We start from the raw sequence: 72,089 nt of genomic DNA on the forward strand, positions 1-72,089 counted from the left end.
TGTTTTCACTACCTAAGAGGTTTGCTCTTCCTATAGGTTAACATGAGACCTCTGCCATTTGAGGGCCTGGCCGGATGGATTGGAAGTAAAGGTTTTGACACTGGGAAGCCAGATCATTGCCCCCGTAAAGATTAACTTTAAACGCATACTCCAGTATTACTACTGGTGCAATACTTCAGTTGGGTAGAGATACACTTGTGGAACGTGGGACCGGACATCCTGGAACTGCGTGGTGCACACTGTCAGAGGCATCTGTTGTGCACAAGAAGGATTACTGCCACTGGAAGGGACTGTGCACCTTTCCTGAATAGTGGCTGGCCTGGGCTGACTACCTGCTTCTGTGTGGCTCTCCAGGGGTTTGTTGGCATGCCCCATGTTCTCTTGTGGAGGTCTCAGGGACATCAAAGACCTCCCGCGAGTGATCCACACCGTCTACATGTGACACCCGGAGAGCAGGGCCCTCTTAAGTGACTGTCCCAATTTATAATATAACCTAGTATAATATAATGTGTATTTGTAAAGCGCACATTCACACAAGGGTATCTTGGCGCTGAATAACAAGCTTATTGTTACACAACTCAATGGTACTCATTTTATCGACCTCAGAAGGATGAAAGGCTGAGTGGACCCACCGGGATTTGAACCTGTGACTATGAGGTCGAACACAGGCCCCTACAGGGAACTCATTAGTCCACTAAGCCACCAGACCCGACTGGAGTGTGGTGGAATGTCTGAAAGCACATGAGAGGATGACTGGGGAGGTTAGACCCATGAGTGAATGCCAACTCCTTATTTCTATTAGGAGCAGTCTCTTCTCCTACCATTGCTAGGTGGCTTTGGTGGGTGATGCAGGAGGACTGCATTGACACCAATATCTTTGGGGCTTATTCAACAAGAGGTGCCTTGGCATCTAAGGCCTTCTCTGTAGGCACGAGGCTGGAGGATATAATGAAAGCTGCAGATCAGTCCTCTGATTAAAATGTAAATATTTTTACTTTATGCCCATTGTGGACATAGCCTCTGTGGTGGTATGTAAACTTTGAGCATTCATAATTCTTGCCTCCAGTCCTGACATAGAATGACAAAGTTCCAAGCAATCAAAAAGGAAAGTTTCAAGTCTATTGAGGATACAGAGGAGAGGATTATCCCTCCATGGCTTCTGTTACCCACCCTCATTCTTTATTTTGCAACATACAATCATCTTCACCCAGTCATGCTTCGTTGTGTTGTAAGTAATTTACTTGTAATGTTAGATGAGATGTTAGCCTTATCAAGCTAGTTTAAAACACTTGACATGTTGGACTATTTTAGATATGATTTATTGACAGAGTACATTTATTTAACAGGGAATAAACTGACTGATTAAAGGGAATTCGATCATATCCACGATGGCTGTTGGGGGAGGGAGGGGATGGTTGAGGAGGTTAAACATTGTTTCTCTTTTTTGGCCAAGAACAAATATCTACATTATATATGTGACTGATGAACGAGAGAGGTGAAAGTTATCTGCCTGTTAGAGATGTGGATAAAACCTAGATTGCTCACCCGACATTACAATGTTGCAGATATATGCCCATGTTCAACACTGTATGTATACGATATATATGCCAATAAAGATAAATATAAAAAAAATAAAAAATCCATGATGGCTATTGTGAAGAGAAAGAGACACACAAAGCTTTAATCTCTCTTCAAGTGATAACTGTCCCAGGATTGGACAGACTGCTGTTCTCGTTTTCTCTAAGTTCATGTGAAATGTAGTTTTTGCTGTTGGTTGTAAGGGAGCTGGACAATAAAAAGACAGTTCGTGCAGAATGCTCACCTCCGTGTCCTTAAAAGAATTGAAACTTGCTTTTATGATTGGTAGGGCATTTTTTACTCTTGTGTAACCACTATCCAGTTGCTGAAGAAAATGCCGGAGGCGTGGCAGTTTGGGCCTGTTTGCCGAAAGGCAAACATAAAGTAATGCATAAATGGGCCACTAGTCATCTTCACCCACTAGCTAATGGCAGCATACATGTGGCACCTCCAGGCACCCACTTCAGAACATTTGCTAGACCTGCAGAGGATCAGAAAAGGACTGGACTTGCTGTCTGTGACCTGAGAGGGGTCCGAAGGACTGGACTTGCTCCCTGAAGACTTCAGGGGTCAGTTGGCTTATCTCCTTTGTGGCTTCAGGGAGACAACAAGCTGAGAGAGGCCTTTTCCTGAAAGTAACCAGCTGACCAGTGGCACCTGGACTGAACCCTGCTGTTTGCCTCAGCCTGACACCCTGTAAGTCTCTGAGGGCCTCCACTGAGGTCTTGAGCACCTTAGAAGTGTATCCAATTGGTTGATTGGTACTTAAAAGACTTGGGGCCAGATTTATTTGTTGCCCTGATGGACAGGCCGCCTGCCAGATTTAAAAATCACTGCCAAGCAGGCATTCATTTCTAAAGCATTGTCAGGAACTGGTAATTTCTAAAACATTAGAAGGAACCGCCGTCACAGTGGTTCCTGTCAATGATTTTTGGAGTTTCATGCAGAGCTCCATCAACATGATGGGGCCTTGCACCAAACTGTTTTCTTTTTAAAAAGAAAAACCTAAAGCAGGATTTTCTATTTGAAAATAAAAGATAATGTCCCCCTCACCGTGGGAGTCATCTCCCATGGCAAGGGAGGCATTCTTTTCTTTTTTATTGCCCCTTACAGCCTGGGTTTGCCTGGTAGCAACGGACATAAAAAAAAGGCTAGCCATATGCCTTCCCATCCTAATTGGACGGACATATAGCCAATTCTCCGAAGGCATTTACTCCGTCAAACCGCCTGAGACGTTTGGCAACAGTGGAGATGGAGTAGTCACCACCATAGGCAAACATATGGTCTGCTCATATTTAAATAGGGCACGCGGACCACTGTGTAGGCCAGAGGGGACTGTCAACATCAAAATTAAGTCCCAAGTCAGAAGGTAAAATATTTCACCAGGACGAACCTGGTTGGAGAATCTGACCCGTGCTCCATTGCGGTCAGCTTCAAATTGTGCCTAGGTCGTGGTCTACCAGGACCACTGACTCTGACTGGGGCTTTACATTCTTTGTTGCTATTGCTAAATCAAATCTTAAAAATTAAAATATTTGGTTCTACATCTGGGGTTTTTCTCATGTGGTGTAATTTTGTTTATTAAATTGTATCCTGTTTTTCAAATTCATTTTGGGATTTTATTGCTTTACATCTTGATTGTATCACTGTTTTGGTACTGCATAAATACTTTACACATTTGCCTAAATTAAGCCTGTCTGCTCTGTGCCTTAGCTACCAAAGGGGCACAGAGGGAGGAGTGGGCAAGCAATGGTTAATTTAATATCTTTGAGGGCGCTCCCTGACAAGGATTGTGAATTTTTTTTTAAGTAGGTAGTCAACCACCACAATTAATAATCCCATTTATTACACTTACGATTGAGCCTCTGGGAAACAGGCCTCCTAGCACATACACCACTATTAGTATGCTTGCCTCTTAAGAATATCGTATTGGTGTCTCAGTATAGCAAATTAGAGGCAATATTTTCCTTGAATATGTGTTGAAGGATGGTATAATACAATTATTTCTGAAGGGAATAATACTGAAACTCGATATTAACTGTATACAGTTTGTTATACACTTCCTTTTAACCAAAATAAGTAAAAAGCATTAGTACATGAAGATAGTCAGTTTTGTTGTGTAAAAAAAACATACCTTTAATAACGTCAGCATGCTTCAACAATAAAATCTTGAATTGTCTACACATTTACTATGGTCAACGTTTTTTCCATGTGAATGATTTATGAAAATCTAATTGGTTAAATAGTGATGTTTACACATTCAACCTGAATAATTCTATACTAGTTCAGAGAGTGGTAGGGGCACTTGGGTAAGGAACTTATGGAAAGCTTTACTGAATACAGCTAAACCTAAGCAGAACACAAACCCTGACAAGTTTGTAAGTGCTAATACATTGAAACAATATTTACAGAAATGCAGTCTTTAAAAACTACAGAATACTATAGTAACCCTACTGGCATAAGTTTCAGTAAGGAAAGGGCAAACATTTGTAAATACTTCTCTATTGAAGTGTTATGAGCCCCAAAGCAACCCAATATAGGCCTAGGTAGCTGCACAACCTTTTACCTAAATTTGTCCTACCTTGCTACACATATCGGCTCTGACCTTGTGCCTAATTTTGTGCCGAATAAATCTTGTGTGGTTCTCTTCGAAAACTAGCCTAATTTATTATACATGAGGATTATTAGTATCACACAGCATGATTACCATCTTTTTGGCTAATAACTCTGTACAAAAGTCACTGCTATCATCATCCTTGAACAACAGGCAATCAGTATAATTACACATCTAGGTAGAACCCCTAAGGGTACCTTTTGGGTATATAAGCACCACATCTTTGCTAGGCAAACCAGAGGAAGCTTCCATACTGACACGAGACTTTGAAGTCCTTGCCTGCAGAAACTCCAGCATGCAGTGTTCTGACATCCCTTGCGGGGTGTCCAACTCAAGACCATGACAGGGTCCTTCATTGTTTCCCATCAGGTAATGGGGTTGGCTCTTTCCTAGGAGGATTCTTGGCTTCACACCTACATACATGCTAGGTACACCTAGCTAGGGTTTGCATCTTAGAAGTACGCATCATGGTAGAATTCTACCTTTTATTTATGTCGGTGCTTGCAATTGTATATATCGGTTTCTTTCTAATGGTGGTCGCAGCACACATATTTTATACTAGAATGACACTGGTTCAATAAATACTCATTGAACACATCCCCATCGTTTATTCTGAATGTTTTTCAGAGACCAATTGAGCACGAGTGACTGAGCGAAAAGTAGTACACTGTTTCCACGATCCCTGAAGGATCAAGGGTTGTCATGTTCGATAGATGCCAGAAACAATTCGGTCCTTGGTAAAGTTAGGGGGCTTATGGTGGCATTGTGAGCTAGCCGGTCTAAAGGTTAACATATCCTTTGGGGGTATCTAGAATCAGTCTGGAGGCAAATCCCTTAGTTTATGTTGTCTAAATGCACGGATCCTATACAGATTTATAGGAACTACATGACAGAAGTGATAACTGAGAAGCATAAATCAGGAATGTCAGAACAAGAAATCTGACACTGTGGTTACATACTTTTAGCCTATACAAACACATCTTGCCCCAGTACCAATACCAATTAAATAATGACCGACACCCCCCTCTTACCAAGAAGAACAATGAATCCTGGAATAAGTTCAAGCCACTCATGGAAAACGATCTCACCAAACTCATCGCCAATATGAAACTCACCACACACATATCAAACCCCATTCATCATTAAGGAAATCAGCCACATCATCCCATCCCTCTGGGCTAAATTAATCGATAGATCAATGACACAAGGTAAATGTTCCACACTACTTGAAGTTGGGGCAGGTCACACTGCTCCTTAATAAACTGGAAACGGACCCCGAAGACCTGAACAACTTCTGCCCTTCACCAATTCCCCCTTTCCCAGCCAAAGTCCTCAAAAAAGGGTGCTGCACCAACGTAACCAACAGATTGAAGATAGCAATCTAATTGAAATCTTCCAATTGGGTTTCAGGGCCACCCACCATTGGCAAGATTAGCACAATCATTTCTATCAATGTAACCTGTACATAATATAAGTAGTATGTACATTTAAAACAACCGCAAAGGTGCACCACAACAAGCAAGATAATAAGTGCAAATGGTATTTAAGCACGATGAAGAAATATTTCACAAAGAAATGTTGATAGTCTTCTTTTAATCTTTAATTTTCAATTTGCAGTGAAACATATACAGCCGACGCGTTTCGTCCCAAGCTGGGACTTCTTCAGGGCTTTAAGTTTATGATACGTCGCTTTTGGAGACAATGTGAGAGGAACCGGGGTCCAAGAGGCGCCTTCCCAGATACTGTAATCCTGATGTAAATTAGTTCATTCCCATGTCGAATTAACAAATTTGGACTGTAAGCATGCTAATGGGTGATGAAGGCAGTGCTTATCAAAGTTCCTGAGTGGTGTAAACGGTCTTGCCACCTTAGTTTTGTATCTGTCTTAAGCCGTCTGAGTGGTCTATAGATCTAGTGATGGACTGAAGGTCCTATTTGTCCAAGGGAGGAGGGTGTAGGCACTGTGTTCCAGCAGGCCGTTCCTGATAAAACGGCCGGCGCCCAACCACAGCCCTCGTCCCACCGAAACACCCACAGCGACGTCGAGTTAGTATGTACATTGTGGCAACCTCATGATTTATGTAATTGCCATTGAAGAGATGAATAATACTACTTGTACAGTACGGCACTCGGATACCCTCAGGGCATGCAAGTGCTTCATAAAACTCTAAACATAAATATAAAATGGTTCAGAGCACATACATACATACAAAGTCACAATTTGTAGGCAAAATAATAAAAATGCAGAAAATGCAAATAAAGAAAGTTATTAGGCTTCAAAGACCAGGTTAGAGAGCTCAAAATGTATGAATCTAGAAATAAACAGACACTTTCAATGTTGATGTGTGTTTGCTGGGGGTTTAGCGTGGGAAAAACAAGTATTTTAAATAGCACTTCTGTAGCAGACTGGTATAGTTATATTTCTTCCAGCTGGGGTTCCGACGTTTGTACTAATCTCAAACTGAGATTATGGCCGGGTTTCTTATCAGTAACCTCTGTTACTTAAGAGTTTTAGGCTACTAGTCACAGTCCTTACAGATTGAGAATGGCTCCCATAGTCACAGTCCTTACAGATTGAAAATGGCTCCCGTAAGAGTTTTTACCTACCCATTCATACTTTTTTTAAAGCAATAAATGACAGTATCCATATGATGGCAGCCATCATCCCCACCACTGGAACTAAAACCATCTTGGTCTCACACTCCCTTCCTGATTTAATAAATATAAAGCATAAGTCTGGTGTAACCCAAGAAAGGCTGGGGATGGAGGAGAAATTTAGGACTGTGGGCAGATAGTTTAAGATTCAGAGTACTGAAGATTAACAGCAAGTAACCAAGTGATTACTTCCTTGGAAGTCTTCCTCGTCCTAGGCCTTACATATTGAGGAACTACCAATGCAATTAGACCAGTTGCTAAATGCCCTCAAAAAAAATGTGAGACATTTTGCACGGAATTCTTCATTAATGAAAATAAAAAACAAAGAAATACCCTATAAATTAGCAACACTCAAAACGTGTGAAGCAAAATCTGCTAAGAATCCACCCCCCACCTGTAAGTGCTAATGTGTCTTAAATCTCTGCAGCAGAACTATGTCCTTTGAAAGAAACTGGGAAAGCCTCAATACCTCTAGCTGAACTGCCCTCTACTAAGCAGACCACTCTTACCCAGTCCAAAGATCAGGGCTTGATCCATCACCGTTATTTAGCTCACTGCCCCATCCCAGCTCAGAACCTGGCTATATGCAAATTAGTCTGTCCCTGGCCCAGTGCATCATGGGAACAGGGCAGACCAAACTACCAAGCCAATTCTTCACCAGAAAGGATACAAGCTACCGGGGACCGGTTTCTGGCATTTCAGCCTCATCGGCCCGGCTTGCTTGAATCCTGATGGAGCAGTGAGCAAGGGACTCATGTCTGAGTATACCCTGCCACACCTATAGTGGCCAAAAACGATTCAGAAAAGGGGGTGGTGATGAACAGAGTGTCTGAATTAAGCAGACCACTCTTACCCAGTCCAAAGATCAGGGCTTGATCCATCACCGTTATTTAGCTCACTGCCCCATCCCAGCTCAGAACCTGGCTATATGCAAATGAGTCTGTCCCTGGCCCAGTGCATCATGGGAACAGGGCAGACCAAACTACCAAGCCAATTCTTCACCTGAAAGGATACAAGCTACCGGGGACCGGTTTCTGGCATTTCAGCCTCATCGGCCCGGCTTGCTTGAATCCTGATGGAGCAGTGAGCAAGGGACTCATGTCTGAGTATACCCTGCCACACCTATAGTGGCCAAAAACGATTCAGAAAAGGGGGTGGTGATGCACAGAGTGTCTGAATTAAGCAGACCACTCTTACCCAGTCCAAAGATCAGGGCTTGATCCATCACCTTCCAGTAAAGAATTGGCTTGGTAGTTTGGTCTGCCCTGTTCCCATGATGCACTGGGCCAGGGTCAGACTGATTTGCATGTAGCCAGGTTCTGAGCTGGGATGGTGCAGTGAGCTAAAAAACGGTGATGGATCAAGCCCTGATCTTTTGACTGGGTAGGAGTGTTCTGCTTAATTCAGATACTCTGTCCATCACCACCCCTTTTATGAATCGTTTTGATCCTAGAACTGGCCACATCTGGAGCCTTGCCTTCTGGAATACTGAGAAGATGGCTGGCCACTCAAGAGGTCCCTATCTCAGCTGGCCCCGCAGAAACCCCGAGAGGAAAACACCCTTTCTATCAATGACTGGGCCTATCAAGGGACGTGAAATTGTTCACAAATTTCCCCAAGCTCTTTTATGAAAGGCTCTCCAAATAGCCCACCATGGGCCCCTGCCCCGGAGCCCACCTAGTCCCCGAGTTTAGGGTCCGCTTTAATAAGTAAGGAAGACCCCGTTCTGTGCACAGCGTGCAGTTGGTGTTGCCCAAAACGGAGCCCACCTAGTCCCCCAGTTTGGGTCCACTTTAATAAGGAAGGAACACCCCGTTCTACGCACAGCACACAGTTGGTGTTGCCCAAAACTACAACTACACAATGTGCCCAGCCGAGAGCACCTCCAGGGAAATGCCATCCTCTGCCATGTCCAGAATCCATGTAATGGGACTGAGGGCATCCAGGAGCTTATCCTGGCATGCCCGCCAGGACCTATTAACACCCTTCTTAGGGTCTTCAATGAATTTCACCAAGAATGAGGCCATCCTGGAGACCAACTCCGCAGTCAGAGCTGCCTTGCCATCTAAAGAGGGGCATGGGCATTCCGCCGTGAGGCAACTATGGGCTTCTTTCCCCAACACAGGCTCTTATTCTACCTGCTACGTAGTTAGCCACTTTCGTAGAAGGGGTCCAATCGGATGACCTGAGGTGGGGGAGGTCCTCTGGATCAAGCATGTCCGACCCATCGTCAGTGGCCAGGGTATCAGTGGCCGGGGAAGCAGGGGAAGGGCCCCACGGTCCAGATGGGCGTGCCTCACTGTCCGTTTCACCACTGATATCATTATCAACAGGCTCTGATAAAACAGGGTCTAGGGGCGCCTTTGTAACGGGTACTGCATCAGGAGCAGGCAGAGACTGGTTTTGGGCCAGGAAGGCATCCCTTAGCCATGCAAACGCCTCATGATCTACCCCTCCTCCCAGGGACGTCTGACTGGGACCGGTTGATCATCTTGGGGCTGGGCTGGGTCAGGGGATGGTAGGGCCGTGTTAGCTGGGACCTTGGCCCGTTTGGTGCATTCCTGCAGGATCTGCTGTGTTAGGCACTGCTCCTTAGGGGCAATCGCCTCCTCCACCGCCCTATAGATTGATGTATCCACTGCATCGTAAAACTCACGACTCCACGGTAGCTGGGCTAAAGGATCCTGTTCCCACTGCGTGTCTCCTTGCCCCGACATGCCCACTGCAGGAAGATGAACAGATACCACCTCCCTGACCAGTGCATGTGTCTGCACTATATGCAGAAATAGCGCAATGACAAGTGCCAAAATACTTTCAGGGCAGTATCAGGGAATAGCAATTTTTGGTGCTGGGGAACCAAATGTAAATGTCATGGTACTTATAGAGCGCACTGTCACGGTCACCTTGCAGTGTCGCCTATTCGGCTTCCTGGCGCTGATACTCATACCGCTGTGGAACCCATCCTGGCTTTCCCTGTGAGGTGTCCACTCCTGGGCACCCCCAGGGTGAAGCCAGGCATCCTTAGCGCTGTTGGAGCCGGTGTGGAGGCTAAGCAAGCTATTGCCCAGAGTTGCAGCGTGGGGCCCGTGATTAGAATAGGCACCGAGGCGAGAATTAACAGGTCCGAGGAAATTGAGCCTGAGACCCCGCCGAGGCAGGAATCGAACCCTGGTCCCTGGCCAGAACTCTGCATCAGGGTCTGCCACTCTAACCATTGAGTAAAGATGGAGGGGATTCCCTCCAAGTCCAGTGCACAGCATGAAGAGCAGTGATCATGAGATATTATCAACAATTGCTCGGTTTCAACAAAGTAGTTCCTGGTAGACCAAAATTTTAATGTAGTATTCTTTATTATGTAGTTTAAATCACTCGTGCAGCATGTTTATTTTTACAACTTCTCATGGCCAGATATGCCCATCCGAGCCTTTTTCTGGACACGCTTAGAATAAACATAAACCAACTTCATTAGCGAAATAGGTGTTTCCCAATGCATTTCGAGCTCTAATCATGAGGCCTTCCTCAGGGGTTTCACTAAAATCGAAAAAAACATCACAATTAATAGGTGGCCTTAAACCGCTCAATTCAACATACCTATTGGTGTTATATAATCTACATTACTAACGCCTCCGCATCAACTTTGAAAAGCACTTTCCCTCTACGCGCCATGCGCTGCCACTATCTCGCTACAAAGGCCCAACATTTAAACCTCCTAGCTTTAATGTGCAGCTGTAAACCCTCCTCTGCTACGTCCGACCTTCAGTACGTCACCAGTCTTCCCGCCAACAAACTTATCTGGACCGTGACCCCGGTCTAAACCCCCCAGCTTCATGCTGTATATACTCGTACCTTCGCGTCTTGTACTCAAGTGAATCTCGTCCAGATGGTTCCCCTTTCCCGTGTTAACAGCCTGTCTTTAAGTCGACACTCACAGTTTAACACCTCCCTCCAGCTGCAAAATGCGCCTATCACTATCGTTCTATGTGAATCTAGTGAGCCCTGAAAACTACAAGCCCCACAATACCCCTCGGCGCAATATAACGAGGTTTCAACAAACAATTGCCTTTGACAAAAATTACTGAAAGCGATGCAACTTTACCCCGCCCGCCCTGTGGATGTAAATCACTGTGCTTCAACAACAAATAATATTGATGCAGTTGCCCATTATTGTGAACAATAATAAACATTGTCAACACATAAATGCCATAATGTAGAACTCAAAATATTGGAAAGGATAAACGGCTAAAAGAAACAGTCCTGATGCGATTCCAATTGAGAAGCGATTATTGCACGAGTTCATCAAAATCTTTGTGGTTCGTTTACGATGAAGTTTCATTGGGTGCATCTTGCAGTAGGGCAAAAAAGTACAACATTTGAGGGGTTTGCAGTGCACACCATTGTTTGAGTCTCTTGTATCCATTTGCAATATTAATCTTTCTGTTGCGTGCAGCTTGGACAACGTGATGCCCTGGTGTCACGAAGGAGAATGCTTCAGTAAAGATGGAGGGGGGATTCCCTCCAAGTCCAGTGCACAGCATGAAGAGCAGTGATCATGAAATATTATCAACAATTGCTCGGTTTCAACAAAGTAGTTCCTGGTAGACCAACATTTTAATGTAGTCTTCTTTATTATGTAGTTTAAATCACTCGTGCAGCATGTTTATTTTTACAACTTCTCATGGCCAGATATGCCCATCCGAGCCTTTTTCTGGGCACGCTTAGAATAAACATAAACCAACTTCATTAGCGAAATAGGTGTTTCCCAATGCATTTCGAGCTCTAATCAGGAGCCCTTCCTCAGGGGTTTCACTAAAATCGAAAAGCACTTTCCCTCTACGCGCCACCACTATCTCGCTACAAAGGCCCAACATTTAAACCTCCTAGCTTTAATGTGCAGCTGTAAACCCTCCTCTGCTACGTCCGACCTTTAGTACGTCACCCGTCTTCCCGCCAACAAACTTATCTGGACCGTGACCCCGGTCTAAACCCCCCCGGCTTCATGCTGTATATACTCGAACCTTCGCGTCTTGTACTCAAGTGAATCTCGTCCAGATGGTTCCCCTTTCCCGTGTTAACAGCCTGCCTTTAAGTCGACACTCACAGTTTAACACCTCCTTCCAGCTGCAAAATGCGCCTATCACTATCGTTCTATGTGAATCTAGTGAGCCCTGAAAACTCTAACCATTGAGCCACACTCCTCCAATGCATCGATAATGGGCAGAGCCACACTCTAAGGGGGAGGGGGGTCCAAGTCCCAGGGACATCACCCTCCCTGGAATAAATACAAGTCTAAGGGTGAAACACACTCCTGGGAGCGTGTCCCCACACAGCAGGTAACCCTGCACACAATAACACAGATCCCACTGAGCGTTTTCAAATTTCAGGCACATCTACCCTGCCTTTGCCCAGGGTGTCAAGGAATAAATGAAGGCTTCACAGCCTGTACAGACCCTCAAAAAACGAGAATGTCACTCTCCAGGGACAGGCAGAGGCACAGGCAAGTGGCATGCGATTCTGGACCCTGACAGGAATTCCATTAATCGTGTGCCGCAAACCATAGCGTAAAAACACGTCCACATCACCAACTAGTGGCTGGAAGGCTCCACTGCACTCTGCCACCAGAGAAAATTAACAAATGTCACATAGGAGTGCAAATGCGGTCCCACGACACCTAGCCCCTCACCCAAAACACGGAATTACGCACTCCAAGAAGGACAGAAAAAGATGCACTTATCTGGCTGCGAGCAGCGAAAAAAGAGGAGTTGAAGGACAGAGACATGGGACTACAAGGAGAATACGGACGCCTGATTGTTTGTGGACCCTGATGTACTATGTTGCCTGTGTTTTTACCACAGTCCTGGTGATTCCTGGGAAATGCGGTTTGTGTTGATACTTTTAATATGGCTGCTGTAAATTAAGTGAAGAAAGCATAAGCATAATTCAAGCCTCCTGTCCTGACAGAATCCAGATGCAGCAGCTAATGCACAAAAAGAGTGACAAGTTATGTCCAACAGAAATTGAACTTTGTCCTAGATAGAACTAGAGTAGAGTCAATTAATTGCTGTATTCTGTCTGACAGCGTCTGAAAGCCTTTAAGCATAGTTTAGACATTGTAAGTGGCATAAGGGTTGGCGTTAATGGTGAAATTAAAAGTGGAGTAGGATCTTTTCAGTTTCATTTCCACCTTCTTGTTCACCACATCAGAAGGGGACGTGTCTCCCGAAGTTATTAATTCCTGCAAGGCTAACTCATCACAAGAGTCCACCATCATCACCAGAGGGAACTTTTCATTAAAACCCTGCAAGTGAGATCTTTTGGGAAGAAACTTTGGTATGCCAGGCTTCTCTACTCTTGTCTATTCTTTGGACAGAAATGTTTGAAAAGCATTGTGAAGGGGCAGCATTTCAAGTTCCTGATGCAGGCTTTGCTGGACAAATCCTCCTATTCGTCCTCAGGTCAGTACATGGAAAAGCTAAATTACTTCTGATATGAACAAAAACTTTATCCAGGTCTACCTACTAAATGCAAATGACCAATACATCTTGCTCCTCTTTTGCTTCATGAACATATGGATCCAATTACAAAGGAGGCCCCTCGGACTTCTGAGCCATATCTACTGCCTTTTCAATCATTTTCTGTATTTGCGAGATCGAGGGACTGTCAGTCAGAAAATATTAACACTTCCCTCGTCCTCAGACATAGGGGACACAATATGAGGAAGATCAAGATGCCTGCGCTTAGAGCATCTTTTCTAGGCCTCAGTTCCTTAGGTTTTCCTACAATTAACTCTTTCCAGATTTTAGAGCAGTATCTACAGTATAGGTAGCACAGCCGTTGAGATAATATGAAACCAGAATCACTGAAAGTTCAGGCAACTGGAGGGGGCCACAGGCCTATAAACAGGGCAATCCTTGAATACCCGATTAAGCACAGCATAGCAAAATATAAATGTTGCGTCAAGTACCGACTCAAGCACAGCCAATCTAATAGATAACTAATATTGAGCAAAGCAACCACTAGAGACGGTCTGCACTATCATGCCAAAAGAATAATTTTAAAAGATCTCACCTTAGCAGAAGTAAATACATGTTGCCCTAGTTAGGAGACAGAAAAGGGGATGTGACCAAGGTTATTTTAGTTACCATCCAGGTGGTGGAGCTAAAGCTAGGCATCATGTGAATATCATTCATTTACTGCTTTTGTTTAAAGTTTGCTAGGGTAGGGTAGGTAGGAACTCTGGGTTGGGACAAGGAAAGAAGATAATGAACGCTACTGAGATCTAAGTAATTATACAGCTTCTGGCGCAGAATGATTCGCCTCATTGTACTCAAAAGGGATTCCTCATTTGTGGGCCAATGCTTTCTTTCCAATAGAGTGACTGTTTGACACCAGTGCTAATCACGCTAAGCAGATTGTTACGAAGAGCGACATGAAGCAGAAGTGTGCCACTCATGTTTAATTTGCATTTCTCCAATCTAACAAAAAGAATTGTTACGTCTAGCCTTTGTTAAAGTATGCCAATGACAATGTTAATGCAACGAGCATAGAGAGCAAAAAGTAATTGTATGTTATCCAATAAAAAAACTTGTATTAAATTTCTTAAAACAAAAGTGTTTGGTTTGCTAGAGGCGCTAGTAAATGTTGGTGGTACATGAACAACAGTTGTGCAAAGAAAATTACATTTTACATGCACCCCAACATCACTTTTGATGCATTTTTTTCATGGACGGTACATTAAAATAACATTGAAAACTGATGATTTTTTTAATTCTTTTTTAAATATATTTAAATGTTTCATTTAGTTGAATGAAACTAGGGTGGGAGATTTGGCTTAGATTAAATAAAAAACAAAAAGCTAGCTTTATAACAATATTTAGCAGTTGTTTGGGACCAATCATCCTTACTAGCTAATGGAAAATGCTGAAATAGAAAGGCTACATCTATGCAGGCTCTTCATTTAGAGCTTCCTCTGTCAGGTGGTAAAAATGGTGGAATTGTTTCTTAATTTTATTTTGACGACACACAATACATGCCCTAGGGTCTCCTATTCATTTTATTTCTGTGGTGATGCCTCAAACAGCAGCCTATGACAGATTTTACCAGCCAAACATGTGGATCAGAAATTAAAACTCTCTGGCTTAATTGGATTTCCAAACTGCCTAGTTAAAAGTTTCAATAAGCCAAACAACAACAACTGCCAGTGCTGAGAACCTAACTTAGTGGGTTTCAATCTGAAACAAGAAATGGTTATTATGAATATAACAAACAACCTGCTTTATAAATTGCAACAATCTCGGGTCTTCAAAGCATTTATCTCTAAACAAAGCTTGTGTTATAAATAGAGTGAAAAATCTCATTGATAAACTTGGTGGACTATAAAAGAATTGTATATAGAATTACAACAAGAAATACTTATTCGTTTGACAAGTATAAAGGGACATCGACACCGAGATCATAGTATGTTTGTGTGATTGAATGGAGTATGATTAAATGGCCAAGAGTGTGTGAATTGTATAAATGGTCAAAATTGTTATGTTTAAGTGTGGCGTTTATACACTTTGTTGTATATTGTGTATATAAACATTTTTGTATTTCCATGCACCAAAAAAAGTATATGGTTTAAACATTGAAAAAGAATTAAAAACTTTGTTGCAATTTATAAAGCAGGTTGTTTGTTATATTCATAATAACCATTTCTTGTTTCAGATTGAAACCCACTAAGTTAGGTTCTCAGCACTGGCAGTTGTTGTTGTTTTGCTTATTCAAATTTGGCTCAGCCTTGCTGAGTTTAGAGTCAAGGCCCTTTGTGTTTTTTGTAGTTAAAAGTTTCAGGCATCTTAGTTTAGAGAACAAAAAGGTATTCAAACTCAAAGTGTAATTGGGCTCAGCTGTGCAAGTACGGTAACACTGGAACATCATAACAACAACACAGGAAAACAGCCTTTAACAAGATTCAAGCTTTACAGTGTTTGGATTTCTTAATGTACCAGGGCATGGGGAGTGTTAGTAGTCAAGTATCCGTGCCCTATGTTTAAACATGTTATTTGAGTTGAATATGAATAAATAAAGCTCTATAATTTTTATGTAAAACTATCATATATTTCAGAGTTTTGTGGTGATTTCTTACAGGAGTATTGTTTATAATTTGACAGTTGGCTTCAACGTTAATTGAGGATTAGTGGACTACTTCTCTTCTGATGTAGAGTTTAATATTTTCTGAATTAAATAATGAACTTGATGTTTGTAATCTCTTGTAATGTAATATATAATGAGATGTAATGTGAACGTTTTATGCAACCATGAGGGTATTATAATTAGATGACCCTCTCATAGTATTTTTAAACCATTGATCGAAACACAATAAAACTGGAATCTGAGCTTAAGACACACAGCCTGGTCCTTTTCGCAAGGAGTAAGTACACTGTTAAATTTATTAATCTAAAAAATGAGTCAAACTTGTGACAGTTGCTAACATCTCAGCAGTAGGTGGTTGGCCTATTAAGCCATGCTGTCGGCTGCATGAATCTCACTGTAGCCCTTCCATCTCAATGCCTTCTTTCCATCCTAGTTTATCAACCAACCACCAAAAGCTCACGTTCAAAACTAACACAAACTACACAAAAAGCACAACTATTTAACGAACTTCAGATGCAAATAAACTAATCAAGAAATTGTCAGATTTTGCGAATGTCTGGAAGGGAAGGAACTAATGCATGTAAATCACTGGAACAATTCATTAGAAAGCAGTAACGCTTCTTTCTGTGTTCTCAAGTAAACACATTATCTGCAACACCTGCAACTTGAAGGTATGGTATCAACAGCAGACACATTCATACAAAATAGGGCCACAGGTAGCAGGCTGTGATACACCTCACAGTTTTTTTTAAAGTAAAAAGTTCACATTTAAGAGGCCTTGTTTATCCAAAGTAATGGATGGCTGGGAGCAGTCAGCAGTAACGCTTCAAATCCTCCAGGATTCTTCTTGCTCGCCTAACCGGAATTCTTTTCAGAAATCATTCTCCTTCCTGAATGTCTGCTTCCTCCATCTCTACATCTGCAGCAGCAGCGCCTTTCTTAGCCTTCTTTCTGTGCTTAGTGGTTGGCTCAACATCCATAACATTAGTTGGTTTGCTGCTTCTGGCTGGAGCCTCGACTGCAAGAAGTTGAGAAAAATAAGGCAAAGGTAAGCAGTGTGGATTCCATAAATACAGCACACTCCTCATTGGGCTGCACCATTACACGTTGATTACAAGAAACATCCCAGCATCCTCTATAAGCATGTTAAGACGGAAATCCAAAATGTTCCAAACTCACTGGTGCACACGAGCCTCCATGCCAATACATTCAAGCCTCCACCGCAGCACCACATAACAAACAAATGTTTACTTTCGTCAAAAAAACTGCAAAACTCAATTAACTGCGACATTACACTAGAGCTAGGTACATTATTTACTGAACTCCACGGTTTTCACTCAACAAAAATGTTAAGTTTCTGTTGTGGTTTTGACATACTAATTGAGCAAAAAGCCAACACTCATAGCTACAAAGGGTGTTTCCAATTGGAAAGTGGCAATTTAGAACAGAGAAACATCTTAAGCCTGACCAAGTCAAATACGAAAGACATCAGCATGAATTAAAGAAGGAGAGGCATTTTTGTGCTAATGCTGAAAGGCAATACAGACACCTTTTCGATTAAGAAATACTCAGTCACAGAATTGAGTTGAACATAACAAAGACTCGGGGGGAGGGGTGAAGTCATGCAACCACATGTTTAAAGTGAGCAGGGGTCCCAGTTTCCAAGTTTCTTCCTCTGCAATTTGTGACAAAAATAAGACCACACTGAAATTTCCTACGTGGAACACATGTCTACACTGTGGCCCAAAGATGGGTAACTTACGGTCCATGGTGGTCTTCTCCCTCTCCATGTGCTTAACTTGCTTCAGCAGCTTCCGGCGCTTTTTGCCAGAGAGTGTGGTGATATCTTTAGAGCTGACAGAGTGAACAGAAAAATGGCTGCTGTGAGAAATCAATAATCAGACCAACACAGCTCAACAAGACATCCGTCAACAACCACAATCCCAGACCAAAGGCAGGCAAAGCACAGGACAAAGGATGTTCACTTGGAGGCAGACTCACCGCCACAAAATCTGCTTGGTCCCCATCTTTACCTGTTCCTTCTCAATTCCGGAACTCATTGGTCTACCTGCATTTTAGAAAGTCTGACTTGGTTTCTAATCTAAAATCTTTTTGAAGAGGCATCTCAGTGGATTCCACTTCCTGCCTATTAATGAAGGACACAAAGGCAGGGAAGAAGGCTGTGAACGGCTTTGCAGAAGATGCAGCTGCTTTTGAAGATGTTCTATACAGGTCATATAGCTTCAGACCGTTAAGAGGCACGCTGCAACATGCTGGGCACCCTTAATTGTGCAGGGCAAGGAAGTGTGGCATCTGAGAAGGCCTGATACCAGGCAGTCTTGGCTTTTCTGGTGATGTGTTCACAGAAAGCGAGTTTGGTGTCCAGGGTGAATCTCAGTGACTTAGCATTAGATAAATGGTGTGATTCGAATTGTGCAGGTTCAATACAGAGAGCCAGGTCTGGACTAGTTATTGCTTGTTGCTCTTGGCGAATGGCAGGAACGGATTGTGAGAAGTCAGCCTGGCATATGATGTCCACTAGTTCTAGTGGGCACCTTGCACCAGTCTAATCGACCCTTATTGATGGTGGTTGTAAAGTCAAACTTCTAGAAAGCTATCCTAGTGGTAGCATGGACCAGCAGTCATCAGGCTAAGACTTTAGAGAGCGTATTAAGCAAGTTATTTTACCAATTATAATCCCTTGAGTACCAAACGAAAGGACACCATACAAGGTATATATCAAATATATATGTATTTAATCTAAACACAACCCCTCTGCACTCTTTATGAGGTAAAAGTACAATACAAGTTACGCAATTAGCATATGATAAATTGCACAGTATACGTTATGCCCTAGGGGCCTCACAAACCATATACTAAAATAGTGGTATAAGAACCACATGAGAATTAGAAAGCAGGCCTGTGGAATCGCTGGGCTACTCTAAACAACCAAAGGTTAGGAACTAGGAGGCCCACGGGAGACGTGTGCAGTATCTAAACACAGCCACAGGTTACCATTGACTTTCTATGGGAAACAAACAAGTTACAAATTTACAATTTAAGGACACCTCCGGATGGACTACGATGGAACCCTTTTAAACTAGGACACTTCGAGAGTCAAGACCCGCGGGAGCACCGGAGTAATCGTGTTACCTCACCCAGGGAAGCCGGGTGCATAGGTGTCTTTTCGTGTGGGGTTTCGTCGTCGTTTTCAATGGAGAGCTGCAAAGAAGCGCTGCAGGCGACCAAAGGAAAAGTGTCCGGGTGGATCCAAGGGTTGATCGAAGATCTGTAGAACCTGAAAGCAGAAGGGACAGAGTCTGGGTCACTTGCCAGTGACCAGGGCGGCGAAAGAAAGATCCCACCAGATGTCGGGTGATTTTAGGTGAAGATGTGAAGTTTGTCTTTTCAGCCACAAGGACCAGGAGGCGTCGACGACGACCAAGAGCTGGATTTGAGTTGTCCCACGAAGGATCTAGTTGACTGCGGTGTCAGAATCCGGACTGGACCCAACAAGCCTTGGCAAATGCAACCCACACAGAATGTCGAGATTGGCTTTGGTGCAGACCAGCAAGGTCTGAGGAACTTCTCCTTTGCAGGGAAGTTGGAGCAAGCCTGGAGCAACCAGGAAAGCAAGTTAGATGCAAAAGAAAGTCTTCGGGGGGGGCTCACTAGCCAACGGACTAGGAACCGCAAAGACGCGTTGAGCTGAAATGCAAAAGCGGGGCCCACGGGTCACTCGTGGAGTGGGGGCCTCTGAGCTTCGGTGCAAATGGTGCTCGGGTCTGGGGCTTCAAGCACCCCAATGCACGACTTAGAGTTACCTCGTGAAGTGAGGACAGCTTGCAAAATGCAGGATGTCCAGGAGTTCCGGTCCCACGTCTCTCGTGTCCGCCACGGGTCTCAGCTTTGCTGTGAGCGAAGGTCGGGGTCAGAGATGTCTGGAAGTCTGTGTCCTGTGTCGCAGATTCTTCGGGATCCGGCGGAAGCCTCGAAAATGCAGACCGGAAAAGTTGCTGTTGGTGCCTGTTTGAACAGGGTGGTCACTCCTTGACCACAAGGGAGATGTCTTCCGTCTTCCAGTCGAAATGGAATGTCGAAGGTCCAAGATATATGTTTCAAAGTTTCGCTCAGGGTAATCTAAAGTCCTAGTGACTGGGTTCCTATACTTATACTAAGTTTAGGGGCTGGAATACCCTTAAGGTCCCTCCTATGGGTGGACCTGGGAAGGGGGTGGTTACACCCGTTTCCCTTTGTCCAGTTTCGCACCAGAGCTGTGGCAGGGTGCCCCAGCAACCGGTTTGAACTGGGAAATTATTGGAGCACCTTGTGTGCCCCAGGCAGTGTCTGGAAAGCATTCACTGAATGCAGCCCTCCCTGCCCCAATACACAAAAGCCTGTCTGGGGAGGTGCCAGCACCTCCTTGGACAGGAAACCTATTTTCCAGGCCTCCCCTGCCGGAGTTTCGTCCAGCAACAGGAGGTCAGACTCGGGTCTGTGGCAGCAGCATCCATTTTGTGATGCTGAGGCTCAGTTTAACGTTAACGGGTAAACCAGTAACTTCAGGTCTTCTCCCTCTAGAAGGGTGGAATGATACCCCTGCCGCCAGGACTGGCGGTGGGAGGGGGGGGGGGGGTGTCAGTATTCCAAAGTGTTTGGCACCTTACACGACGTGTTTTGATAAAGCCAAACCAAAGTTAGCAATAACCGCGAGGATTATAATGCACTTAAGAGTATATGATATGGCTATATCATAGAACCGCTTTAAGGAGATGGTTCTGAAAGCTGCAGAGGGGCTCAGCTCATGCTAGGGCACCCTCTCACATAAAACCAAGCACTCTGCCTCCAGGATTGTTAAGGCCTGCCATAGGAGTGACTTATAGGTGTATATGTGTCTATATGTATGTATAGATATAGGTATACTAAATCTAAGTAAGGGGTGTTTACACCACCTTACCCAGGCTGTGTGAACAGACCTGTGGTGTCAGTTTGGAAGGCAAACCAGTGGTGGCACAATACATGCTGCAGCCCCTGGTAGCCCTAGGGTGCACCTATGCCCTGGGTACCTATGGTACACTATACAGGGGCTCACAAGAGTGACCCAGTAACCAATCTGGTATGTACCTAAAGTACATGGTATCAATTTAGAGAGAGAACAGCTAGGCTGTGGGCCTGATTAGCAGGGCCACAGTCAGACTAAAGTCGAAAAACCAGAGAATCACAGCAAAAAGTGGGGGTAACCATAGGAAGCAGAGCCTACTCTCCTACACGGATGAGTGAAGGCAATGTTTCATGCAATGGATGTCTGGAGCAGAGGAGACTTTCAAATACATTTGTATGATGGTTGCCAGTTGGTGAATTTTGATGCTATTACCACTGAGCAGCACCCTAGGGAACTCCATGTAAAAGATGACGATAACAGAAAACAAGATGAAACCCTATGGAAATGTTCCAAGCGACTGAACCACATTCAAGATTTAAGGATGGGGGTGGGGTGTTCAATGGTGTTTATGGCACGCAAAAACAACCTGCAATTAGGATTCATCTTTATCTGTGGTCAGGATGGTGTCATCTATGATTTTTGAGGTAGCTGCTGCCATGCTACAGCATGATCTGAAGCTGGATTGATAGTGCAAGTGCAAAAGATGGTTGATGTTCAGGTCACCTTGACACTGCGCGAATCTGCTTTTTAGATGATCTTGCGGATGAAAGCAAAATGAGCGATGTGCCTGCAGTAGACGTCATCATTGGGGTGTAGTGTAGGTTTCTTCAGCAGCTGGAGGACTTTTACTGTCTTAAGAGTTTCCGGGAAGATGCTTTGAGTGAGGGGTCATTGATTTGATAATGGTAAGTAATGGTGAGTGAGCTTTTCCAGGGAGGGCAATGGCAGTAGATAATAGTAAAACATGATCTTCAGAGGAGATGACTTTCAAAGAGTTGTGGATGTTAGCGACATCTTTGAGAGAAACTTTTGGTAAAAATGACGTTATGAACAAATTACCCCAGAGTTCTATTACTAGCTATGTGCTTCAGAAGAAACCACTCTTTGGCCATATGAGTGAAATGCCCATGTGATCCTGTTTACCTTATGCCACATGCATCAGCACAGAACCCAATGTAATGAACACATCTAAAAGGAAGTATTATTAGTGTGTCTCAGGTACTAGCAAAACAATTTTTTTTTAAAAACTGTGTGAGTTTCCATGTCAGTAAATACCAGAATAAAATGAATGCTCAAAAGGAAGTACAGTCTCCGTGTAAGACTTATTCAAACCAAATCCTACTTCCACGCCACTATACACTGCCTATCCAGTCTGGGTGGAAGTATTGTCACTAAAAACCAAATCAAGTGGATAAAACCACCTAAAGGCTGATATTGCTTACAAGCCAAATGTTTTACTGCTGCTAGTAATACTCAATTCTAGGCCACTCTTTAGTTATTGTTACAACAAACAATAACACCCTCCCTTCACATCACCAAAAACCCAGCGTGAAGCATTAAACTATGGCATCCACCCTTCACATCGTGAAAACACCCAGCATGGAGACTTAAAGATTCAGGAATGCCCAGACAAACGAGACTGGTTGTCAGAGAACATTCTTTATATGTTTTAATCCTTTTAAAATGAGATTATCCATAATAGCGCAAGCATACATGATATTATTTCCTGAAAGGGGAGAGAAGCATATAGAAATTGGGAATCCGGAATGCAAATGACCATCTTATTAGGACCAACATCTACTGACTTCTCTCAGGACAGCTGCAACTAGCTCTGCAAGGCATCAAAGGGTCTGTATGGAGGAGGCAAGACATTTTCACCATCCCTATATTTCCTCCCACCTGTGTCCACACTCACCCCTTCTTTTTCAGATGAGGCGCAGTGAAGAGACTCAGGTCTGCAATGGTTCCTGCAATGTTGGCGCCTGTGATCTTATGCTTCTGATGCTTACGCTTGCTCAGGACACGGCGCTGCTTGAACAAGTTCTTCCCCAGCTCCTATGGTTTGGATTACAACATGTTTTTATCATTTAGATTCCTCCATTCACATAAAGCACTCCTACAGAAAAATATGTACTTAAAATGAGAAAATAATTAGAATAAATGTCGTATCCACTGGAACACACAAGTCATCTAATATAGTCTTCGGACACATTTTCTTACACTACATACTAGCAGAATCTCGCTGTGTACCTTCCATCACCTTACAAATGTAGAATTTGTAAGGAGACTTAATTCACAGAATGTACGAGTCTCAGCCCCACACAACAGAGCAAGTAAAAATAGGTAATTCCCTTATGTGCCAACTCATTTCTTATTAGGCCTTATCATTACCATGTGACCAAAGATGTTTTTCAGAGGGAATATCGCTTTGGGCAACTATAGATGAGCAGGGGCATTTAGGTACAAAAACCATTAGGTCCAGAAACACCAGGCACGGTTTTACCTTTTGTGGATCTGCACTCGGTAAAAGGATGGGGCTGCAGGCAGAGGCACAGCCTGGCAACCCCTCCAGCACGAGAGGGGTAGAAAATTCTCCCCTCGATAGACAATAGCCTCTACGTCACCAAGATGCCCTCCATGCACCTCCACCAGCCGAACAAGCACTGCCTCCTCAATCAGATATTTACTACTGCCTGAGAGCAGGTAACACTTAACGTAAACTCCCCAGAATCTGCAAAAATCTGTTAAATAATCTGGAAATTCTGACTCGTCCAGCTTATTTATTTCCCAATGCCTGGAGTTTAAATCATAATCCTAGTTAACTCAGTGGGGCATGCTGGCCAACATTGTTAATCTCAGACCCATTATCTTCATGCAGGAATCGTTAATTCTGGGTCTGGTAGTTTATTCCCCACTGCCAGGAGTTTAATTTATAATCCCTGTTAACTCCCAGGGACATACTAACCAGAATGGTTAATTTCAGTCCCAGTATCTCCATGCAGGGTTAATGAGGGAACTATGAATGAGGACTTAATGGTTAGTGCAAAAAACCTAGCTCTCCTTCTTAAGGCTTCCTTAATAAAGCAAAATATAGACACCACTTTTCCAGACTTAAATGTATATTTTTAAGGCATAGTCTACTTTTCAGACCTTTCTATAGGAAAACCGATCTTAGAAACCTTGAATGAAGGGTATACAGATGCTTGCAAAAGGGGTAACCGTATAAATGTTTCTGCTAGGCTGTAGGGTCAAAAGTCATTAGCACAGCAATTATTCTGCTCCCCATGTTCTCGCTGACGGCTACAAGCAGATATTCAGCCCAGTTGGTTTTTAGGTCGAAGGCCTAAAAGGCTGCGCTTGCGCAGTCTTAGGCCGGAGATTTAATGACTCTTAGTAGCGCAGAAGGTCCCGCCTCCCTGCCCTGGCTCTCCTTCATTGGCTGGCTTCCTAAACGGAGGCCAGCCATTGGAGGAGAGATGCGTCACCCCAAACAAGCCCCGTCTTTTTCGGATTTGGGGGCGTCATTTTTGATGTTCTTTAGACAGTGACGTTGTCTGTCACTCAGAACATCAAAACCACGCCCACAAACCCAAAAAATCCGGAAGCTTGTGTCCGCCATTTTGGATCCTTCGCAGTGAAGGTAAGATCGTGTCCGTTTCCCTCCGTGCCTTCTTCCCCCTGTCTGTTTCCCGCTCTCCGTGTATTTTCGATGTCCGTTTGTGCCTTCTTTCCCCTGTCTGTTTCGGTGGGCGTCTCTGCGTCTCCCCCGGTCTGTTTCCCGCCCCCCCCCCCTCCCGCTCGCCGTGTATTTTCGCTGTCTGTTTGGGCGTCTCTGCGTCTCCTCGTCGCGGACAGAATCACCCCGGCGGCCGCCAGCTGCACCGCTGAGCTCTCACGGGCCACCGATGACAAATATGGGCAGTCCGGCAGGGTCAGCGTTGGAGCAGGTATAGACCGCCAGCCGCCCCACGCCTCTCCTTTCATTCGGCCCGCTCACCACCCAGGGCCCCCCGGGCAGCCGCGAAACTTGAGGCCCTGGCGTGCCTCGCTACACCAGGCCCCAGAGCCTATCTCGCCGCCAGCAGGACCGGGGCTACACCAGGCCCCAGAGCCTCTCTCGCCGCCAGCAGGACCGGGGACCGTTCTGGACACTCCGGGACCGGATCTTCAGCACCCCGCGTCCTTGGCTGCACTGTTGCGGAGGCTGTAAACTGGGAGAGCCGCCGGCTCCAACAAGAGAACTGCCAGCGGAGACCCAGAAATACGGAAGGGCTCCTGCATTGCTTGACTGCCCACGAGGGTAGATTGGCCCACGGAAAAGGAAATGAGCCCGGTTGCACCGTGTTGGGTGGGCCGTGAGGACGGGCCTGGACCTGTGCTGAGCCCAGAGGCTGATTGAGAAAGGGCAAGAGACACCCAGTAGCCCGTCCAAACCGGAACGATTCGGCGATCGCTTTGGGACCACAGACTGGAGGTGGCGAGATCGGTCAGGTGAGCTCGTGTGGGGCTGGGGAGCATGACAAACAAGGTGTGTGTTGTGGTAACATGAGGTTAGGCAGCTTGTGGTACACTGAAACTTTGATATTAATGTGTATTATGTTACAAACATCTGAATGCATGCTCAAACCTGGGGTGCGAGGATGAATGTGAATCTATACCACTACAGATGCAAACCGATAGTTATGGCTAAGTGAAATTTTCTGTTTGAAGATTGTGTAGCTGTAGATCACATGTTGACAGACAGAAAAGCATGAATGCCTACACAGTAATGCTTTGTGATGGTGCGCTGTGTAGTCCATGTTGCAGCTTTACAGATGTTTGCAAGTGGTATGTTGCCCAGGAACCCACTCTTAGCCTTGGTGTAACACTCAAATTTGAATATCTATCTATCATGCACGGCCCAACTTACAAATAGGATTTCTAAAATGGGCTTCAAAAATAATAAACACAAAGTTGTTTCGTCTGCAGGTGGATTTTGTATGACGAATGCAATACACGGGCTGGGAAGGGGGTCCCATGAGCCGTGTGAGCATGACATTAAGGTGTCGTAAAGAGACTGGTGGCGTTCTCTGTAGGATAACTCATTAGACGCATGTAAAATTGTCATTTACGTGCATGGCCATTTACAGTAGCGTGTAGTGCCATGGTTCTCTTGCCCAAATGGATGCAATTAATAAGATCCTCCTTGGTTAGTGTCTCAATTCCCACAGTACATATATGGGACCAGTGATCGTGCAGGAAAATCGTAGGCAAATATTTTGGACTAACTCATTCCTAGAACATTGTTCACGGGTAGCAGAAGGCGACGAGAGGGGGGGGGGGGGAGCTTTTACATTTTGTGCCCCCATTTGCATCCCTACCCAAATTGCGTCCATCTTTGCCATTGGGTCTCCAGAGAGCATTCACCCTCTGAGCCCACCTCAGTGCTAGTAGATGGGGCATGCTAGAGCACGAAACAATAATATTCGGCATGTAAATGGTGCAACTATCGTCCTGTAACAAATATGGTAAAGAATTCAAAATGTGTTTTCGTTTAACATATAAAAGCATTTCGTTTCAATCTGCAGCAAATTTGCATGGGCAGGACGTGGCGTTAGCTTTTAAGGAGTCAGTGCATGCAAAAAACTATTAAAGGAGCAGAAAATGTAACAAAATATAATCAATGCATTCTTTGGTGTAAAACTGAATTAGCAGCCATAGCAGCTATGTACCTGGTACAACTCAGCAGTACACGCTATCAACTTCCAAAGACTCCATAGCCGAGTCGTCAGTGCTGGTTTGTCCCTGTGAGCGGCAAGTGATGGATCTGCAACAGTTGATAATATCGAAGGTAGGTATTTACACCCTACCACGTTAACCGTCTACCAGCTGCCACTGCGCTCTACCATCCTGCAGGTAGGTAAAGTAATCTTCCAACGATGCAAACCATGGCGCCCCCACCACAGGAAACAAACAAAACGTCCTTGTGGCGCATTTCGGATAAATGTGTACATTTTCAATATGCCCATTAAGGATTACGAAGTTTACTTTTTTGTGCTTGATGTCTAGTTAAATATACTTTGATTTGGGAATGTTCCACTGCGTCTTTAAAGAAGCTGGTTTGTTTTGTAACGGTGCCTCTGACTCGCCAGATTTTCTGGACAACCTGAACTATGCAAATGAGTGCAATTTGCATTCAGTGCTTGTTTTGGTAACCAAGCTGCTCCCCCAACCCTCTTCCCTGCTCGTAGAAAGACACGATGCTAGACAGGAGCACTCTCCAAAGGCTCCTGCCTTCTCCATTCCGAGACTGAGAGGGAATGTAGCTAATGCCAGACAAATTACAGATATGAAATCAAGGCTCTGTCAGGTTCGCTTTTTTAGGTCGAGGACCTAAAGGCTGCGCTGTGGGAGAGTGCTGTGTTGTGCTAACATGAGGTTAGAGATGGAAAGCTGTCTCTGGAGGCCTCTCCCTCCGGTCAGTGCCTCCTGCCTCCAGACGCTGCTCCCCGGGACCCTCAGGTGGGCCTGGCCTCTAACCCCTTGCCAGCATCCCATTGGGGGGGGGGGGGGGGGGCCTCACTTCCGGCCACTGTGGTAGAGTGGCTGGGTGGGATTGGAACTCTGTGAGGGCTGTGAGAGCTGCGTGGGCTGTGAGAGCTGCGTGGGCTGTGAGAGCTGCGTGGGCTGTGAGAGCTGCGTGGGCTGTGAGAGCTGCGTGGGCTGTGAGAGCTGCGAGGGCTGTGAGGGCTGTGAGAGCTGTGAGGGCTGTGAGAGCTGTGTGGGCTGTGAGAGCTGTGTGGGCTGTGTGGGCTGTGAGAGCCGTGAGAGCTGCGTGGGCTGTGAGAGCTGCGTGGGCTGTGAGAGCTGCGTGGGCTGTGAGAGCTGCGTGGGCTGTGAGAGCTGTGTGGGCTGTGTGGGCTGTGAGAGCTGTGTGGGCTGTGTGGGCTGTGAGAGCTGCGTGGGCTGTGAGAGCTGCGTGGGCTGTGAGAGCTGCGTGGGCTGTGAGAGCTGTGTGGGCTGTGAGAGCTGTGAGGGCTGTGAGAGCTGTGAGGGCTGTGAGAGCTGTGAGAGCTGTGAGAGCTGTGAGAGCTGTGAGGGCTGTGTGGGCTGTGAGGGCTGTGAGGGCTGTGAGGGCTGTGAGAGCTGTGAGAGCTGTGTGGGCTGTGAGAGCTGTGTGGGCTGTGAGAGCTGTGTGGGCTGTGAGAGCTGTGTGGGCTGTGAGAGCTGTGTGGGCTGTTCTGTGTGGGCTACTCCACTCTCTCACTACCTCACAACTTCTCTCTCTCAAAACATCACTACCTCACTCTCTCACTACCTCACTCTTTCTATCTCACTAACTCACTTTCACTCTCTCTTTCTCTATCTCACTACCTTACAACATCCCTCTCCACCTCACTCTTTACTACCTCAGTCTCTATCTACCTCACTCTCACTCTCTCTCTATTTCAATACTTCACTCGCTCTCTCTATCTCACTACCTCACTCTCTCTCTGCTAATGCAATAGGTATCACATACGCAAAAATAAAAACTAATGCCAATACTAATGCCTTCTTTGTGTCGATCGAGGAAGTAAACACCGGGCGAGTTCCGCACCATGTGATCGACAGGGCGGACTCGCACCGGGAAATCCTTCAGGACGCCGTTGTTGGAGGCGCCAGGTTAGTGTTTGTATCGTGTAACATTTGAAACTCTAGGCTAGGGCGGCAGCCGCGCAATAGATAACTCACCATAAGTTTTCATTTAAACACAGAGAGCAGCAGGTCAAACACCACGGAACAGTGCGTGGATTCGTTTGGAAGAGTGGCGGTAAGAGAAGTTATTTGGTTAGGATTTAGTAGTGATTCATTTAACGTATGTCGGATGGTAGTAGTAATGGACCGTTACTTATGTATTATTCAGGTGTTGGCACAGAGAGGCCTTTCGCAGGACAAATAACTAAGAGCGATCAAAAGTTGCTAATAGGACCGTACGTACTTCACTGTTTTCTTTAGGCTACTCAGGGTTAAAGGGTAACAGTAGTTCACCTGGTGTAATTATTATCAGCACGTTTTTATAAGCTGTCACAGTGAGGAGCATGTTTTTCCTTTACGAGCACGTAAATATTTCCACTTAAACTAGTTTTTTCTACAAGTTGTTTAGACTTGTACATTTTTAGTGTTGGCTCCATGAAACACGGGTGTCTTATGGTGGTGTGTACTTTTAGAAGCTTTTTTTCTGCAGTGTTCACTCCAGCACGCACTTGCGAGATGTAACCTGTACATATGGAATCATTCAATAGAATTTGGGTTTGTTGTTGTTTTTTAGATCCTGTTGAATCTGCAATTTGAACGACCAATCACTCAAGGATTACTGAATTTTGCTTGCAACTATTTAATCCCCTGAAGAAGGGTGCTCTATGTACCCGAAATGCATTGGGTTTTGCTTTTCGAATTTCAATTATTGATGAATCTTTATTACAATTTCAGTTGGACTGGAAATATGTTGTGTTAATATTTTCAAGTGTTCCATGTTTTTGACCATGAATATTTTGTGAAACAAGTATACACAAATATATTTTTCGATGTATAAAGTGGAAGATACAGATAATCTCCTTTTGAAAAATAAATGTTGAACTGAAATTTGAATACTTGTGAAAAATTCCATTTAAATTACAGAGGCGTTTAGCCCAATCGCTGTGCGACTAGCAGTCCTGGGTTGCCCAGGGCTTGTATTTACATGTTTGTTACTTAGGAGGGAGTTTGGCACACAACCCTCACACTAGTAAGCACGCTAAGATTTCTTCACCATCCACATAACTCATTCTAATAATTGAGTACAGGAGTGCAGTTCCACTTCACACAAAAAAAAAAATACAAATGACAATGCCATATGGCGTACTTTTTTTAGACATTGTATTTTATCGATAGTAGATAATTGCTATTTGTTTCTTTAAGATATATAGATATTGTTTAGCTGTTTTTTTAATTGATTCCTCAGGACAAAAGTGTTTAGGAGATAGTAATGTTTTGCATTTAATATGACTGTGTGCACATTTTACATTTCAATTCCATGTAGCGATATCTTTAGTTGACTCTAGACTTCATCGTCTGTGCTGCGAACTACAGGTCAGGGTAAATTGATTTACATTTCAAGTTCTTTAGACGGGTATGTATGTTGTTGTTGTTTTCGTTCAGAGGTAAGCCATTTTGGTTTTTTTTCCTAATCTTATGTTTATTCTCTCTTTTCTAGGTTCAACATGGCCCGTGGTGATTCCCTTCAGCCATGTGCACCGCTGTGCACGGAGTTGTTCAGACAGGTATGTATGTTGATTTTAGTTTATGTTAGAGGTAAGGCATATTTTTATTTTTACACTGCACTTTCCTTTTACTGCTGCACTCTCTCCTCAGCCTCTCCCTGCGCCATCGCTTCACTGCTGCACTCTCTGCTCAGCCCCCCCCCCCATCCAGGCTGCAGCCCTCACTCCTCCACTGCACCATCACTCACTGCTGCACTCTCTCCTCAGCCTCTCACGGTACCATCGCTTCACTGATGCACTCTCCTCAGCCTCTTACTGCACCATCCCTTCACTCTCTCCTCAGCTCCACTATACCGTCTCTTCCCTGTTGCACTCTCCTCAGTCTCTCACTGCACCATCCTTTCACTGCTGCACTCTCTCCTCAGCCTCTCCCTGCACCATCCTTTCACTGATGCACTCTCCTCAGCCTCTCCCTGCACCGACCCTTCACTGATGCACTCTCTGCTCAGCCCCCCATTGCATCGTCGCCTTAACTGCTGCACTCTCCTCAGCCTCTCCTTGCACCGTCCCTTCACTGACGCACTCTCTGCTCAGCCCCCCATTACATCGTCCCTTCATTGCTGCACTCTCTGCTCAGCCCCCCATCCAGGCTGCAGCCCTCACTCCTCCACTGCACCATCACTCACTGCAGCACTCTCTCCTCAGCCTCTTACGGTACCGTCCCTTCACTGATGCACTCTCCTCAGCCTCTCACTGATGCACCATCCCTTCACTCTCTCCTCAGCTCCACTATACCGTCCCTTCACTGTTGCACTCTCTGCTCAGCCCCCCATCCAGGCTGCAGCCCTCACTCCTCCACTGCACCATCACTCACTGCAGCACTCTCTCCTCAGCCTCTTACGGTACCGTCCCTTCACTGATGCACTCTCCTCAGCCTCTCACTGATGCACCATCCCTTCAGTCTCTCCTCAGCTCCACTATACCGTCCCTTCACTGTTGCACTCTGCACCCTCCCTTCACTGCTGCACTCTCTGCTCAGCCTCTCCCTGCACCGTCCATTCACTGATGCACTCTCTGCTCAGCCTCCCATTGCATCGTCCCTTCACTGCTGCACTCTCCTCAGCCTCTCCCTGCACTGTCCCTTCACTCATGCACTCTGCTCAGCCCCCCCATTGCATCATCCCTTCACTGCTGCACTCTCCTCAGCCTCTCCCTTCACCGTCCCTTCACTGGTGCACTCTCCTCAGTCTCTCACTGCACTATCCCTTCACTCTCTCCTCAGCTCCACTATACCGTCTCTTCACTGTTGCACTCTCCTCAGTCTCTAACTGCACCATCCCTTCACTGCTACACTCTCTCCTCAGCCTCTCCCTGCACCATCCCTTCACTGATGCACTCTCTCCTCAGCCTCTCCCTGCACCGGCCCTTCACTGATGCACTCTCTCCTCAGCCTCTCCCTGCACCGTCCCTTTATTGCTGCACTCTCTCCTTAGCCTCTCCTTGCACCGTCCCTCCACTGCTGCACTCTCCTCAGCCTCTCCTTGCACCGTCCCTTCACTGATGCACTCTCTGCTCAGCCCCCCATTGCATCGTCCCTTCACTGCTGCACTCTCCTCAGCCTCTCCCTGCACCATCCCTCCACTGACGCACTCTCTGCTCAGCCACCCATTGCATTGTCCCTTCATTGCTGCACTCTCTGCTCAGCCCCGCCCCCCATCCAGGCTGCAGCCCTCACTCCTCCACTGCACCATCACTCACTGCTGCACTTTCTCCTCAGTCTCTTATGGTACCGTCCCTTCACTGATGCACTCTCCTCAGCCTCTCACTGCACCATCCCTTCACTCTCTCCTCAGCTCCACTATACCGTCCCTTCGAACTCTCTCTATCACTACCTCACTCTCTCTTTCACTAACTCACTATCTCTCTCACTACCTCACTATCTCTCACACTACTACACTATCTCTCATTCACTCTCTCTCTACCTCAATCTCTACCTCACTACTCAACTCTCTCTTTCTCACAGCATCACAATATCACTACCACAGGAACTATCTCTCTAACACACTACTTCACAACTTCACTCTCTCTATCTCACTACCTCACTCTCTCTACATCACTACCTAACTCTATCTATTACTATCTCACTATCTCATTCTCACTGCCTCACTATATCACGACACACTCTCTCAAATTCACAACTCTCTCACTACCTCACAACTTCACTCTCTCTCTCTAACTCACTGCTTCACTCTCTCTATCTCACTACCTCACACTCTCTCTATATACTACCTCACTATTTCTATCTCACTATCTCTCACTATATCACGACACACTCTCTCTAAAGTTCACTACATCACTCTCTCACTACCCCACAACTTCACTCTCTCTCTAACTCACTACCGCACTCTCTCTCTCTCAAATACACTAACTCACTTTTACTCTCTCATACACTACCTCACTCTAGCTCACTACTTCACAACATCGCTCTGTTTCTATCTCAATACAGCACAACTCTCACCCTCACTACCTCATTCTTTCACTACCTCACTCTATATCTACTTCACTCTCCCACAAAACAAAAATAACTACATCACTACTCAAGTTAAATCTATAACACTATCTCACTCTCTCTCTCACTAACTCTCTCCATAACATCACTCTATTTCGATATCACTCTCACTACCTAACTATAACACAAGTCACTCACTCAAAAAATAACTACAACACTCTCTCGCTGACTCACTCTCTATCTCACTAGCTCACAAGTTCACTCTCTCTCTCCAACTCACTACGTCACTCTGTATCTCACTAACTCACTCTCTCTTTCTATCTCACTAACTCACTTTCACTCTCTCTTAAACTACCTCAATCCTTCTCTATCTCACTACATCACATCACTCATTGTTTCTATCTCACCACCACCAAAAATCACTCTCCATCAGTAACTCACTCTTTCACTACCTCACTCTCTCTGTCTCACTCTATCTACCTCACTCTCTCTCACTACCTCACTCTCTCTATTTCTATCTCACTAAGTCACTTTCACTCTCTTTCACTAACTCACTCTCTCTATCTCACTACCTCACAAACTCACTCACTGTTTCTATCTCACTACCTCAGAACATCCCTCTACCTCACTCTTTCACTACCTCACTTTCTCTGTCTCTCACTACCTCACTCTCTATCTACCTATCTCTCACTACTCCACTCTATCTCACTACCTCACAACTTCTCTCTCTCAAAACATCACTACCTCACTCTCTCACTACCTCACTCTCTAGCTCACAACCTCACAACTTCACTCTCTTTCTCTAACTCACTACCTCAATCACTCTCTATCTCACTACCTCACTCTTTCTATCTCACTAACTCACTTTCACTCTCTCTTTCACTACCTCTTTCTCTATCTCACTACATCACAACATCACTCTATGCTTATATCTCACTACCTCACAACATCCCTCTCCCTCACTACCTCACTCTTTACTACCTCACTCTCTATCTCACTACCTCACTCTCTCTCACTACCTCACTCTCTCTCACTACCTCACTCTCTCTCTATTTCAATACCTCACTCGCTCTCTCTCACTACCTCACTCTCTCTCTGCTAATGCAATAGTTATCACATATGCAAAAAACAAAGCTAATGCCAATACAAATGACAATGCCATTTATTTAGGGATACAAAAGATAAAAAAATAATGAGCAATTCTAATAGCTCTACCTATAATATTGCCGAGACCATTGCATTGTAAATGCTTGTTTACCTGTCTAACCTGATTTCCAATACTTTTCGACCAAGATTCCTCACACCCACCGCCTTATTATTCCTCCGCTCCTTCTTTCGGACCAATCAACTAATGCCAGATGCCAACAGCAGTTTGTGGAAGACGCGGCTTTAGGGTGGCATAAAGCACAAAACAAGCAACTAAAATAACAGAATACCTTTAACACTTTACAGGGAGGACCTCTAATACAGAAATCACATTTCTAATCTAATCCATCATGCTGACAGGTCCTTCAAAGAGACCTAACACAATTATTCAATTCTGTTAATGAAACCACCTCATTTTAATACCGAACGTTGCAGTGGTTCTTTCGACCAGTTGCTAACCTTAGAGTATTCACACGGTTGCCCTGCCACCATCCTTATATTACTCCTGTAAGGGGTTTATATAAGGCTTGATGTTGTCTCAACGTTAAACATTTAATTCTACTTAGAAGTGGGATCCTCCTCTTCCATCCTGCACTGATATTCTGTTTACCTCAACAACATAACTTTTTTATTTAAGGGACACAAACAAGCCCAGCCCAGTTCAGCGACGGTTCATCGTATTTCAAAAAAATCATAAACCCTCTTCCATCCAGATGCTGGGTGGGGCAGCTCATGGTACTTTAGGGGCCTATAGATAAAGACTGAGGCCCCCAAAGGTCAATCCAGGAGAATGATCAACCACCAAAAATATGAAAGGAGATGCACCAAGTGAATGATACACCTCCTAAAAAAGGAGCCAGCCTCTATCCTCACAACTGTGCAGGAAGGTATATGTTTGGGAAAGCTAAGAAATAAGCTTTGAAGGTCTCTCACTGCTATGCCACAGGCTCCTTTAAATAAGTCCCATTGCTCTTACATCAAAAGCTCCGGAAAGAAACAGACTAAACTATAGAGACCCTAGAGAACAGTCATCTCTGAAATAGTTTAGGCTCTGAAAAAAAAGCCCAGGTCACTCTCAGCTAATAGAATACCCAAGCCAAACTTTCAGCAACCTGTGAAAAACATCTATCACCCTGAACCCCAATTTCTTTGTTCTCCAAGAAGTACCTGCACCTAGGGAAACTTTGGGAGCACTATCAACCAGATGATTTCCAGTCAGTGTGAATTCCAGATAGGAGTGGTAATTTCCTGGTCCCAAAATGAGGTCCTCTTTTTTACACCCCCCCCCCCCCCTTTCGGTAGCAACAAACACAGTGCGACAATGTGTCTGTTATTAGGGACTGTTCTTTATGTGGTATAAATGTCCATTAACAGTACTTTAGCGGACAGCATTTCTTTGCAATTTCCCTGCACACCCTCCACAGGGCCACTATCCTCAGCAGCAAATGTAAGCAGTATATCAAACATGGTAATGGCCTGAAGCCTAAGCCAGCTGTCACCCATGAGCGTTCTCTCTTGCCTTCTCCCTCTCCCAGCGTTTGCAGTGCAATAAAAATAGGAATGTCTCAAAAGCTCGGAGAAATGGTAACAGTAAAATATACCGGAAAAAATATAAACTGGAAAGAAGCACTTGTGGAACATATCCAGTAAAACATAATTAAGAATTAGAAAAGGTTATATTGAATTGTATTCATATAACGCTCCCTACCCCTGACAAGGAGTTGAAGTGCTTTATGGCGAGTAGCATGGTACTCCAGAACCTAAGGTTCATTATTAGTCCAGCTGGTATTATTTATTGGGATTAGTATTGTGCTTTCTAGAAAATAATGTAATTCATTTACTCAGTTTATTTATTGTAGATTACAATAACAGAAGTTGGTTTGCTCATTAGTGTGTTGGGGGGGGGGGGTAGGTGAGTTGTTACAAACGGTTGTCATGAACAGATTACTGCACCCAGGGCAAACCAAAACAAACATCATCTAAAGTAAGCAAAGATTAAAGTATTGCTTGTCACCCATCCTAAAATTAAATTAACCCTCACACTCAACACGTAGGAGAAAGAAAACAGTCAATAGTGGCAACTGATAAATAAATCTAATGGTTCCAACCCCAGTGCAGTTGGGGGTCTTGTAAGAGATCCAATAACAACGAAAGAGTGACTGTTTAAAAACACACTGAAAGAAACACACAAATGTTTTTAAAAGGACCCTCACTCACCAACCTGGTTGGTGACATGCTTCATCATTGGGTCCCCACCGGATCAGCCGAGTGCCGTTCCGGTGTGCTACGACGCCTGCAATTGCAGCGGAGCGGGTTGTGATTTTGTGCAAGTAAAATAGTGCAAATTAAAAAGTAGCCAAAAGCTCCCTGAAAAAAACTATTTTAGGTGATTTGGGTACTAATAAAAACAGATGAAGGATCAATACCAACTGAACAATGGAGCTGGGAGATCTTATGGAATGTAAAATGTGGTCGACATGAACATGTTTCTGCTTGTAATAGCAAGTTCCGCTAAGCATTCATCAGGACCTTTGTAAATAGTGAGACCATGGCGGTATACGCACGCTAAGGCGTACCCTAACCTCTGGTCGTATGTGGAAAACTCACGGTTTTACCATGAACAATGGTCTTTAGGTAGTTCTTAGACCGGAGGTTACCTGTAAAAGAAAACATGGGAACAAATTGCTCATCATAATTCTGTCATGTCATCAGCTTTCTCACAAAAGCGGTTTACAGGCATATCAACATTGGGTGTTTCTTTCAATAAAAAAGGGAAGAGAAAGGAAAATGCACGTCCCATCCGGGGCCACTGCTCTATTCAAAACCCTGGTTATCTGGTTAGCTCATTCCTGCCCATTTTGAAAAAAAGGGGGTTAACCACCTTTGCTTTTTAGGTAGTTACCACTGCCTCCCTTCCCTTATGGTGGGGCAAAAAGAAGAGATACACCCGGCAAGTTACTGCCTCGTATTCTCAATATCGGCACAAACATTTATATCTGTAGCTCTTTAAGAAGAAAGAAAACAAACCAGGCGCCACACGTAGTTAAGGCAAATGGTCGCCCTGTGTTTAAGGCAGAGCGATGTACTAATAAAAACGGCGGTTGTGGAGAAAAAAGGCTTACTTGAGTCAAATGCACAAATTACTTCATGGAGCACAGACCTGGGCCCGTTTGGAAGTTCTGTGGAATAAACAATTAAAGGTTTTACGTCTACAAGGTGTCGAGAGAGAGGAGCCCCTCTCCCCAGTAATAGACGGACAGCACTTACTTCCAAGATTTCGGGATCGCACCAGGTGCCTAGCGGTGCACGTCTGGCTCCGAATATTGTCGTTCCACCAGCAGGACCCGGAAGAAAAAGGACAACATTCCGTGTCACGTGTGACGGCGTTGTTAGGAACGTCACTACGTAGCGTCAACTTTTCATTTCAGAAACTAGAATGATAACCTTCTCATTCATGATGTTTCCAATGCCAGACTAATAAAGCATTTTCGAAAAACGTTATTAAGTATCCCTCACGAGTGCAAACAATAGTAATTATGTCGGTTGGTTATTGGACCATCAATTCAGCCCCAAAGTCACAAAAAAGTGTAGGCGAGAATAACTGCAGCCATACACGACATTATCTCGCTGGCCAACAATCAGAAGGGAAAGGGAAAGAGAGGGGGTTCCACAAATGCAAAGGCGCGCTCGGCAGGGGAGTCTGTCCACACTAACCGGCAGGACAGAGTGCGATGTTTTGTGGTGCATTTCTTTTTTGGTTGCGCAACCCATCCTTCAAACTATATCCAGGGCCAGGTTTCACCACAGGGTATAACTAGAGTCAGACTCGCCCATAACCCCATGCTGTAATATGAGACCTTTTTTAAAACCATATGGGGTTTAGTCGGTGGTTCTTGTGTATAGATCAGGACAGTGGGATGAAATGGCAAAGACAGACCCAGACAGAGAGAGACACACACCCGCTTGCGTGGTAAGAATTCATTTGAGGACAGTTCCCCAAGGCATGTTATCATTAAGCCCCTGACGGTAAGTAGAAAGACGGTAAATCCATCTTTGCTCCCTTTCGAATAAGGCTTGCTGCGAATGGGGACCCGGTTTTAGCTGCTCGATTATCGTCCAGGACAGATCGTTGGTAGTATGGCCTGTGGCTAGGAATTCTGTCATCTTTGTACACGCTTTTCGACATCTAATGTTGCTCCGGTGCTCACACACCCGTTGCTTTATTTTCCTTGATGTCATTCCCACGTAGCGTAAGCCACACGGGCAAGTAATCAAATAAACAACATTTGAGGAATTGCAATTTGTGTGAGACCGTTGGTACCAGATGGATCCCGACTCAAGGTTAAGTTGTTTTGTTGGCTTCGTCAGATGGCAGACGCTGCATGACCCACATGGGTAATGGCCCGTAACAGGTGGTCTTGTAAGAGATGCAACATATAATAAAAGTGTATTCAACTGACGAATAAAGTGCACTGTTCAGCAATACGCTGCAGCCCAGTTTAGAGGGGCGGTTCAATATCCAGTACACAGGTGACGTGGACCAGTGCTGCGCTTTGGGGTGCAGGCTGGTTTCTTTCTCCATCAGCACAGAAGAGTTCAATACCCCTGTTACTAGAGTATACACTCTCTAAGGTAATGCGCAAGAGGTTGTCAAATTTTCTTGCAAGTGTATGTTTGCTAGTTTTATTATCCTTAAGTATGTCCAGCTCTAAGTGTATGTTTGCTCAGTTAGTACTATTTATTTACTATACACAACAGAAAACAAAAATCAATTTTGACTCGTATTGTGTCTGTCATCTACTTTTTAAAAATTATTTTGTGACCTCCTCAAATGCGTCCGTATAACTGACGTTTTGTCCTGAATTTGGAACAGGTGTATGATTTTTTATGTCATTGCCCAGATATGCATCCATGGCAGGTGGCCACCCTAGACGAGTAACACAGGTTTGTGAGTGATACACCCAGCAGCGTGTGCCACAGACAACGGACCATATGGCCTTCGCATAGAATGGCTCTGCTCCTTCCCTCCAACTCGCTCTTCAGATGAGGAATCACAAGTAAATGATTAAGATAAGGCAGTGCAATAGGTAAGACTGGTTATACTGTGGGATTTATGGTGACTGCACACTAGATCGGCGTGCCACCAGTGGTCTAAGTGGGGGGGGGAGGGGGGGGGGATCTAAGGGGCATGGCGTGCCTTTACTTTTTAAGTCTCGGCCTGATCCAGCGCATGCGCTGGTCTCGGCCGAGACATTTTGGGGCTCTGAAAAATACTACTTTGGTGGCGATCAGCTTGCTAGAACGCGCACAAGAGCGGCGCGCATGCGTGTTATTGCAAGATGATTGCTGACAGCTCGCATTTCTGAAGCTGCTAATTGTGCACCGCAAGTTTAATGATGACAATTAATTCCCCAGCGTTCTCATTCAGATGTCCCTTTTATCTGTTTTTAAATGTAGGAATGCAACCTTTCTGCCCACCTTCCCTCTAAACCTTCTTTCTTAAGCTCTTGTTGTCTATCTTTATCAGTGCCTGTCAGTGTCCATGTTGTAGTTACCCGCTCCATAAATAACTATTCTAGTAAGAACCTCCTCGATTACTGTGCCACTCCCGAGAATGTAAATTTCAAAAGGCGAAAGCTCAGACTCCGTAGTTATATAATTTTCTGTATAGAGCACAAGTTCCGCATTCTTTTAAAAACCGCCCAAAACAAGCCGCTTCCCACATAACAACAAGGACTGATTAAACATGCTTCGCATAGTGTCCTACCCGAAAAATGTGCTGCTTCTGTCATTGTATCCAGATAAATAATACAACGAGTAACAATGCACATACAACAACAAGCCTGGACTATTAGCTTTGGCAATTTTTCTTAGCTGCTTAAGCTAAATAAGCCAAAACTGTGGCTTTGTTGTACATAACATTGAAAATGGTTCAGTTCTGGTTTTAATCTTTTAGGCACTTAACGTGGTGGCAGAACTTGTAAGTGCCAGAGGATCTGAAGGCGCACATAAAACAGAAATAAATACATAGAACTAAAAACATGTTTTCAAGCGTTTCCCAAAATGTATTATGATTCAGAACTCCTCTGAAGTCTGTGATGAGGTTATTACAGACTACGAGGATAGGTATAGAAAATAGATACCTCCCCTCCGGGGACAAGAATAAACAAAAGATTAATAAATACATTGTTCTATATTGCCAATTTAGTTAAGGGATCTGACATGTCCAAGTAGATTTCAAATGAATAAGTGGCAATAGTTACATATTTGTTTAGTATGAACAATGTTTCAGATTGCCAAGTTATTGAGCATATTTATGGCCACAAGATATGGCCATTGGCTACATATTTTTTTGCGACTTGCATTCTTTTTTTCTGCTGTTCGGGGGTGCTATAATTGTATTAACTAGGGCTGTGAATCTGAATTCTGTCTACAGCTGAGCGATGATCATAACTTTGCAAACCTGACAGAATTTTAAACACAGATTGTGGAAACATTTCTAGCAAAATCTAGTTCTCCCTCAACAATGCTCTTCAGTGCTAATCTTTTCTCAAGTAAAACTTGTGCTTTGCAAGTTTTTTCACCTACTTTTGACTTTTATTAGGCCAAAAATATAATCCTGAAGAATGTGTAGGCAACGTTCCCTCACTTCCTCAGCCCCTCGTAAAGGTTGCATAACAAATGGGCCGGCCCACACTTCTGCTTCATTAAATATCTGAAGGCTGGCTGGTCTATTCAACGAAAGAGCTCCAGAGGACGCAATGCTCCCCGAGGGGTGGAGTAAAATAAACGGATTGGTTAGTGATGGAGAAGGTAATGGGTGCGCAGACGATGCATTTTGTGCAGCAACAAAAGCTACTCTTCAGACCAATGCGGTGTCAACCACGCATAACAAATGGAGCAGCTACTTCTAGGACCACTGTGCAAGTACGTTTAGGCCTTCGTGGAGGAAAGCACAACTCAAATGCTACAACACCCATTTTAAATTTTGTTAAAGACTTGGTTGGGTTGAAGGACGACAAGATTAACTACTTATCTCCTGGCCTTTGCAGAATGCATTGCTTAATTAAGCATGACATCACTGTGAAGCAGCAGGGTCATCTGCACATGGAATGTAATAAATGTTAAAATAATACATTAAAACAAGATGTCAACGTTTAGGAATCTGCACTCCTTTATTATGGTTAGTAAATCTTATCTAAAAAAAACTGTTCTACGTACCTAGAGTGTAATACACTGTAGTTACACCAACCAGGACCAGTGTAAGGATTTTCTGTACTATAGGCAAAATAGCATTTTGTCTAATGGAGCACTCCCCACACCCTTCCAGAGAGCTTGTTCAAATTAGTAACTAATGAATCTGCCAGACAGCAGGATTTATTTGCAAAGGAGGGTGGTGAGTCATTTATCGGAGAGTCTTCGCTCATCAGGAGGGAATATACATATGGTACTTTGGATATTTTCTTGTTCAGGGGATTCACTGGGTATCCTCCTCAGCAGCTTTATCCATTGCATCATGCAGGGCAGAGTAAGTCACGGTCAGTCTTTCCTTTGCTTTGATAATTTCATTGTTCAATAAATCCTGGGCATTAGTTTAATAATTGGTGATTGTTTTAGTGGATGTTACTGCCTTTAAAGCCCCCTTCCCAGCTGTCTGTGCTAATTTGCGTTTGCCCATGATCTGTGCTTTACCGTCTAAAGCTTATTGGATATTTATTAAAAAGAAATAAGGCACTGACCTGCCTGTTCTCGTGTTTTGTGTCTTCTGTCTTAGTCCAATCCAGTCCGGTCGAGTTTCAATTCCATCCTTAACAAGCATTTGCAATGCAACAGGTCTCTGTTACGCGATTTTAACCAATTCAATGTTCGAGTTGGGCAATGGCCGATGCAAGCCCTACCTGCCCAGTGCTGCGCATGACCGTTGGCCAACGCAGCCCTGCCCACTCTTTAGAACTCCTGCACCGCGGCGAAATTTGTGACGCGGTTAAGGAGTTAAGCAATTGGCATTGTAAACGACAATGCCTTTTATTTATGTTTTAAAAATTAAAACAAAAATAAAGGCATTGTCATTTACAACGCCAATAGCTCAAACTTGCATAAATGTGAGACCTGTTGCATTGAAATGCTTGTTTTCTACATATGCTAGATGGCGTGTTCACAAAAGCTACCCAAAAAATCTATATTTAGCTTGCTTCACACTTAACATATTATAGAATAAGTATAAGAAAATAGGTTGGCCCTTTCGGGATGGGCGGGAGATGAAATTACTTTACACTAGTGTGCAGGGCGATACTAAACTGGATTTGATCCAATGTTCTGTGAGCTATTAATATGACCAGTCCTTAGAAAATAAATATTTTTTAGTAAGAGTGCCATCTTATTCTATCTCCTAGATAGACTTGTTATACCATCAAAGTAGATCCAATCAAATCTTCCCCAGGAGATTGGTCAGGAAAGGCGGTTGTGACCAGATGAATTTCTTGGTACATGATTAATGTCGAGCAAATCAAACTTACCAGTTAACTTCGAAATCACCTGCCACTATTCCGGGGTGCCAGAGAGGGCGAGGAGAAAGCACAGGTAAGGAGAGGGCTTTGACAACACAGTGAGAAAAGGGAACCCCGGGAAGGGAAGTCAGAGACTGCAGTGAGGCAGAGGTTACAAAAACTCCAAGGCAGGCATGAGGGGGGTCACAGAACAGACAATTATAAAGGGATGAGGGGTGCCAATGAAATAAAATAGGTTTTCCTGATAGGTTGTGAGGTCCAGGGTGCACCAAACTCGCCGTAATTACAAGGCAGGGAATGTGCATTAAATAACTAATCAATGACATCAGATTTAATCTCATTCACTGTACTGGTTCAGAGAAGATTTGATCTTCTGGGTCATCCTAAAAACCGACCATCTGCGTAAACCGGACTGAGGCAAATTTTATTTATAACCCGAGTGTGTCTCCGCTGTCAGTCACACCGGCGGCACCTATAGGAAGTGCGGTATATTGATATATCGGAATTGAGTAGTTTAGGCAATAAGATAATAAAACAAGCATTGGCATAGCCAATAGGTCTCGCTTTTGGGACCTTATAAGCATTTAGTTATGCAGCACAATATCCTTGGTGCAACAACATCAACTAGTGCATGGCTAAACACTTATAAGGTCCCAAAGGCGAGACCTATTGGCTATGCCAACGCTTGTTTTATTTTAGGAAAACAGTTCCCCTACTTTTTGTCAAAAGTCAACCATCCCGGGGAGGTTAATTATGGGAGCTGAAAAGCTTCAGCTAAAGTGTCTTTCAGGTAGCCTCCTGAGCTGTGAAACTGAGGGAGGGGGAGACCGCTAAACAAGCCTTCTTGGCAGATTGCCTGAAAGAAGTGTATATGTGCACAAATGCTGAAAATGTAAAGAGCGCCTGGTAGCCGGAATTGGCTTTAACTGATGGAATCCCCTAAAACTTCCTGGTGATACACATTTATTCATTTTGAGAGGTACTGTAAGGGAGCTACCTGCTAAGATGTGTAATGTTTTTTTTTAAAAAGACAGTTCGCATAAAAAATTGCATCCTGATGACACACATATTTTTTTTAGGGCTATCGTTAAGGGCGTTGCACGGTAAGATGCAAATCGTGTGCTTTTAAAAGAGTTAAACAAAATCACAAAAATGCTCTATGTACACCCTGCAAAAATCTATATTTTGGAAACACTTTATCTTAAACCTTTTTGTGTAGCAGCCAATCTTATGCTGTGTGTAATGCAAGTTTAAAATAATGATGTGCATGTTCACAGTGCTTTCTGTTACAGACTGGGACTTTGTAGCACTATACATACACAAGTTACTATTCTCCACTGCAGGATCGACGAAATGAAGAAGTAAGATTATAACAGAGAAGATAATTCAAGGGGTCCTAAAATAGGCTTGGTCTACAAAAGGGAATTGCCATCGGAGCAGGACAACACTAACGAAGAAATCAGATCGCCTGTTTAGTAGAAAGGATACATAGAGAGATAGATGGGGTAGCGTGTCACAGGTCCCCTCGCTGTGCGAGAAAATTGCTGAGCACGTAAATGAAATGGGGTGGTGATAAACAGGTTCTTTGAATGGAAGAAAAGAACAACCTCTAAAGAAAAATAATCACCTTTTTAGGACCTGTCAGAGATTTGTTAATTTTACGTCCAGGAGCCATCTTTGACCACGTGAAAAGCTTCTTCTTCGCATCCGCTCCGCCTCTGTGCGTTTCAAGTCTCGCTCTCAGCTCACCACAACACGCCTCCTTTTCCAGATAGCCTTCACATTGGTTTGGCAGTTTTCCCCCTATGTGCGGATTGGTGCTAGAAAGCTGCCCGCCCACTTCAAATATTACCCAACGGTTGCGCCCACATCCCCCACCCTCACATATTGCGTCACACGTCTTGCCCCGCAGCTATCGGTCCAGGGTGAAATGCTGTGTGCACATGCGCAGATTCAGTCTCCGCCCTATATAAAGGTTGCGGATGTCGATTTTCTTTCTCTCGCTCTAGTTCAGTGTGTTGAGAGAGATGGTGAGTACGAGGTTATTTTTGGCCTCTGTTGATAATAAGTTAGTTAACAGAAAAGTAGTATGTGTTTTTAGCATGGAGTTTATCGTAAGTTTCTAATCTACCTAAGTAATTCTGTTTATAATATTGTGTGGTTACGGTTAATTTTACGATGTTTGCGGAAGATGGGGCTTTACTTGATATAGAAGCATTGGGGGTCTTTATGAGCATGAGTTCATTCGTACTACGTAAATAACCCGCATTGAGCTTGCCACTCTTTTTCCTTCTGTTCACGCGTCTGCCCAAGCTCTCTCTTGGACTTCAGAGAGAACCTGCTTATAAACTTAATTTAAAAAAAGTGAATTTTCTCTTTGCTTCAATTGGATAATTATCGTCGGTATGTAACCCTCTTGTTTTAGTTTAAAGCCTGACCGGTGCACAGAGGGACTATGGCTCCAGTTAAAATCACCTGGAAGCGAGCGGGTTAATACCACGTGGAAAATAAAATGCACTCGTCGTGTATTTCCCTTCGCCTCGAATCACCACTTTCAAAAGTCCGTTTGTCAATGGGCGGTGCGTTCATGCATATAGCATAACGATTTTAATTTTCTTTATACACGTGTTGTATTTAAACTTTAAAGGAGACCATGCACTCAGTATTTGACATGCCGCTCTTTAATCTGTAGTTTTATTTATTACATAATTGAATTACTTTGTTTATTTGGATGTACCCAGGTGATCTATGTCTGGTAGACGCACAGATATAAGCTTCTCGGCCATTAAGCGCAATGTACTAGGTTTTTAGTCTCATTAATCTGTAACTCGTGTTACACGGTAATGTGTACGTGAGCCTCCATTTCTTGGCATGTCCTGGTTATTCAGTACCGTGATGTGTAATGTTCGGAGGTAGAGCAATTCCAATGATATGTCTTCGGTGCCAGCTGCTCTCATCAGCTGGTTCTATCCTCAATCGCTGGAACACTATACCTTCTATCGTGCTTAAATCATATAGGATGAAGATACTAATGCTAGTCATTTCATGTGTCAATCTTTGTGCTTTCAAACTTTTCCTTACAAAATCCTAATGTGATTCATTTCTGTTTCAGCGGATGCATACGAGCGGACCAGACGGACAACAATCAGTACCGTGTAAATATTATGGATTGCATTGATTTTTATATAGGGACAGTGAGTAACGAAATAGGCTAATAATTAGGAATTGGCCGAATCATGTCACAATTGAATTTCCTTTCACTTGTATTCTTCCCGCTCCTGCATCTCTAGTTGCATGCAGGCTTTAAGATTCCCTTGGTTGTTCCTTGGCTGATAACTAACGGGGGTATACTTTCATATTGCAATATCACTTGCTATGAAATGGCCGGGGAATTAGACTGAACCAGTGCATGTATCTTTCCCAAATTATTTAACCTTTAAAATAGCACTGGAGTACACTTGGCTTTACCACATTCACTAGGTAGGTCTGAACCGAGTCAATTTTTTACTCTTAACCCTAGATTTACCTAAACGATTAAACATGTAGGTCACTTTATGGAGTAACTTAAAGATATATTGTGACGCCTCGCCTATATCTTAAATGGACAGAAGTGAAGTATAATACTATTTGTAATTTTTTTTTAGCTGGTGCTACCATTGCGCCTGTATTACATCCCGTAATGTTTGTGTAAGTTACTAACCATTTAGCTAAAGCGGGACACTTAACTATAGTATGGTTCCCAGATAAATGTCAACGATTTGAATATTTAATCCCAGTTAGTAAATTACTTGTACATTTGCTGTCTCAACCTTTACTGTGGATTTGCTGTCTCAACCTTTACTGTGGATTGGTCTTGCTCTGGTTTTATACTGTGTACTTGTCAATAAATATGGTTTATCCTGAACTTCCTGTGTGAGTATTTTTTTATTGCATCTGTGAAGTTTTTGTGCGTTATGGAAGCTTAAAAGGCCCATTGAGAGTTGCACTGGCTAAATATCGGCGTTACGGTTTTTTTTAAAAACACGTCCGTCCACACCCCCAAATGTAATCTCTGCCGGGGCAGGCATGTGCTTTCTGCACCCACCCACCTCCGATTCCGAGTATTGGTCTTGCAGAAGTGCTCTGCACACCCTCCATTTATCGATTAAGGTTGATTATTTCCGTACATGTACCGGAGGTTAAATACTAACTAGGTTACTTGCCAAATTGGATTCTTCCCCTGAACCAATTACCAAGCCATCGTAGGGGGTAACGTAGCGATCAGTGGACCCTTTTCTGAGCAAATGTATGAAATGGCCTGAGCATTTACAATACTGCGTTTTCCGTGACTGGTTTTTACATAGGAAGAGGTGTGGCGCCGCGGCCAGGGCGACTGACTCCGGAATCTGGGGATCACGGTTCGATCCCCGGCACCGGCGGCAGATTAGCCCAGCACCATGTGACTCTGGGCAATAGCTTGCTTAATCTTCCCGACGGCGCCTAGAGACCCTAACGGGTGATTGTGCGCTTTACAGATGTGGATATTATATTATAGTTTTTGGGTGACGGGCGCATCGTGCTTTTAAGGGTGGAATGTAGCGCCTCGACCGAGCCCAGCTTTATTTTTTTTTGCTCGGGTTTAGCCGCAGACTACCCGGGGCAACTGCAGGTCACAAGTATTGAATTCAGCGGCCGATGAGACTTTGGGGCCTCCATCCCCATCTGATCTACCCATATTACCTACAGGAGTGACTAAACATTTCTCAGGCCAAATATTTTGCCCAGGGCTGGCCAAATATACTGCATTTCTGGAGATTAATGCTTGGTTAGGCCACACCGATTAATAGGTGTTTGTGAATCACTTGATCCTCTTATGCGAGTTGAGGTCGCCCAGGCAGGCCACGGGAGGTATTTTCAGGTTGCTTGGAACGAACTGGGTAAGGCGCATGCTGTCTACCGAACAGGTCGAGAAGTTGCTTTCTTTGTCTGTCCTTACCACAGAAGGGCTAGGCTGGATTATGTTTCTTGTGTTCATGTTCTATGCACGGTTAGGGGCACCTTACTTCCAAAGGTGATAAGGTGGGGATTCACAGAAACCAAAAGATTAAGAGCGACAGCGCTACAGCACTGTCAAACTGTTCTCTTAAAAATATTTAAATTGGTTTTGCTTTACTAATTTCCCTGCACTTCATATGACAGGAAAGTGAGCGTACCAATACCATTCTACGCTCGCTCTTTCAAATGTACTGGTCCGCTCCCATCTGCCTTAGATTCTGGTCCATCTGCACGGCAAGGTTTGCTTCATGGCTCGTCACGAACACATCCCAGGTGGTCTGGTGACTGCTGCGTGCATAATGTGGCGCCCTACCGGTACTTTAAAGGCTGAGGCTTCATTAACGCATCCAGATAAAGCACATCAGTCATGCACTGTATTGCAAATGGATGTGTGATCTCTAAAGCAGTTTGGCCAACTGACGGACACTGCACGACACTCGCGCTGCCTCGAGTCTGAGCACCAGAGCGCGTTCTCGTGGCCATTTTAAATACCCGGAGACTTGTTTTAAGAGTAATGGCAAACTAAAATTAAATACAAAAACACTGTCCTGAGAATAGCCAGCACTAAGGGAGTGGATTTCAATAAAACGTGAAGTATAGTATAAACTGACCTGGATTACATGAATTGTTAAATATTCTGTAGTTTCCCCTGTAAAGTCATGGACAAGACTTTAGGGACCCGTTTACTTGTCCGTTCTAAAATGCTACAGGGTATGGAGACTCCGCCCGCTTTAAGTCCTGATTATCCTTTGCAGGTGTTTAATGCCTTCTGGTCTTCATATACTGTGGTCTCCCTCACGAACTATTCGTCCGTAGGTGGTTGACCACCCCATCATTGGATTTAAGGTTGCTACCAGGGTTACTGGGCCATCTAGAGCATTGCAGTTGGATTTTCTTATCCAGTGTCGTTTCTGCGCCACCTAGTGGCCTTTTTAACAAACTAGTTTGATTTTAGTGTAACCTTTACAAACAGTTCATCGGAAGTATAAACCCCACAGACATGACAGCTTATATTGCCAGGAGCACAATATAGTTTGACTGCTTCTAGTAAAATACTTAACCAGCTATCTTCAATGACCTTTGACCTAGGCAGCTGACATGTAGTTTGAATTATCTCGGAGGTTTACCAGGTTTAGGAAAACCTTGGCTCGTATCTTTCTAGGATTTGGGAAGTACTGTTGCAACGTTGGGGGGGGGGGTGGGGGGCGTCTTATTGGCTAGGTTAGTTTTTACATCACTTCCTGGTAGGTTGGTTGCCCTTTTTAGCTTATTTAAAATACTGTATCGCACGTACATTACTCCATTTTCCTTCACTCCGTGGGTGGATGACCAAGTTAGCGGGGGAGTTCTTGCTCTGCATCAGGTCAGTCTGCTGGCTTGCTTAGACAATCGTGCATCTTATATCTATCGTTAAGCACATCCAGTAAAAAGAAAAGTCAAAATGTTACCTATTTCAGTGGGTTGATAAACTGAGTGCTAGGTTTCCATTTTAGTCACTTGCTTATTAGTCAGTGTACAGGTACACCACAGTAGAAACCTTGGATCATTTGGAAACAACTTGCTGTCTTATGACCATGTCATGAGAGACCTATAGTTAATTCTGTCTTGAGACAAAAGCATGTTGCATTCTTGTAGGCCCGCGTGCTAATTTTCAGAGGGGTGCATGGAGCAGTCTGCATTGAAGTTCTTAAGACAGTAGCGTCTTCTTGACTCACTGATTCAGAATAAACTGCTTTTAATCCTTTTTAGGTTTTAAGCTTACCAGACAGCAACTTTCTGGTTTGCTAAAGAAATCTTGGATATTCAGAACACTGACCTAGAAATGTATTCCAAATGTTGATTACCTTTGAATCTTGATCTGACGTTTTCTGACTTTCTAGTTGCTGGCTTTAGGCTGTTCAGCTTGAAATTGTCCCCTCTCCGCTGCCCAAACCTTGTTTACTGTATTCTAACTTTCTGTAAACATGCATTTGAATCTTGTATAGTCACGTTTGCCGTGTATTCAGAGATAGGTGTCGAATAAATGTCAGGCCCTCTCTTCAGGAAGCTTGTCTTTCTGACTTTAAAGAGCGTTTTCAAGACGATCCTGATAACCCATGAAAGAGAACAGGGTGTGGAAGGATTTTTTTCTTCGACGTACCAAAAAAATGGACTGTTTCAGACTTCCAAACCTACCCCACTTTACTCCATGCTACCAGATGCTGCTCAAATCTACCCGACCCCCCCACTCCAGAATGCTAAACTCCAAACTACCCTATCCATCCTATACTACTCAATCCACCCCAGTTAACTGCACTACACTTCCACAATCTACTCCAATACATACCACTCCACCTTGATCTACCCCATTCCTATCTAACCCTCTCCAATCTGATCTACACCCACTTATTACTCCACTCTAGTCTACCCCACTCTATCCTGTCACAATCTACTTCATTCCAATCTGTCCCAAACTACCCACTGTACTACTCTACCCAAATTTAGCCCACTCCAATACACCACACCCTACTCCACTTAAATCTGCCCCACTCAAACATCCATCTTCAGTCTACCCCATTTCTTTACAATCTACCCTACTCCAATAAACATACCCTACTGAAATCCACCCAATTTACCCCACTCTTGCCCCAATCTAGCTCACTCAATCCTAACGTCAGTCTACTCCACTTTACCCTAATCTACCATACTCTAATCCCCCATCTACCCACGTTTACCACTTCACCCAAATCTGCCACACTACATCCCCTATACCCCCAGTCCAATCTAGCCCAACTACCCTACTTTAGTTTACTCCATCCATTCTGCCTCATTCCAAGCTATTTCACCTAACTAACCAAGTTTGCCCCACTACAGCCTACCCACCACTCTATCCGACTCCAATTTACACCTACCCCAGTGTACCCCACTCACATAACACTTGTCACTCTAATATACCCTACTCCAATTTAACCATTACAATTTACCTTAGCCACTCTACCCCGTACTACCCTACTCCAGTCTACTCCACACAAGCCAACTTCATGCAGACTTACTCTTCATACTTCTCCCACCCCGCCACACAACCTCAATAGATACCTCTCATCCTACTCCACTCTACCGCTATTCTACCACACTGACCACATACCTCCAATCTACACCCACTCCATTCTGCCCTACTATAACCCAGCCAATCTACCTGATTCCAGTCTACCCCATATATCCCACTCAATCCTACTCCACTCTACCCACTGTAATCTACCACACTAGTCTACCAACTCCCTCCTACCCAACCAACTCTGCCAATCGATGCAATTCCACTCTACATTAACCCAGTCTCCCACATAGGTGAGACCTATTGGCTTTGCCAAGGCTTGTTACTTGCTGTGGGTGCTATTTTACACCCATTAACCCCCTTCCTTTCCCTGCATACACCAACACTACTATTTACCCAATCAACAACATGGCACCAGCATTATCCGACTATTCTGCTGGGAGTGAATCGGTATATGGGGAAGTGCCTAGAAGTTTGTGTTCAGAGGTCGGATACTGCTTTGTGTGAATGACCTGTAAACAAAGTACACCCCCTTGGAAGTTAGTTTATTCACCAACTGCTGGTACGCTATGACTGCAAGAGCTGGCTCTGGCAGTAATAAGTGTTGATTTTACAGTGGATCACAAATCCCAGGATATTAAATGCTAAATGTGTCCTACGTGAATTGGGGCTTAGAATTGCCACCTGTTTAGTATTGTACTAGCCTGATATGTATTTCTGGAATATCAGTGAATCCAGTATAAGTGCCCCTGAACGTTTTAAGCTTAAACTGCATAAATTAATAGCCCCAAAATTATTTTAAAGTGATCTCAATTATGACTGATTATTAAACCAAACAGTGGGGAGACATGTGGAGTTAACGAATGCAGACGTTTTTACACATTATTTTTCAAATCGAAGCTCCTGGCTATTCCACAAAATCAGTGGTCAAGTGCTCCTGTGGTAAAATGTGTTGTGGATTGGATTTTCCATGATTGGCCTGTTTGATTTGTCAGTTCCTAGTAAAGTGCACTGTGTGCCAGAGCCTGTAAATCAAATGCTGTTGGTGGGCTGCAGCACTGGATTGTGCCACCCAAACTGCCTGTAAATGTACCTCCGGCCTGTCACTGCAGAACCTGTGTGCAGTCTGGTACTGCCATGTTGACTTGGCAAGTGCAGCCACTTGCCAGGCCCTAACGTCCCTTTTCGTACATGTCAGTCACCCCTAAGGTAGGCCAAAGGTACCCCTGTGGGCAGGGTGCAGTGTATGTGAAATGTAGGACACTGGTGTGTGGCATTTCCTGATAGTTAATTACTGCCAATTTCGTTTTTCACTATTGCAAGGCTACCAGTTCCCCACAGGACAGAATGGGGAATTTTGTTCAATATCTTATAAACATCACTGGCAACTATGTAGGAAGAGTATGACTTGTGATAAGTTGTCCTGGTATATGCTGTCCACTAATTAAAGTGGGCACCCTGTACCAGTCCAAACGACCCTTATTGATGATTAGGTCAAAGAGCACCTTTATGAAAGCTATCCTAGTGGTAGCTATGGCGAGCAGCCTTCAGGCTAAGTCTTGAAGGAATGTAAAGCAGTTTGTTTTACTAATCTAACATGAATAACCAAATGAAAGCAGAACCACACAGATACATAAAATATATGTATTACTAAACACTAATAACCTCTTGAGATTAGAGCACAAGGCACACAATCAATGAAATAACAGTAAACAGCACAATGCACAGTGGGCTCCAGAGGGAGATAGTACCATATACTAAAAAAGTAGAACAACGACTTAACTAGACAGTGCCTAGAGCATGTAGAATCGCTGGGACCCCAAGGAACTACCCAAAGTAGTGACACAGGAGACCCACGGAGAATGGGTGCAGTGTGTGAACAGGCGTGAGTTCTGTACAAGTCTAAGGGAAAGTCGCGGTTGGAAAATTTGAGTTTAAGGATTCTTCAGAGACTACTTCAAGCAAACCCTTTGGAACATAGGTTTTAAGGCAGCACCCTTGTCAGTTCTGAAGTACCGGAGGGGGCTTTGCAAATTCAACGCAGGCAGAGGAAAGCAAGCCGGGGTGGACCAGCAAGGTCCTGGAGACTCCAAGTGGAGTCAGGGCACGTCTGGAGCAACCAGGAAAGCCCAATAGGAGTCGATTACCTTCAGATACCCACATGCCAATGGACCAGGGATCGCGAAGGGACTTCTAGCTGAATAACGAAATAGCCCACGGAACACTAGTGGAGTGTAGGCTGGAAATCTTCGGTGCAATTACTGCTCCGGCTCAGGACTACATGTAGCCCAAAGCACCGCCTCGGGGATCACCAAAAAGCATATGCTGCTGCAAAAGTACATGGTGCACAGGGGTTTGGGTTGCAGGGTCCCCACAAGGGATACTAGTCTCAGAATTGCTGTGGTCCAATCAGCCTCGGGGACCAACCGCCTGTGTTGCAGAAATCTTCGGAGCCCTCAGGAGCTCTGGAGATGCAAACCTGTCAGATGTGTTAAAGGTGCCTGCCTTGCATGGGAGTAACTCCTTTACTCCAAGGGAGATTCTTCAGTCATCCAGAGTAGTGTAGATTGTCGAAGTACTTTGTTTCTGCTTGCAGAGTTTAGTCCAGGTAAAATCTAAAGTCCTGTAGCCTGGTTTCCAAGGGATTGGACAAACTCGGGGGACCCTCCTAGGGGAGGGACAGGACAGCGTTTACACCAATGTCCATTGTCCAGTTTCGCACCAGCACAGTAGCAAATAGCTCCTGCAACCGGTTTGAGCTGGACTATGCACAGGGACACCAAATGTGCACCCAGTGCAGACCTTCAGGCACTGTCAGAGTACACCCACACAGCCCCAATACACTAAAGCCTGTGTGGGAGGTGGTCACACATCCCTGTGACAGGAAACCTATTGTCAAGCCTTCCCCTGCTCAAACGCAGCTGCAGGAGGGCAGACTCGTCTGTGGCTGGCAGCATCCATTTTGTGCTGCCCAGGTCAAGAAAGCTGGTACGGGGTAGACCGGTGCCCCACAGCAGTGGTTCTACAAGGGAGGAATCATACCTCCCACACCGGTTACTGGTGTGGAGTTATGATTCCAAGGTGTTTGACACCAAACACGACATGTTTCTAAGCAGCCATTTTAAAGTTTGCATTTACTGCGAGGTTATAATGCACTTAAGTGTATATATGGTATGGCTGCATCACAGACAACCCCAGAGAATAGATTCCGAAGGCTGCAGAGGGGCTCTGCTCATGCAGGAGCACCCTCACACAAAACCCAGCACCCTGCCTTTGTAGTGTAGCTCCTATTTTCCCAATAGGCTCTGCGCATTGGAATAGTACCTACAGCAGTAAAGGCCTAGGCCAGACGTTAACTAGGTCTACTACTGTCGAAACTAGACTTAAATTTTGGGTTTGCCAGCTAAGCTCAGAGTTCGCTAGAAACTTTCTCGAATGTTCAAGGAAGGATGAACTCCCCTGATTAGACAAGAAGGGATTTAGTTTCTGACAACCATAGAACATGACAACTTTGCTCTCCCCTAATCAAGAGTCAATCTCGAGAGTCGTGTGAGCACAAGGCAATTATTTTACTCAGTCAGTACGTGCATTCTTAGTCTCATCAGAATGTAGAGAAAAGGAAGAGACGGGCGTGTTCAATAAAAGATGTTATTTATTGATCAGTCTCTTTTCTCGTACAAGAGAAATGGATCGATATTATTGCAATACTTATAGTTAAGTAAAGTGCATACGTTAGAAGCAATAGTATAAAATAATACTGTAAAAACATTGATATGGTTTCTGAGCCATATGATGTTTAAAATGATTAAAATATATTTACATACACATATACATTTGACTAAACGTGCTCAACTGGTGTTTCTAAATACGCCTACCCCGTGTACCTGACCTAAGTCTAATGCGTGGGCGGGAATAGAAAGTTACAGTTTAGTTTAAGTTTGTTTTTGCCAAGTGAATAACTAAAGAATTCTCTAGGAGGGGTTATTCAGTTCTGTACCTGGAATTTAGGATGAATGAGGAATGGTATCTCTTTCTCTGCTCTCGATATTCCAGGCTGCCTGCGAGGGCTGCCCAGAAGCGCCGGTGCTGGGTCTCTCGGCTTGAGATAGCAGCGCGTCTCTCAGCGCGTCAGGAAGGCGGGGCTGCTGCCTGCGGGGTCTGCTTCTGCTCTCGGCTTCGGCAAGTATGGCTGCTCCGTCTTGTCACCACGCGTGTGTTTGCATAGGGCAAGGTCGGCAATATTTATACCTTAAAGGTGCCGAGATTGACGTAAGGATGGACATAGGTACGTCAATAAAGATGTCATACGACTTGCTCGTTAGCACATTCTTTACTAAAGTTCTCTGTGAAATCAAAACAATGGCCGCACGGATTATCCAGGTTGTCATAGGTTTGATTTGTTATGAGAACGTCGTATGCCTTATCAGGGGCTGGAGGAATATCGCTTGTCTAATTAGATCTCAAGCGTTATGACCTAATCAGATAACACGTTCCTGTGCCGTAGTGTGACTGCGTCAGATAACGGTATCTGCATCATGGGGGATTTCTTGCCTCATGGGCTGACTGTTAGTTAACTAGCTAGTAAGTTTAACCAGAATAGGGTCAGGAATAGGGGGATCGAATCAGAACCTATAGAAATACACGACACCCACTCCACGCTAACTATGGTCATATCTACTAATCTATGCATAGTATAACATAGTACAACATACTATAGAGTATAGTGTATACCTTACCACCCCAAAATACATAAATGCATTTCGAAATTTTCAAATATACTGAAAAATTGCAGTCAAATATATTGTATGCACTTAAGCTATGAATTAAATGCAAAAGTGAACACGCATTGTTATGCATTATTGATTGTTGGTATATGAGAAATACACATGAAATGGCTATACAGAAAAAAAGTCGAAACCATTTCATCACATAAAATCTATTGCGAACATACCAGCGGGCAGCTAAAGTCTATAAAGTCTATAAAGTATCTAAAATAGAAATCTTAGTTCTCTAGGAATAGTCTCTTACTTTAAGCAGAAAATCAGTGTCCCGGGAAAAAATATATAGAAAAATATTTTAGGGGCTTGCTGAAAAAAGTTGCTGTCCGTGAACTGGATTGTAATTGTTCATGTGACTTTATTTTTAAAGTTGAAGGCCGAATTCAGGGAACGCCGTGTGCGAGTTTACTCAAAAGTCTCTATTTCTGTTCCGGAGAGAACATCATATCATTCAGGCTTTCGAAAAAACTGTCAACAGCTTCATGGGAAAGTTCCTCTAAGTCGGAAATAGGGGTAACCATGCATTCATGCGCATGATTGTCTCCATTGACATTCTGATTTGCATTGCTGACAGAAGGTCGTACCTGTTCGATGCTGCTTTCATCTTGAACTTCACTACTCTTCAATCGCAGTGGTGAAGATTCCAGGAATGCCGTCATCAGAATTGGCAGCCTTTGAGGGCAGCACAGTGCGTGAACCTTGGTAGGAACCAACAGTGTATCTGCATCCACCGGCGCATCCGATTGTAGCGTCAGACAGGTGTCTAACACGCATTCTTCTCCGCATAGCAGACACCTTAGTACAGGTAAAACACACCTCTGCCACATTGGTCGAAATGATAGAAACCAAGTCATGTTTAGGTCTCTAAGCCGGGGTAGTCCCAGGATTTTTGATATCCGGTCCCGGTATCCAATGGCTAGGATCGTATCTTCCATTGTCGCGAGAGTTTGATCTGTGACATGGGTTGCCATAACGAAAAATAAGGACTAGGAATAGGATTCCTGCAATTAGTCCTAGGATCAGGGGAAGTCCGCCAAAAATCGAATGGACGAAGTCTGGAAAAATACCCAGTATGGCTTTGAATGGTGTTAATGCCATCGAAAATACTGTCTTAAATACCTTTGAGACCCCTGTGGTATCAGAAATATTTAAGATTTCGCTCAGGATTTCCGCGAAATGTACGGGGGAATTAGTTGATAATAATGTATGTATCTCTGCAGTCGTCCTTGCGACTTGTAGATCATACGTTTCTTTAGATGACGTGAGCCTTGTAGGCGTCTGAAGAAGCACTGTTTTCATTCTGCTTAAAGTGTCTATTCGAATAGAAGTAATTTTCAAACTGGGCCATGCCCTCGCCTCCCTGTCTGGAAAGGAGCTGGGAAACAAAGAACGTCCACAGCACTTGACCTTCGCCGTCGTAGTGACGAGATAAGGAGTCCCGGGCATAAGACTACAGCATCTGCGGTCTACAATAAGAATGTAACTCCCATTATAGAGTCTTTGAAAGAATGGTTCTATTTCAGTTGCAGGTGCGCCTTGCTGGTGACATGAAAGGTTGTATGAATTCCCTTCACAGGCTCCGTGCAAACTAATACCGTTACACAGAAGCGTGCCGCTTAGTGACATAGCACAATTGTTGCCACTAAGAAACACTTTCTGTCCTTTGTTACTGATACATGCATGTGAATAGGGCAGGTTCCATGTTGTTTTAAGGTACCCCTTTCCCAATTTCTCGTACATGCCAGCCTGTATATATTTTTGGCAGTATTGAAACCTGAAGGTTGAGATTGGAATATTTATGATTCCGTGGATTATCCATTCACTGACAGGTCGTTCTGACATTGTCAACGGTAATCTTTCTAGTTTTTCAATGCTCAAGATTGTATAATCAGCACCCTTCTGCGCCATACCGATTTGTCTATCAGTAAGGTTAAAGATTTGAAATAGTGACGTTGTGTTGATTAAACGCCAAGGCACATAGCCTGAACGCAGATTTTGTAACGTCCAGCCAAGCTGTACAATAGAACGCAATTGTGACTGACCATGTTGTAATAACAGTAAGTCTTGCGATAATATATCGATTGCTGAAGACACAATGCTGTCCAATGAAAAAATTCTGGAGGACAGAGTCATTAACCCATTGTCCACTACAGAAAGTGATTTTTCCAAATTAATACGGTCAATTTCCCGTATTCTTTCTGCTGTCTCAATTTGAGTAACCTTCCAGGCCTCATTGTATGCTGCATATACAGAGGCTGCTATGAAACGCTTTTGACGCTGTTTGCGTGGTCCCATTATGAAATCACGCAAGTCAGCACCATCAGTAAGTAAAGTTAGGTGTTGCTTAATTTCAGGCAGTGTGGAAGTTTGTAGCCATTGAAGGCATAATTTGCCCACACTGTAGGTTGTTATTATCCCTGGGTGATGTCTTTGGGGATATCTAGGGTCTGGCCTGTTCATTTTGAAACCCTGTGTTTTATTCAGGAATCTATCTTGACAGTGATTTGTATCTGTGGGCCAGATCAACCATTGTTTCCAATCAGGATGTGTTCTGTTTTGGTTAAGTATATGGTTTATGTCTATTTCTTCATCTGTTTCAGAGTTATTGCTAAACATTGTTGGCTTTGGAATAGACAGGTTATTTAAATCTTTGATTTTGGCTAAGCCAAGACAGGTGGTTTGTTGAACGGTGTCATTTAAAAATATCATTTGTTCTGGGATCATGCAGGCTCTAAACAAAGCTTCTATACCCTGTACTTGCCATTCTTTTGTACCCCAAACACTTTTCAAATCAACATGTTTGTCCCAATAATCAAATCCAAAAGTATTCATTTTTTCAAAGAAAGAATCTGAATATATCAATTTTGTGTTGGTTATCATGGTTTTCATCCCTGTCTTGTTTGACAATTTGTAATAAAATGTTTCAGCATTAGTTATGTTAAAACCTGAAAAATATGAATATTTGCCATACACGGTTCTAGAGCTCCCTTTTGGAGGTGTAGCACAATGTTCCCATTGATTAAAATTTAAAACATTTCTAGGTTGTGCAGATTTATGCAAGAAATGGTTACCATAATGGTTATAGCAGTACATGCTGTCATAATTTGTAGAACCCTGCAAATAATCATGTTTTGTAAATTTAGCAGACAGTCAGACATCATATTGTTTATACTTTCAAAGTCCCAATCATCAGCAAATGAGTTTGGTTTTGCAAAGTCACTCAAGGAGATCTTGATTTGGTGTGGATATTTCAGGATCTCGACCGGACCATAAATTTCATAGTCAGTGTTGTCCCAGGCTACCCCACCAGATATTGGAATTGCTGTGAAGTTGGCTGAAGAAAGTTCTGAAGAAAGTTCTCTTTTCTCGACGTGTGAAGATGTGTGTGGTTTGAGGACCAAGTTGATGTTCTGACTTGCTGTGTCCATTTTAGCATATTTTCCCTCAATGAAGCGTCCCAAGGTAAATACCATGATGAGCCAAAGTATGAGGATAAATGCACCAAAACCCACCCAAAATTCAATCCATGGAGAAACTAGATATGTTTCTTTCAGTTGTTTCAAAAGTTCCTTCGCTTTGTCTTTAAAGGATTTTGATGATGGCTGTGTCTTTTGTTCGCTGAAGCCTTCAGAGGAATCATCGAAGTTGATGAAGTAACCGGATGCAGTTCTGTCAATTGTTCCAATTGGTTCAGGATTTTTGTTTCTTGCATTTTCACTTGGTACTTCTGTATAGATTGGTGTGTCTCTGCTAAATGTCTTTATTTGGGTTTTCAGAGGTCTAAGTTCTATTGCATTGTTGCATAGTCCTTGTTGTTCTTCTGTAGGCGTTTCGAATGTGATGAGCCTCTTTGATAGGACCTCTGTACTGGTAGCAAACCTTGGTGTTCTGCTACTTATTGGGAGTCCACTTGGCCTACTGTTGGTTATCGGCCACATGTTGTGGTTTTACCAGGTCGATGGATACAACTCGGTTCTCCTTTTTTCCAGCAAGTGGCGGTAGTACAACTGATCTTGTCCCGTTGACAGACAATACAGGAACTGCTTTTCTGTAAGAAGGCCCAAATTCCTTCTTTACCGCGATCTTCTCCCTGACTAGATCCCCGACTTTTGGAATCCAGACAGGTCTTGCTGGGACAGGTGGTGATTCTTCAGTGGTCGTTGGCTGATCTTTCAACTGTATGTTGCTCAGGTCTTTTCTTGTTTTGTTTAAGTCCTGCAAAATAGCCAAACGGTCTTTGACATCAAAGCTTTTTTCTGTTACCACTGAAGTCTGACTATCAAGGTCAGAGATCAACATCCTAGTTCCGAATAAAAATTCGTACGGACTGAATCCCTTCAGAGAATTTCTTGGCAAGTTATTTAGACTACGTTGGACACTTATTAGATGTTTGACCCACCCAGCTCCCGAACCTAATATCCTTTCTATTATAGATTGCTTTCTGTCTTGGTTTTTTCTTTACACCATCCCATACCCTCAGGAAGGAAGTGAGAAGATTCCCGCTGGGCTGTGCTCATTTGGCCATTCTTTCCCCCCCCAGGCTGGATTGCCTGAGAAAAAGAAAAAAAATGGTCGAACGTAGCATGCTCTTAGCGTATATGCCATTTAGACTCGCAAATCTTGTATAACAGTCCGGACGTCAGCCGAGTGCTGTGGATCTACATTATAAGTGGGAACTAGCCTGTATATGTTAATCGCAAGCCATTCTTTTTAGTGGTGATGTTATCTGCCTTGATACGACGAGGTATTAAACTGCTTCTCTCCCCACTGCGATCTCTGTTGCAGTTTGGGCAGTTTTTTACAAACATGGTGTAGTGCAGGCTCATGCCTGGCCACCAGTACCGTGATTGTAATTCTTCCAGAGAATCTTTTAATTTAAGGTGTCTGAGACCCTCGCCCATGTGTGCGTCTGCGATTAACAAGTTTCTCCTGTCCATGTTTGGAATCACTCTATCCCCCACTCCAGGGATTCGAGCAAAAGGAATGGAGTTTGCATCTATGATGTATGTGTAATTGAGTGGATAGTTGATCGGTAACGCCGAGCAGTCGCCTTTTGATGACGTTTTTACTGCCAGCACTGTTTCGCCGTCAATGTATTTTAATGTACGCTTTTTTCGATCTACGGGAGCCGGTTTACTGGCTGCCGCTGCGGCTGTTTCAGCCAATGAATTCCCTACAACGTGAACGCCATCACGCTGGTGACTCAGTGAGTGTGTCACGTGAGTCTTTGGTAGTTCTTTTTTTAAAAGAGCTACCTGTTCCCAAAGCAATCTCTGATTTATTGGTGCATCCGTGTCATCTTTGTAATCGTTCTGAATCCAGGTCTGCAAATCCTTGTTATATGCTTTGACGCAGAAATATGAATCTGACACTATAAGTGTCGGGAATTCGCGATCCGCATTATCTAGCGCCATTTTCAAAGCTAATATTTCAGTTTGTAGTTCTGAATTAGTTTCTACTGAGTGTGATTTTGTTAATAGAGGTCTTAGTTTACCTCCGTGCCACACTTCTTTTGTAATCTCACATGTGGGATTGTATGCATGTTCTCCCCAAACGGAGGGTTGAGCATGTCCGTCTGTATAGATTACACAGGCGTAATGTCGTAGAGGCAGAATGTCGATTGGCAGAGGATACGTTTTTTCATATTTTAGATTTTTTAATTCTTCTAGTTCTGGATCAAAGAAGTAATATACTTTGTCCGTTGTGATTGAATTTACCCATTGTAACCATTCTGGATCCAATGTTGTTGTTGGTAAAGTACACGGTGTTGTTAATGCCTCAAAGGCTGATTCTGCTGTTCTGACTGTGATATGTCTACCGTCAGCTATGTCTTTTTCTCTAGCTATTGCGGTTTGAACTGCTTGAACAATTTTTCCTTTGTTGTTGAATCTCTGTTCAGCTTTTGTGTACAAATGTGATTTGAATGCAATTGGTACCTTATCTCCCTCATTAGAGGTTAGGTATGTGAATCCGTATCTCCCTGGGATGACTCGGATCACAAGGTTGCGTGTATTATCACGGGTTTCTAATTTTGTTTTAATTAGCATGTCTGTTTGTAAGGATCTCAAAATTTCTGTGTGTGCTTGAGTCCAACTGGATCTTTTAAAGTCTGGTTTAATTAGATCGTAAAGGGGTTTGACCCTTTCTGCGTAATTTGCAATGTAAGTTCTTCCGAAATTTAGGAAGCCTAGAATTGACTGTAGGTTTTTTAGTGTTTTAGGAGCTTGGATTACGGCACATTTCTCTAGGAAATTGTCTGCCAGGCTTTTGCCTTCACTTGATAACTCATATCCTAAGAATAGGACCGTCAGATGGGCAATTCTGGACTTTTTGAAGTTGAATTTGTAACCCTCTGCAGCGAAACCAAGTATTATGGTGTTCACTCTTTTCAAGTGAGTCTCCAAGTCATCATCATATAGTTGTAGTAATTCTGTTACTCTCGCTGAGAATACCCCCGGGCTGTTCTTGTACCCCTGGGCTAACCGACAGAATTGTTTTGAGTGCCATTTACTGAAAATGCAGTTAAATATCTGCTCTCTGGTGCTATGTTTTGACAAAAGAATCCGTTGGAGATGTCCAAGGTTGTTTTGTATTTTTTGCGCACTATGTTATTCATTAGTGCAGCACTGTGTGAGTTTTGCACTGCAAAAGTTTTGCAACATGTGTTAAGGTGTCGGTAATCCAAAACTAGACGGTACGAATTGTCTGGTTTGGAGACCGGAAACAAAGGATTGTTCATTTGTGAGGTGCAAGTTTCAATCACCCCCTGGTATTCTAGCTGATCTAGTATTTCATTTACTTGTTTTTTAGCTTCTTGCTTAATTGGGTACTGCCTTTGTGCAGTAGGTTGTGATTTTAACTGGACTTTGTGAGGAGGAGAATCCTCATCCCATCCTACGTGATTTTTATATAAAGCAGGTGCTAAGGCCACTGCCCACTTTCTAGCAAGTGTGTATTTTTTATGAATCGGTATTTGATTCGAGAAGGCAGGCATAATTACTTCTTCGCCATGAGGGCACTCCCTGACAAACTCCGGTGGCCAGTCTTTTTCAGCTAGAAGGATGTCATAGCCCTTGGATAGGTTATCCCAAAATAGTCCCCTTATTTTCCTAGTCTTATCTCCCTCTATACGTAATGTTATCTCGTATATTTTGTGGGGCTTGCTAACTCTGGTATCTGCAGTTTCCACTTGAAGGTATTCATTCGTGTCCACTGTCTCCAGATGATTCATAAGGACTTTGCGAGCTATGCTCACCTCTGCTGCGCTGTCTAGCATTGTCTGAGCCCATTCTCCGTTTTTCAGTTGTGTCCTCAGTATTCTCGGCATTGTTAACTACCTTGATACTGGCTACCTTCTTTTTTGGAAATTGTGATTTCTTTTTCAGTTGAGCAGGTTCCTTGTCTTTGGACTTGGCGTGCTCTTCTGATCGTCCTCTTCTTTCCGATTTCTGCGAGGAATTCTGAAAAGATTGAGACGGACGTGTATCAATGTCTTGATATCTATCAGGTTTTTTAATATTATCCCTATTTCTAAGGTTATATCTATTCCCAGAGGGTTCACTCTGAGGTGACCTTTGTCTCGGGTTTGGAGATTTCTCTCTTCGCCTAGGAGACCTTCCTCTGGACTGGAATTTCTTTTCTTTAGGATTGGATTGTTTATTTCCATCCCAGTTCTTTTTTGGTGAATTATTATTAAAAAATATTTTTTCTGGACTTGTAGTCAGTTGCGGTTTTACTGGTATTCCACCTAGACTATCTCTGCCTAGTTCTTCATAGGATTTTTCTATGATTCTGGCAATTTCAGCTGGTTGGTCTGCTATATCTGTCTCTTTTAACCTCTGGCGGATCGCCACGTTTGCTGCTTCACCCTTTATGTTGGCTAGTAATACAGCCGAGACCTGCTTGAAGTCTTTCAGTAATTTCATACCAAGAGTTAAAGCAGGTTCTGGACCGTATTCATCTTGAATTTGTTTTAGCACATCTGGTATTACCGAAATGGATGGAACACCGTGCGTTTTTGTGTAGATTGAAGCAAAGACTGTACCCCAAGTGTCACAGTCCTCAATGTGTGGTGCGATTCCCATTGGGAGACATATAGTCAGAATCCTGTGCTTTTCTAATGGGGTGGTGTCAGGAAACACCGCCTCTATTTGGGTGATTTTCTGTGCCAACCAGAATGGTATCTGTTCCCGTTTAGCTGGAACTTTACCTAGGCAGGATTGGATGTTCTGTGGTGTGATTTTATTTGTGTTCCCCTGGTGAGGGGTCAGCTGTGGAATTTTAATCGCTGGCTGAATTGTTGAAGTCCGCATTACATACTGAACTAATTGTCTGTGAATTTTTAGTAGTTGTTTTAGCTGTATTAATAGCTCTGGTGCAGTCATCTCGTCGATGTCTGGATGTGGTGTGTATCCGGCTAAGACCGGCCACGTTGCTCCTGGTCTTCCTAAAGGACCGAGCCTTGTAATGTGATTATTATGTTTTAGGGCGCCATCAAATAAGAGCAAATGCTCTTGGAATTTGAGTGGTACTTCCACCTCCTCGAAAGGAGTGTACGTTTCAGGAGGTTCCTCTACTTTGTAATAGTGGAAGTACTTTGTTACAGCATTTGCTGCTGGAAAATGTATCCATGTATAGTATACCTCTGTCTGCCGATATTCGTGTGCCTCAATTACGAATATGACTGTGCCACCTCTAGGTGTCAGTCCATTTTCTATAAGTTTTAAGGTTATAGATCTCCTTTTGGCGACCTGGATGAGTATTATATCCGGGTCTGCTGTTTGCATGGTAGCATCAGCATCTGCTATTTCAGTAGCTAATCTAATTGCCTCTCTTTCTCCATCACTGTCTCCCATTTTACTGACAGGATGGTATTGTTTTTATTTGCAGATCAGGTTTCTTTATGGAAACAGAGATTAGGTGCACAATATTTTGGAACTGTTTTATCCTTCAACGTTGACTAGACCAAGAACCATACATAGGAGTTCCCTCCTGCGAGGTTTTGGAGGATATAATAACCTTTCACCCACTCCAGACGTCTTTGGAGTATTTGGGAAAAGGGGTCTGAGTGAGAAAGCACGACTGAGTTACTCTAAATGTCTTACGTTAGTTTTATCGCCCTTTCCAAACACGTTGGGCGCCATGTAGTGTAGCTCCTATTTTCCCAATAGGCTCTGCGCATTGGAATAGTACCTACAGCAGTAAAGGCCTAGGCCAGACGTTAACTAGGTCTACTACTGTCGAAACTAGACTTAATTTTTGGGTTTGCCAGCTAAGCTCAGAGTTCGCTAGAAACTTTCTCGAATGTTCAAGGAAGGATGAACTCCCCTGATTAGACAAGAAGGGATTTAGTTTCTGACAACCATAGAACATGACAACTTTGCTCTCCCCTAATCAAGAGTCAATCTCGAGAGTCGTGTGAGCACAAGGCAATTATTTTACTCAGTCAGTACGTGCATTCTTAGTCTCATCAGAATGTAGAGAAAAGGAAGAGACGGGCGTGTTCAATAAAAAGATGTTATTTATTGATCAGTCTCTTTTCTCGTACAAGAGAAATGGATCGATATTATTGCAATACTTATAGTTAAGTAAAGTGCATACGTTAGAAGCAATAGTATAAAATAATACTGTAAAAACATTGATATGGTTTCTGAGCCATATGATGTTTAAAATGATTAAAATATATTTACATACACATATACATTTGACTAAACGTGCTCAACTGGTGTTTCTAAATACGCCTACCCCGTGTACCTGACCTAAGTCTAATGCGTGGGCGGGAATAGAAAGTTACAGTTTAGTTTAAGTTTGTTTTTGCCAAGTGAATAACTAAAGAATTCTCTAGGAGGGGTTATTCAGTTCTGTACCTGGAATTTAGGATGAATGAGGAATGGTATCTCTTTCTCTGCTCTCGATATTCCAGGCTGCCTGCGAGGGCTGCCCAGAAGCGCCGGTGCTGGGTCTCTCGGCTTGAGATAGCAGCGCGTCTCTCAGCGCGTCAGGAAGGCGGGGCTGCTGCCTGCGGGGTCTGCTTCTGCTCTCGGCTTCGGCAAGTATGGCTGCTCCGTCTTGTCACCACGCGTGTGTTTGCATAGGGCAAGGTCGGCAATATTTATACCTTAAAGGTGCCGAGATTGACGTAAGGATGGACATAGGTACGTCAATAAAGATGTCATACGACTTGCTCGTTAGCACATTCTTTACTAAAGTTCTCTGTGAAATCAAAACAATGGCCGCACGGATTATCCAGGTTGTCATAGGTTTGATTTGTTATGAGAACGTCGTATGCCTTATCAGGGGCTGGAGGAATATCGCTTGTCTAATTAGATCTCAAGCGTTATGACCTAATCAGATAACACGTTCCTGTGCCGTAGTGTGACTGCGTCAGATAACGGTATCTGCATCATGGGGGATTTCTTGCCTCATGGGCTGACTGTTAGTTAACTAGCTAGTAAGTTTAACCAGAATAGGGTCAGGAATAGGGGGATCGAATCAGAACCTATAGAAATACACGACACCTTCAGGATTGATAAGGCCTGCCATAGGGGTGACTAATAGGTTTATATGTGTAGTGATTTAGAATAAAGGGGTGCATACACCAATCTGGAGTGTACCTAAAGTACATGCAATCAATTTAAAGTAGAAAGCAGCTAGGCTGGGGCCCTGGATAGCAGGATCCCAGCCAGTCCTTGTCAAACAGTGATACATCAGCAAAAAGAGGGAGGGGGGTAACAAGCAAATCCAACCCCCATGCCCCCCCCTCACGTATGTGCTCAGAAACCTGGCTGAGGCCAAAGTATCTATAAGCTCATCTGCCCTTGGTATTGGAAGGGCATTGAGACCCCTGTAGTCAACACAGAACCTCATCTCTCTCTTGCCATTCTGGGTGTGAGGTTTTGGTACCAAGACTACTGGGCTAGCCAAGGGCCATCTGAGGGCTCAATTACTCTCAAATCCAACACTTCAGTCCTGATGCAGTCCCTGACATGGTCAGGTTGCCTGTAAATCTTATTTTTAACAGGCAGACTGTCACCTGTGTCCACTTCATGAGTGCACCAGGTAGGCTGACTTGGAGTCGGTGAGAACATGTGTCTAAACTGATTCAGGACTTGCCTACAATCAGTTTGCTGCTGGCCAGTAAGGCTGCCTGCCAAGGCTACACCATCAACTGAACCATCAGGGGTCTGTGAGAGCAGGTCAGGGAGTGGATCTCACTCTTCCTCCTGTCCCTCATCAGTAGCCATGAGCAAGCCCATGTCTGCCCAGTCAACATATGGGTTGAGCCTGTTCACATGGAGACCCTGTGGGGGCTCATGGGAGTTCCAAGGTCCACCAGGTAGGTAACCTCTCCCTTTTGCTTGTATGAGGGCCACTCCACTTGTCTTGGAGGGCTGCTGGGGCCACAGGTTCCAACACCCATACTTTCTGTCCTGGCCGATAAACAGCCACAACAGCCTTTTGGTCATGCCAGGCCTTTTGCAATTCCTGGCTAGCCTCAAGGTTTTTGGATGCCTTCTTCGTGTACTCAGCCATCCTGGAGTGGAGACCAAGTACATAGTCCACAATATCATGTTTACGTGGTTTGAGAGGTAACTCCCATCCCTCCTTCACAAGACATAGGGGACCCCTAACTGGATGTCAAAAGGGCTGAAGCCAATCCCCTTCTGAAGAGCCTCTCTGTAGGCAAAGAGAAAGCAGGGCAAAAGTATGTCCCATCTACCAGAAAAAAACTGATGGCAGTGGTTAATTAGGGTAGCCAGCACCTCCGTTGTGTTTGCATATAGGTCAAATAATCACTGTCTTACTTTAAAGCGTGCTCTGTCTTCGTACCGTGCCATCCACAGTACTACATAAATTATGTAGTACTGTGGATGGCTCTTAGCACCTGGCTCCGCGCGAACGGCACAAGCACTAGAGAGCTGACCTCCTACTCTGATGGGAGGGGCGGCAACCATGTTAGATTGTTGCAAAATCAATAGACATTGTTTCAAGAAAAGTTTGGTCACTATTATTTTGAATCGTTTACCATAACGTTTCTGGTTAATTTGTTTTTTTATTGTTCATGAGTCTATGCTGAATCTGACCGATCACGACAGTACCTCCCTCCAAAGGGGGTCCCTCCTCTTTGGGCTTGGCTGGATTATTTTTATGAAAGTTCTTTAACAGTCTGGGAGCATGTACATGGGTGGATGGTTCCCAAGACCGTTCTTCAGGACCGTAACCTTTCCATTCTACCAGATAGTATAGTTTCCCTCTGGACCATTTAGAATCTATTATCTTGCGGACTTCATATTCCTCATTCGATTCTACTGTAATAGACATTGGAAGCTTCTTAAGTCTTACATGAGGTGGGTTCTTTTTAAGAAGGGAGACATGAAAGGCTGGATGAACTTTTAACTGTTTCGGAAGTTGTAATTTGACCACTACAGGATTAATTTTTTAAATGGCTCTGAATGGGCCAATATACCTAGGCTGAAACTTCCTATTTCCCTTCAACCTTAAATGTTTAGTGGACAACCATACCCGATCTCCCACCTTAAAATCTGTACCTGCTCTTCTTTTTGTATCTGCCTGTTTCTTATAGGACATTTTGGCCTTCTGCAAATTCTCCTCAGCTAATTTGTGTCAGTGTTCTAACTGGGATAGATAGGTTTTAATTGAGGGTACCGAGTCATCCTTTCTTCCTGTCATTAACTGAGGGTGCCTACCAGAATTTAAATAGAATGGGGTAAAACCAGTGGAGTCATGAATGGCATTGTTGTATGCGAACTCAGCAGTCCACAACAGATCCGACCAATCCCCCTCCTGTTCCAACATGTAGAGCCTCAGATACTGCTCTAGTTCCTGGTTGACCCTCTCCGTTTGACCGTCGGTCTCAGGATGGAAACTGGTGGAAAACCGTGTATCTACACCCAAGCTCTGCATATATTTCTTCCAAGATTTGGACACAAATTGGGTCCCTCTGTCAGAAATAACTTGTGGAACCCCATGAGCTCGAATGAAGTGTTGATTGAATAGTGGTATTAACTGCATTGCTGTTGGAAGGTTCTTGAGTGGTACAAAATGACTCATTTTGGAAAATGTGTCTACCAACACTAAGATAGTCGTGTAACCCTGACTAGGCGGAAGATCCACTATCAAGTCTAATGTCACCGTGTGCCATGGGTGTGGGGCATTGGGAAGAGGTTGGTACAACCCCTGTGGAGCTTGTCTGCTAGGCTTCCCTTTAAGGCATAGTTCACAGGTCGACACATACTGCGCTACATGAGCCGCCATGTCAGGCCACCAAAAATGTCTCTTGATCAAATTTAAGGTCTTTTTATGCCCTTATGACCAGCCATTGGTTCATCATGACAGTGGCGTAGAGCCTTTTCCTGCAAGTTCTTAGTATGCAGATATAACGCTTCTTCGTAATATGGAAGGCCTTCTTTAATAGTTCTCTTCATCGTTTTGAGCCCAATCCTGTAATTTCTGAGGTGGGTAATGATCATGTATTTCCTGAGCAAATTCTTTTAAGTGAATGACACCAATGATTTTTTCCTTGGGGATAATTGGTTCGTTGGGGGGCGTCTTCACTTCATGGGGTACATTTAATCTGGATAACTCATCTGCCTTTCCATTTTTTGCCCCTGGCTTATACGTGATCACAAAGTCAAATTCAGAGAAATACAACGACCATCGCAACTGACGAGGTGTTAATGTTTTAGCTGATTTTAAAAACTGCAAATTACGATGATCGGTATATACCGTGACGCAGTGCTTGGCTCCCAACAAATAATGTCGCCAATCTTGGAATGCTTCTTTTACCGCTAACAATTCTTTATCAGCAATAGAATAATTGAGTTCTGGTTCTGTTAACTTTCGGGACCGATAGGCAACTGGATGAAGTTGTCCAGTATTTTTGTTCCTCTGAGACAAAATTCCACCAGTGGCAAAGTCGGACGCATCAGTTTCTACAAAATAGGCTTGTTCTGGATCCGGATTTGCCAACCGGAGCTGTGATAAAAGCCACTTTTAGAAAACAAAAAGCCTTCTCAGCATCTTTGGACCAAACAAATTTGACTCCTTTTTTCAAAAGCTGCGTGATGGGCGTGACTTTCGTGGAAAAATTAGGAATGAACCTCCGATAGAAGTTAGCAAAGCCTAGAAAACTTTGAATCTCTTTTACATTTCTAGGGGAAGCCCAATCCTGTATAACTTGAACCTTGGCTGGATCCATAGCAACGCCATCTGCGGACAATACAAATCCCATGAATTCTACTTGTTTGGCATGAAATGAACACTTCTCCAACTTCACGTAGAGTTGGTTTTCTAATAATTTCTGCAGGATGGCTCGAAAATGTTTCACGTGCTCCTCCATGCAGTCAGAGAAGATCAAAATGTCATCTATGTACACAACAGCCACTCTGTCCAGAAATTCCCGAAGGACGTCGTTTACAAAGTGCTGAAAGGCTGCTGGAGCGTTGCTCAATCCGTAAGGCATTACCTGGTATTCGAAGAGGCCAAATTTTGTGCGAAACGCTGTCTTCCATTCATCGCCCTCGGCAACTCGGACTAAGTGATAGGCCCCTCTAAGGTCGAGTTTAGTATACACTTTGGCACCCTTGACCTGATCCAATAATTGAGAAATTAAAGGAAGAGGATACCGATGTTTTATTTTTTTATTTTTAATAATAGTCACCAAATTTAAGGCTCTGTAATCAATGCACGTGCGGAGGGTTAAATCCTCCTTACGCCGGAAAAATAGCGCTGACGAGACTGGTGATTGGGAGGGACTTATAAACCCGATTCTCTGATATTCCTCCAAATAGTCCTTCAAAAATGCATTTTCAGTTTCAGTGAGAGCATATATTCGACTGCATGGTAATCTGGCCCCGGGCTCAAGTTCTATCTTGCAATCATACTCCCTGTGGGGTGGTAGACGCTCAGCATTTTTTTTGTCAAAGACGCTGGCCAGATCTCGATAACCGATTGGAATTTCTTTCAAATCAACAACGCACAGTTGATGCTTGATATGGGCTAATTCTGTAGCTGGAGATCTGGAGGTTTTTTCTGGGTTCCGAGCAAAGCAGTTTTCTTTGCAGTACTCTTAAGACATTTCCATAGTTTTCTTTTCCCAATCGATCCTTGGGTTGTGCTCTGATAACCACGGCAATCCCAGGATTATCTGAAATTGCGGGGCGTCAATTAAATTAAATCGAAAAAACTCATGATGACCTTGTAACCCAATTAACTCTAAGGTTTCAGTTTCTTCAGTAATTGGACCAGACGTAAGATTGGAACCGTCGACCGCCTTCACAATTTTGAAATGTTTCTTCTTTATGGCCCAGAACCCCATTTCCTTAGCGTATTCTATGTCACAAAAATTACCAGTTGCGCCCGAGTCAATCATGACAGACACATCTTTCACCTCCTGGACTCCAAACCGGACAGTGCAAGGCACAGTTAAATGTGGCGCTGCTGCTTGTAAGGTGTTAGCTAATTGTTGCGATTCTTGAGTTGACTGTTTGCTCAATCCCACCAGTGCAACTCCCTCTACTGATGGGATCGATCTTTTAACCCTTGATTACCCTTGGGTTTTTTGGGGCATTCTTTTACAAAATGCCCGGATCCTCCACAGTATAGACACAGGTTTCTTTCTCGTCCTTTGAAAGTGGGCCACGAACAGAGCCAATCTGCATTGGTTCTTCACTGGTGGAAGAGTCTGATTTAACAGTCTCCGACTTAACTCGATCAAATCGTGGAACATAAGTACCGTACTCTTTTTTTTTTTTTTCTTTCAGATTTTCTTTCGACTTGACGGTGTTCAAGTTGCAATATCAGATCAATTAGTTCTGAGATGTCTTGTGGTCGATTGGGTATCTGAGCTAATGCATCTTTTAACTCCTCTTTTAAGCCACGATAAAAGATGGCGGCGCGTTTGCATTCAGGCCAACTGGTCTCAACAACAAGTTTGTTAAACTGCAATGTACGCAACCAATTCACGGTTCCCTTGTTTTAGGTCAAGCAACTCATTATCTGTGGCTTGATCCGCGGTTCTTCGGTCGAATATTCTCAAATTCTTTTTTGAATCGTTTATAATCAAATAGCGCTGGGTCATTCCGAGAGATCATGGGCATCGACCATGCGGTCGCATCGCCACTCATGTAGGACAGCATGAATGCGACCGTAGTCTGATCCTCTGAACACAGCAGGTCGGCACAAGAAATGTAGGGAGCATTGGGTGAGGAATATTTTGGCCTTATGCGGGTCGCCTGAAAATCTTTCTGGGGTAGCTAAAGGAACTATAGGTGCTACAGAATGTATGACTTGAGTCGCCACCTCTGAGGCCGACCTTCTATCAGAACCAAATTGGGGTGCAGAAGAAGCTTCTGACAGCAGTTCTTCCATTCTTAACCTAATCTGTTGGGTCTCTTGTGATCTTTTAACTTCTTCTCTTAGACTTCTATTCTCCTCTGCCGTTTGTGTTAACTGAGTTTGTAACCCGTCAAGGATACCAGCTAACGTTTTTAAATCTAAACCTTCTGCCATCTCGACTCGGGTGGAAATCAGTTGGCACTTCAATCTGTCAGAGGCCAAAACGGAACCACAGGAGCAGACAATGGTCCCCTCACCCCACCACCAGTGCACCCCGCGAAGATTATAAACTTCCAGGCAATACAAGGGGAAGTGGATAAAGAGAGAGACTGCCTGGTTCCTGTCCTCGTCTGCACGGTGGAACAGCCTAGTAGGAGCACCTTCTGGATTCTGTGCCTGTAGTGAAGGAAAGTATAATAAATAACAATCCTAGCTAAACTGTGAATTACTTAGTCATAGAAAACCTTCAGAAAACACTCAATTACCCCAATGGCTACAGGCTTTAGCTTCTCTCTGCAAGTTGAATTAACTGTAGATTGGTTACACCTGTAAACGAGATTTTAGATTACTAACACAGTTTTATCATTTA

The 72,089-nt window shown here is 43.9% G+C and overlaps 1 protein-coding gene and 1 non-coding gene across 2 annotated transcripts; one reads left to right on the top strand and one right to left on the bottom strand.

The window, feature by feature from the left end:
* Positions 1-16,257: 16,257 nt before the first annotated feature.
* Positions 16,258-44,085, bottom strand: C9H11orf98 (chromosome 9 C11orf98 homolog). The gene is made up of 4 exons (XM_078660604.1): positions 43,929-44,085; positions 22,837-22,976; positions 17,742-17,833; positions 16,258-16,997 (listed from the first exon to the last, which is right to left on the bottom strand). Exons 1-4 carry the CDS (start codon positions 43,974-43,976, stop codon positions 16,858-16,860), a joined length of 420 nt encoding a protein of 139 aa, XP_078516730.1. The 5' UTR covers positions 43,977-44,085; the 3' UTR covers positions 16,258-16,857.
* Positions 44,086-45,157: 1,072 nt separating this feature from the next.
* LOC144783545 (small nucleolar RNA SNORA57) lies at positions 45,158-45,291 on the top strand. The gene has a single exon (XR_013601502.1). It is a non-coding gene; the product is annotated as a small nucleolar RNA SNORA57 (small nucleolar RNA).
* Positions 45,292-72,089: the final 26,798 nt, after the last annotated feature.

This window comes from Lissotriton helveticus, chromosome 9, assembly GCF_964261635.1.
Source record: "Lissotriton helveticus chromosome 9, aLisHel1.1, whole genome shotgun sequence".
NCBI lineage: Eukaryota > Metazoa > Chordata > Amphibia > Caudata > Salamandridae > Lissotriton > Lissotriton helveticus.

Excerpts from the sequence above, each read along its gene's own strand:
- C9H11orf98 (XM_078660604.1), bottom strand. The coding sequence starts at position 43,976 with ATGGCTCCTGGACGTAAAATTAACAAATCTCTGACAGGTCCTAAAAAG. Across the intron at positions 22,977-43,928 it reads CTCTGACAGGTCCTAAAAAG|GAGCTGGGGAAGAACTTGTT; the intron begins GTGATTATTTTT and ends TCCAAACCATAG. Across the intron at positions 16,998-17,741 it reads GGAGAAGACCACCATGGACC|TCGAGGCTCCAGCCAGAAGC; the intron begins GTAAGTTACCCA and ends AACTTCTTGCAG.